The sequence below is a fragment of the Astatotilapia calliptera genome, chromosome 14 (genome assembly GCF_964374335.1).
Source record: "Astatotilapia calliptera chromosome 14, fAstCal68.1, whole genome shotgun sequence".
NCBI classification, from domain to species: domain Eukaryota; kingdom Metazoa; phylum Chordata; class Actinopteri; order Cichliformes; family Cichlidae; genus Astatotilapia; species Astatotilapia calliptera.
In genome coordinates, this window is record NC_137435.1 from 40715599 (window position 1) to 40787687 (window position 72089).

General features: G+C 43.6%; 1 protein-coding gene and 1 long non-coding RNA gene across 2 annotated transcripts; one reads left to right on the forward strand and one right to left on the reverse strand.

The window, feature by feature from the left end:
- Nucleotides 1–34081: 34081 nt before the first annotated feature.
- Nucleotides 34082–35133, reverse strand: LOC145420040 (uncharacterized). Its single transcript, XR_013901319.1, has 2 exons — nucleotides 34609–35133; nucleotides 34082–34530 (listed from the first exon to the last, which is right to left on the reverse strand). It is a non-coding gene; the product is annotated as an uncharacterized LOC145420040 (long non-coding RNA).
- Nucleotides 35134–39715: 4582 nt separating this feature from the next.
- LOC113036870 (uncharacterized) lies at nucleotides 39716–56678 on the forward strand. The gene is made up of 11 exons (XM_026193440.2): nucleotides 39716–40073; nucleotides 42125–42243; nucleotides 42853–42877; nucleotides 43116–43162; nucleotides 43292–43439; nucleotides 43533–43836; nucleotides 46255–46360; nucleotides 50609–50755; nucleotides 51188–51248; nucleotides 51817–51980; nucleotides 54578–56678. Exons 1-11 carry the CDS (start codon nucleotides 39716–39718, stop codon nucleotides 54599–54601), a joined length of 1503 nt encoding a protein of 500 aa, XP_026049225.2. The 3' UTR covers nucleotides 54602–56678.
- Nucleotides 56679–72089: the final 15411 nt, after the last annotated feature.

A 72089-nucleotide genomic window follows, 5' to 3' on the forward strand; every position in this document is an offset into this window, starting at 1 on the left:
AACTAAAATCCATACAAATCATATTAATAACAATACAAAGACAGAAAAGACAGAGAAAATGTTCAAACTCACACTCTGAAACTACACGTGTGTCATGGCAGGTCCAACAAGTCCATTGTTGTCATTATTGTGTGTTGTTGGATCCTGTATGTGTGCAGTGAATGATGCAAAGTGTAGTTTAATGAGAACAGCTGATGCAAAGAGGTTTGAGGATGACAGAGGGGATAGTGTGGCTTTGTGACTGTTTATAAAGAGTTATTGGCTGTGGACAGCAGTGTGGACTCAGACAGCACAGGCCTCAAAGACTGAGTGAAACCAAAGGGGTGGGGGGGGGGGGGGGGTATGACTGAAACATGAAAGATGAAAAGAGTGAGCAGTGAGCAAAACAGAGAAAGTCAGCCACCTGTTCATGAACAGTTATTTGTTTTTGTCTCAGTTGCCAGTTCAGCCCATGGGCTGTTTCTCATCACTGATGCTATCTCTGCTCTTTAAAGACTTTGTTAATAAGCCTGTCCCCACGAATGTTGTGTAATATGAATGCAAAAACATACTGCAAAATGATATCTGCAAATTATTATTGATTATTGGCAATCACAACATTTCAGAGTGAAAATAAATCAATGTGATACAACAAGGAGCTGGGATCTAAAATGGGCGCAGCGTCCTTATTGTAACAGACAGATTTTCACCATCTTAGATTTTAAGAATATCACATTAGGCTCGTTTCTAAATGAGGAAATAAGTAGAACAAGGCATTGATGAAGAGCCTTTTATAAGAATAAAGGAAATGATGTTACTTAAGCAACTATGACTGCTCTGCTCTGTATTCCAACATTGTCTTTGTGTATGCACCTAAAACAGCTTTTTTCAAACTGAAGCTGCACCAAGGCCTGGTATAAATTGAAATAAGGATTATTCTTACTAGTATTATCATTTTGAACTCTAGTAGTGTTCAGTAATTCTAACCAAGAAGACAAATATTGAGCCCACAGCATACAGTCTGGTGAAATAAATCAGTGGTTTTACAGGACTCTGTGTGCCTGTGAAACAGTAAGTGCACCCCTACTTCTTAGTAGGGAAAGTAGCCAGAAGCTGAGCACAGTGGCAGTTTGAACATGATGGCACAATCTTCTAGGAGTGGACATCTTAACACCCCATGTTAAATGTTAGCGTTTATGGTGGTGCCGGTTTTTATGAGACTGATATCCATATTTCAAGATTTCAAAATCCTACATTTTAGCCAATATTTCTTTTCTTTCAGGCATGTGGAATAAAGAGACATTTCCCCTGTTGTGTCTGGTTACTGATATGACAGTACATGTTAGATGGCGCCGGTGAGGTCGGCTGCCGTCACGACTGCTCCGACCACTTTTTCTTTGTCTTTGTTTTTTTAAGTTAGTTTTCAGCGTTTCTAAATCGACAAAATCATCACCATTGGGTACATTAGGTATGACAGTGACACTCTTGTTTCTATTGGTATACAATGTACTCACAATTCGAAGTTTTTAACTCCGGATCCGAGCTGGCCGAGTGAGATCTCGAGGGAGAACAAAGGGAAGCGGCGGCGGCCTAGAGGGAAGCGAGCCGGCGTCAGGAACAGGCTGAGAGCTCGTGCACACCGCACACCTCTGCCTAGCATCCTGCTCGCCAACGTCCAGTCACTGGAGAACAAGCTTGACGACCTCAGGGCCAGGGTAAAGTTCCAGAGAGACATTCGGGACTGCAATCTCCTCTGCTTCACCGAGACATGGCTGAACCCAGCGGTGCCGGACCACGCCATCCAGCCGGCCGAGTTCTTCTCGGTTCACCGCATGGACAGGACACGGGACTCGGGGAAGTCAAGGGGAGGCGGCGTGTGTTTAATGGTGAACAACAACTGGTGCAACAGTGAGAATGTTGTTCCTCTCACACGCTCCTGCACACCAAATCTGGAACTACTGTCCATCATGTGTCGTCCTTTTTATCTACCTCGGGAATTTACATCGGTCATTATAAGTGCCGTTTATATTCCACCACAAGCGGACACGGTCACCGCCTTATGCGAGCTGCATGAGGCACTCACACAGCACCAGACACAACACCGGGACGCTGCGCTTATTGTGACGGGGGACTTTAATAGCGCCAACCTCAAACGCACAGCGCCGAACTTTTATCAACACATCACCTGCCCCACCAGGGGTGAAAGGACACTGGACCACTGCTACACTACGGTCAAGGATGGCTACAAGGCACAATCCCGCCCCCCGTTTGGCAAATCTGATCACGCCGCCATCTTCCTCATGCCAAAATACAAACAAAGGCTGAAACAGGAAGTTCCGGTTCAGAGGAAGGTCGCGCGCTGGATGGATCAATCGGTGGCCGCGTTACAGGACGCACTCGATGACGCAGACTGGGCCATGTTCAGAAACAGCTCCGACGATGACGTCAACGTGTTTACGGAAGCGGTTGTGGGATTCATCGGGAAACTAGCGGATGATACCGTGGAGACAAAGACTATCACAACGTTTCCCAACCAGAAGCCGTGGGTGGATAAAACCATCCGCGACGCTCTGAGATCCCGCACCGCTGCCTACAACACGGGACTCACGACGGGGGACATGGACCCGTACAAAGCCGCGTCATATAACGTGCGGAGGGCGGTGAAAGAGGCGAAGCAGCGCTACGGGAGGAAACTAGAGTCACAACTCCAACAGAGTGACTCTAGGAGCCTGTGGCGGGGACTAAGGACAATAACGGACTATAAAGCACCAACAACCGGTATGACGAACGCGGCCGTGACTCTGGCAGACGAGCTGAACACTTTCTATGCTCGCTTCGAGGCTGCAGCTAAGGTCTCCAACAATGCTAGTGTTAGCGGCGCTAACGGCTGCAGACAGGAAGATACTGCCAGCACCGGAAACGTGCTCGTCATCTCCGAGCATGAAGTAAGGAGAGCCTTCAAGAGAGTGAACACCAGGAAAGCAGCAGGACCAGACGGCATCCCAGGTCGTATCCTAAGAGACTGCGCATACCAGCTAGCTCCTGTGTTCACTGAGATATTCAACATCTATTTATCTCAGTCGGTGATCCCCACATGCTTCAAAGAGTCCATCATTGTTCCTGTCCCGAAGAAACCCCACCCTGCTTCTCTCAATGACTATCGCCCTGTAGCCCTCACCTCAGTAGTGATGAAGTGCTTTGAACGCCTGGTCAGAGACTTCATCATTTCTTCACTACCAGACACACTGGACCCACTACAGTTCGCTTACCGTCCAAATCGTTCCACAGACGATGCCATCTCTCATCTCCTCCACACATCACTCACTCACTTGGACACTAGAAGGGGGAATTATGTTAAAATGCTCTTCATAGACTACAGCTCTGCATTTAACACCATAATTCCCTCCACACTCACCACCAAGCTGGAGCATCTGGGACTCAGCTCATCTATGTGTCAGTGGATCTCCAACTTCCTAACTGGCAGACCACAGGCAGTAAGGATGGGCGGACATGTCTCAGCCTCCACCACTCTCAGCACTGGAGCCCCCCAGGGGTGTGTTCTGAGCCCCCTGCTGTACTCTTTGTACACATATGACTGTGTGGCCACTACCAGCTCCACCACCATCATCAAGTTTGCTGACGACACCGTCGTGGTGGGCCTGATCTCTGATAACAACGAGACGGCCTACCTGAAGGAGATTAGGAATCTGGAGAACTGGTGCCAGAGGAACAACCTCCTTCTAAACGTCAGTAAGACAAAGGAGCTGATAGTGGACTTCAGCACTAAGCAGGAGAGGAACTACCAGACCCCCGTCATCAACGAGTGCCCAGTGGAGAGAGTGGACAGCTTCAAATACCTCGGAGTTCACATCACGCAGGACCTGTCATGGTCCTGTCACATCAACACCGTGGTGAAAAAGGCCCGACAGCGTCTCTACCACCTCAGACGCTTGAGAGACTTCCAACTGCCCTCCAAGGTGCTCAGGAACTTTTACTCGTGCACCATAGAGAGCATCCTGGCGGGAAACATCTTAACCTGGTTCGGGAACAGCACCATGCAGGACAGACGAGCTCTACAGAGGGTTGTGCGGTCAGCTGAGCGCACCATCCGCTCCGAGCTCCCTGACCTGCACTCAATCTACAGCAGGCGGTGCCGGACCAAGGCCAGGAAGATGGTGAAGGACCTCAGCCATCCCAACAACAGACTGTTCTCTCTGTTGAGGTCAGGAAAGCGATTCCGCTCCCTGAAGACCAACACAGAGAGACTGAGGAGGAGCTTCTTCCCGCAGGCGATACGGTCTCTCAATCACACCACCACACAGTACTGACCCACACATATGGTTCTTACACACACACTGGACTTTCTGGACTTTGGTTTTGCACAACACTGGTCACTATATTCTTCATTTCCGGTTAATACTTGTACAGCTGCTGTTATTGTGTATATATTTATTTATATTTAGATTTCTTCATACATTCTTATATAGTTCTATATTGTGTATTTTGTTGTACAGTTATTTTATTTTCAACTTTAATTTATATATTTTATCTTATTATTTCCCAGTTAAATTTACCCTTCATTCTAATTTGTGTTGTACAGTTATTTCATTTTTAACCTTAATTTATATTTTATTCCTTCCTAGTTAAATTTACCCTTTTTAATTTTTCATATTTATTTCCTATCTTATTCATAGCCTTTTCCTTTTTTGTTTTCTTTAGGTCACGAGCAGTTGTCCAAGCATTTCACTACATATCGTACTGTGTATGACTGTGTACGTGACAAAGAAAATTTGAATTTGAATTTAAAAATGAATTTGTTTTAGAGTCACATAAGGACGACTCACTGATGACTTGTTCATTGTTGTGTGTGTGAGTTGCCACAGGGAGGTTGCACAGTGTCGTGTGCTGGAAAACTACAGAACACATCATCAACACAACACGGAAAATGAGCTCTGTGGGGAATTAGTGTTTACATACAGGTTTAAAAGGCTACTACAGCAAGATGCCACCACAATAGCTAACACTGCATGTTTGAGTTGACAGGCTTTTTCAGCAACACAGGCCCAGCGGGTTCTTAGTTAGGAGATGGCAATGGAGAAGCTCGGGCGGCATGGCTGGAGGCCCAGGTCAGCCAAGGGTTGTCAGATGGCCAGCAGCGGTGGCTGGGACTCCTGGAATCAGGCTAAAGACCCACTGGCTCTGGATTAAACAGCCAGCTCATGGCTCACAGGATCAGGTGTCCTCAGGACTCTGACACAAACTGGAGATTCTTGCTCAAAGAAGTCTGTGTTGCTGTTGTCATGATGTGTGGAGAGTAGAGCAAACAGAAATTATTCTCACATATAGTGACAAAGGACACGTGTAATACACAGGAGGCGAATCAGCTGGGGGAAAACAGGTGAACAGAATCAAGCCAACAAGACAGAGAAGAAGCTAAACACGCACACAAGACGAGAACTAAAGAACACCTGAGGATATAACCGCTAAACACAAACAGAAAACCAAACGAGGACTAAACATCGACGCATTTGGACCTAAACGAGAAATCAGACTAATGAAAACCACCAAACGTAAACAATGATCAAAAAATAATAACTCCAAAGTATTAGATGAGTTCAAAAGTTCAAAACACTGTGTCAAAAACCGCGGATCATGACATGCTTGATTGTTTACTATTGCAGTTAATAGCATTTATGAGTTGAAGGAACTTGGACTCATGATCTCATGCTCCTCTAAAAGCCTGTCTACCCCCTCTGTGATCTCAGAGCTGCCAAATCCTTTAAACTGCCGTGACCTGTTTCTCTGACCTCTCACGGCCCCAGCGGGTCTCCCTGAGTGCTCGGTTTTTTCCTGTGTGTGTTTATTAAAATTGCTATAAGCCTGCAGTAAAGTCATAGTATGGTAGATAGTACTGTGGTATTAGTATTAGCAATATAAACAGATTCCAGATAAGGTTAAAAAAAAGGGCTGTGGGTGTGTGGAATGATTTTGTGTGCATGTGTTGCGTTCCTGCTCTTCTTAACCTGTGTGTACATGCCAAGCCTTAAAGGGTCTGAAACATGCCTCCACCTGCAGAGCAAACATCTTTCACTGGGGTCTGTGGCTTCACTTTCACCTTTCATTCACTACCTCACTCTGTCACGGACACATAGCATGTACACATGCATGCGTGTGTGCAGAACAGGACAGTGTCACCTGTGCAGGGGATTTGAAATCCTGCAACAAACATGCTGCTTCAGGGAAAAGCCGCAGTGCTCCCGTCTCATTAATGCTTAAGCAGCTCGAGAAGGTGAAAGAATATCCACCAGCACATCAAAAGTTCATAAGGTCACAGCTGCATGAGAAGAGGAAACAGTGAATGTTGTCACTCGATGCCCCCCAAAGGCTGCTGAAGAAAAACATGAAGCACAAGTGGAAAGTCCCATGCTAGGTTAATATTTGCCTACTGAGTAATGACAGGCCTTACTTCCACTGAAACAATAAAAATGATTTCAATAACTTTTGATAGTTGAGCCTTTGAATTATTCATGAATAGTTTTCCTCATCGTGAGCTGATATGCATTAGCAGCACGAACCAGCTCTGATAGGGGAGTTCCCACACGCGCAATTAAACAAAGAGCTTATTTACATGAACAAAGCTGCTTTGCCACTACAGCCAAACACTGATTATTACCTGAGCAGGTGTGTACAGGTCTGCTTAATACATATATACATTAGTGCTGTCAATAGATTTTTAAAAAATTAACTAATTAATCTCACAATTTTCTGTAATTAATTGCTATTAATCCCAATTACTTGATCAATAGCCTGGCTGTAATTACACTTTATATTTAAGCTTGTAACAGACATTAATGCAATATAATGAAATAAATGGAGAATAAAGAAAGAATCTATGCTTAATAGTTTTCTTTTAGCACAAGCTCTCCTGTGAAATACAACGTTTTTAAAAACCTCCATACTAATAGTTAAGTATGCACTAATATATAATATATATTTGTTCTCAAATTACAATTTTTAATAGGATTCATCACAGGGTTACTGGGGATTAATTTGGATTTTAATCACAATTAAATATAATTAATTTTTATTCTATATTAACCTCTTAAGCCCCAAGCCTAACTGATCTCCTGCCTTTTGCCCCCGTAGGAGATCAGTTAGGCTTGGAGCTTAAGAGGTTAATCGCATTTCATTTTTCATGAGCAAACAGACTCGAGAAAAAAGGGAAAATATACAAACTAAACATGTTTATTGAACATCTTGAACATTCATGTACAAACTCTGTAAGCATTTATCCACTCTCTCTCTGTCACTCTTGGGGAGGCTTCGAGTCCTTGAAACGAGGAACCAAAGCTTGTAAAGCGCCTGTTCTCAACGATATTAACACGTCTGCAGTTTGTTGCAATCCACTTGGCGTCAGTCAATATGTCCGAGGTCGACTTGGACATATTGCTCTGTGTGACGCGTTAGCCAAAGTGCTAGCAGCATCCCCGACTAACGTATGCTTCAAGTCCATGTGATATTTTAAGCTGGGAGTGCTTCCACAATGTGCATGAGACTTTATGTTGGTCGACTTGTTATTTTTTTAATACCCAAATTTCCCATCAAGAGGGCCAATGTGCGTTTAGCATCTTCCATATTGAGTTGACTGGTTCAGCTGCCCGTCACTACCAGATAGTGATGTGTGGGTCGCGAACGAAACGGCTCTTAGAGCCGGGTCTTTGAAGTGAACGACACGAGCCGCTCCTTATCGCGAGCCGTGGGTTGTTTTCTTTCTCTCTCTCTTTTTTCCCGCTTCACTCCACAGCGAGCCTTGTGCTTTACGCTGAGCAGAGGGGGGAGGGGCGGTAGTTACACTCAGTAGCACAGGAACAGAGCGGGAGGGAGAGAGAGAGAGCAGGGACAACAACGTCACATTAGAAAGGTATAGTAATCATCCACAACTATTTTCAGTTGCAGATGATAAAGGATTCAGAAAGTTTATTCATGCAGGCCCATATGACAGAGGATGTGCATCTTCTTTTTGTTTTCATATTTTAATTTATATTTAATTGTGTTGTGGTTTGTAGTGTTTTGTGTTGTTTCACTTTAAATTTGTTTAAAAGGAAAAAGCTGAAAATTTAATTAGTTAAAAGTTGAAATGTGAATAGTTGGTTTTTGTATTATATGATTTATTTATTACATTTTATGTGGAGTAAATAAATAAAAGTATATTTACGGTGGCCCCCAGAGACAAAGCACGTACAGACTCCAAAACATGTACAAACCCCGAAGCACGTACAAACTCCAAAACACATAAAAACTCCAAAACACGTATAAAACACAACAGAAGTGCTCCAGGATGCTAGGGGGCAGTGTTGAGCTTTTGTTACCTCGTGGCTACACAAGCCAGCAAGTACCAACGACCGGATTTGGTGTGTGGTAGTAACAGGTAAATGAACATATTTTTAAATTATTTGAATATATACGAGTGCCTGTGTATAAATACACAAACAATACACACATGCTTTCATGTTTTCAATTGTGTAATTTAAGTGATCTAGTAGCTCTGCTTTGGAAGTTCAGTTCATGCTAGAAATGTGTTTTGGAGTTTGTACGTGTTTTGTCTCTAGGGGCCACCTCATATATTTATATATAAACATATATAAATAAAACCACTTTTTTTTTACGTTAGTAATTCCTTTTGTGCATAGTTTTATATTATTGTTAATAATAAATTAATTTTAGCAACAAAACAACCTGAAGAGCTGGTTCGGAGCCGAAAGAGTCGGTTCTCTAAAAAGAGCTGGAATCCCATCACTACTACCAGATCGACTACATTGATTTGCGCATGTGTGAAGGTAACTCTACTTGGACAAACTGCCCGAAATGCGTTGACAGAAACATTTCATGGATTTTGAGTCATTCTGAACTCCAGATGCGTTAATAGCGTTAAATGTTTTGTATCGCGTTACTTGTGATGACAGCTTAATCTCAAGTGTTTTGACAGCACTACATAGTTGATTCAATATCTGTAGTTATGTCCTTAACCAGCTGACTGAAGCCCAACCTGTCCTGTCCCTCCACAGCTCAGTCAACCAGAGGGGTTCCATCTCCTCCACCAATCCCAACCTCCACCCAAGCCTCCTGAGAACATCATCATCATTGTCTACTCCACTGTCAGCGAGCCAAATTCCAATTCGGTTCAGATTTAGTTTTTTAGCGCCAATTCACAACAGCAGTCGCCTCAATAAGTTTTATACTGTAAGGTAAAGAACCCACAGTGATGGAGCAAAACCCCAACAATCAAGTGACCCCCATGAGCAAGCACATGACACTGGGAAGGAATAACTAATAATAACAGGAAGACACCTCGAGTAGAACCAGGTTCAGGGTGAGGCGGCCCTTGGCTGAGGGTGAGGGGACAAGAAGGAAGACAAGAAAAAGAGAGCGCAGACTAACAGAGAGAGACGATGAAAAATGTAATGACATTATAAAGATGTGGGGAGTAAAAAGAGGTGAGGGGGAAGTGCTCAGTGTATCACTCAAAGTCCTGGAGCTGTCTGATCCTATATCAAACTCACCTGATTTAGGGGAAGAACATTTGGGGACATCCAAACCTTGTGTCTTTAAGGCGTTTCTGAAGTTTAATGGATTTGTCTCTGGCCTTATAGATAAATAAAGCTGGGTTTTGTCTGCATAGCAATGATGATGTTGCCTCAGGCAAACATTTCAATGATAATGTATCGTTCCCATCACAGAACAAAGTGGAACTCCATGACATGATGTGAAGTAATGTGACAGAAACCCTGAATGAGGCCCATGAGCTATAACTGTGTCCAGGTCTTTAAGAGAGTGGCTGCACCTCCTCTGTAGTCCACGCTTTCTGACAGTTGCTGCAGCCAGGTTCCAGACAGGAAAGCTAAATCAATATTTTGATCAATTATTAAATCATTTATCACCCAGGACTTAAAGGACAGAGATCCGGTGTTTAGTAGCCCAGATTTACAACATTTGTTTTATTCACTTGTGTTTTCTTTCTTTGTAATTTTTCATCTTTAAACAGATTTTTTGCTCACATGAACCAGAATGATCCGCCCATGTTTTGCACTATCTTCCTTTGTGAGGAGTTCCACATTGTCCGCCAACCGAACCACTTTTCCAGCAAAATATTTGTATTTGATATGTGGGACATCTTAGAAGCCATCAAGAACCCTCTTCTACTTTCTTCTGCCTCTGGTCTGGATATGTGAAAACAAAAGCACCTGTATGGGGTCTTGCCTAACACCTCAGCCTGTCACTTCAGTGTACCGTCAGTGCAAATATTGGCCTTAAGCTTCATAGATAATTATAAGATCCATAGAATTAACAGGACCAAAGAGAAAACATAAAGCGTTTCTTGCAATATCATATCTCAAAGTCATCAAGACGTCTCTTAATATGGCATCCATATTCAGGAAGTTATGGAACTTCCCTTTTCAGTTTCTGACCAGGAACATGTGCAGTTGTACCAGGTGTTTTTACAGTTTATCTTAGTTAAACATCAGCTTCCCTGAGAACTGCCTCGTCCTCTTACTCGCTGGCATGGATGGGGCAGACAAACAGGTTGTCATCACACTGCATGAACTTGTCCCACTATGTTATTATTAAAGAGGAAAATGGAGGGATGGGGGTGTGCAGTAGCTTGCATGATGCTGTGGGGTACTTAGCTTCAATATAAAAAGTGCATGACTTGCAGGTGAGGTCAGGTCATCTGAGGAAGAAGCACAACTTTAAGTTGAAAAAGAAGTTCAAAAACAGTTATTAAGAAATGTGTCAGGTTGTAACAAGCTCTGTGCTTTTTGTTAGAAAGACTGATTGTTGACTCATAATTACTCAGTGTTTGTGCTATATCCGCTCATTTTGAGTGAGAAGTTAAATTGTTCCAAAATGCTGTGTTGACCCAAAATATGACCTCTTCTCACTTCTTTTAATAACTAAACATAAAAGGGAAAAGTCATGTAGCAAGACTCTATGAACTCTCGTTTGCACTGTGTCACATTTAGATCAGTTGCTCATCTCATACATTCATATTTTCTCTTCAATCTAAAGAGATTATTCAACGTACCTCCTTACTGAGGCTTTCTGTGACTGATGTCAAATGAATAATCCCAAAAGACAATGTTGCGGTCACAATAGGCTGACTACACTAAAGCCTGAACCTCTTGGACATTTTCATTTAATTAGTGAAAGCAGGGGAAGCAGACAGTTAAAGGCTGCTGCAGCATCTTTTGGGATGCCTGTCAATCAAACTTGGAGCCTTCATAAAATCTGAATGTTTTTGTTTTTTTTTTAATTTAAGTAATGTCCCCTCACCCTTCCAACTGCTGGTTATGAAGGAGTGAAACAGCAACGCCTTTCTTCTATTATTAACACGGTGTCGGTGTTTTCCCCCGTAGGTTTTTCCCTGTTTCCTTGAACTTTGAACGTGACTTTTGCCTTGGGTGGTGTTATTTGTAAAAGAGCAGTTCCACATTCGATGTTTAGAACTTGCATAACATCTTGGGAAACTACAATCTCGGAAGTGAATAATGAGAAAATCATTTTCCTTTTAATTTATGCTTTAAGCGCAAAAGAGCAGCGATCTACAAGTCTGTTCAGTCTCACCAAAGAAAGGTGTCGCAAACTGAACGAGAGGTGAAAGCAATACTTTAAGCTGCAAGCAAAGTGCTCTCAGGCTGCACTGAAACTCATTTAATGAACACTACCTGCACCTTCACACAAGTGGCAACTTGCACAGTTTCTACAGTAGGAACCAAAGAAAAACGTGACTTAATGCTCTGCACACACAGACACACACAGACTGTCCTGCAGGTCATACAGGGTACACACAGGGTACACACAATAGTTCTTTTATTACTCAAGCATGTTACCACATTTGTTTGACTGATATCAGTTGAAACTTGTTGTTCTTTGTGTGGCTCTTTGAAGGCAAAGACACCATTTAACAATGAAGCCTTCTATCAGGTTCACATGTAGCAAGTAAACCATACGTTTATCAATGCAGAGACATCATCAGCAGTTAGGAGAGAAAACTCAAAGGTGATATAGAACAGAGAGAAGGATATCAGCATAGCATACAAAGCTTGACAAGAAAATATGCAGACAGGCAAAGGTTAGCAGCTCCCAAAGGCTCTTTATTCTAATCCACTGCTGCCACCTGTTGGTAAATCCTCGCACATACACGTTCTCTGAACAGGGACCATGCAGTGAGTAATAGGAACACTAGATGGCTGCAGACGACTAGGTTTTCAAAACACTATATACTATCGTTTTAAGGTTAGGCTTCATGAGAAGATGATGCAAGAGAGGCTGAAGGTTCAATGGAAGCAGGCAGTAAAGACATCATTTCATGGCGGCAGTCCACATGCTGCTGCAGTCAAGCAATCCTCAGATAGGGCGCGGGGGGGTGCTCAAAATTAACCGGGCTGAGTCACAACAACCCACATTCATCAAGAATCTAATATGGAATCACATCTATCTGTCAGCAGGTGGAGACAATGCAAAGCGCGCATGTTTTGATTGACAATGTTGCTGCTGAGGGGTTACTGCTGCTGCTGCTGATAGTGCTGGAGGGCGGGGCTGTGCTGGGCTGAAAAAGTCCATAGGAGAGATGGTAGCTGATTACAGTTTTTTGCAGTCGCTAACAAGCGTTTGTCCAAACAGTTGTCACATTTGCAAAACTCTAAACACAATTAGCACAGCATCGGTCTGTTGTGGCCATACCATTCACACATTTCATGTCGTGTTCACCCAATATGCAGTCAGTGAACACATTTCCACAATGCTTACATTTTCTTAACAGACAAGCTATACCTCCCAACAAAATTATGGACTGTTTTTGTAGTATCTACGAATGTTAACACACAACATCCCACAATAGCAAAAACAATATTCCAAACCTTAGATACAGTATAAAAGCCTCTGCCTCTGCAATGATATCAGTACAAAAACAATATCAATATCAAAAATATATCTCAGCTGATAATAAACAAACAATTAAATAATTGACACACAGCTTATTTATGTTGGGTAAATTGGGCCAACCACAGCTTCTTCCATTCTGGCTTAGACTCAGTGGGGTTTATAAGGCAAGACCTTGAGGAGTGATGTTTTTGGAAACAAAAAAAAGACAAACACTGTAATGTCTGGTCGAGGAGGAGTAAGAGCAAGGGGCCCAGAGAGAAGAGCAGGCCCAAGGAGAGGGCAAGGTAGAGGTGTAAGAATGCGTGGTGGTGGCATTCCAAGGGCTGCAAGAACAGTAGTCAGTGATGAAATTCGTGCCACTATCATTGACCATGTAATCAACCATGGTCTTTCACTAAGAGAGGCTGGTGAAAGAGTGCAGCCCAATTTGAGGCGGTCAACGGTTGCCTCCATTATACGCATCTTTCAACAAACCAACAGGTAAGTATTGCATTTTACATGGATTGTTTCTATTCTCACTTGACATGTCAATATGGTCATACAGTAATGCATATGTTGAATTTTCTGTCTTTCTAAAGAATGCAACGTCTTCCACCCTCTGGGGGAAGATGAAAGCTCCTCAGTAATGATCAGGAGCTTGCCATTGTAGAAATGGTTACTGCAAATAATGCAATAAAACTGCGTGAAATTCAAACTAGAATTGTGGCGGACCATGAGATATTTGACAATATCGATAGAATCAGCCTCACAACCATTACGCGGACATTGTCCAAACACAGAGTGCGGATGAAGCAGCTCTACACTGTTCCCTTTGAGAGGAACAGTGAGAGGGTCAAGGAGCTACGACGACAATATGTCCAGGTATAGTGTATATTCAATCCAATGTCCAGTTCTATAAGCTTTGCACTTTGCAAGTAGGTAACCTACACAATACTAGGTTACAGTACAGTATGGTATACAGTAATAACATGACTTACATAAACTTTGTTTCAGAGAGTTATGGAATGGGAGGCCAACCAGGCCCCTCATGAATTCATATACATCGATGAGGCAGGATTCAATCTGGCCAAAAGGCGTCGACGTGGACGAAATGTAATTGGAAAAAGGGCCACAGTTGATGTGCCAGGACAGAGAGGGGCAAACATTACCATGTGTGCAGCAATTGCAAATGCAGGATTACTCCTTCACAGATGTCAGGTTGGACCCTATAATACAGAGCGCTTGCTTGCCTTTCTCAATGATCTCCACCAGCGCCTGGTTCCAGAGCAGGGTCAGGAGGGTGAAAACATGAGGACCTTTGTAATTACCTGGGACAATGTGGCTTTCCATCACTCGCAAGCAATAACAACATGGTTTGAAGTCCACCCAAGACTGGTAAGTCTCTTCCTTCCACCCTATTCACCTTTCCTCAACCCCATAGAGGAGTTTTTTTCTGCATGGAGGTGGAAGGTTTATGACCATCAGCCACATGACCAGATGTCCCTCCTTGAAGCCATGGATGCCGGCTCCAGGGACATCACAGTTGACGATTGCCAAGGGTGGATCCGACATACCAGGCAGTTTTATCCCAGGTGCATCAACTTGGATAACATCAGATGTGATGTTGATGAAAACATGTGGCCTAACCCTGAAGATCGCAGAGATTAGATGCAAAGTTTTTGCCTTTTTTTAGCCCCCCTCCCCCCCTTTTTATCTTGGCTTTTTGCTGTTGTTTTTTTGTTCAGAATGCTCTTGTGTGTTTCATGGATATTTTGTTCACTGTAAGCAATACTGTAAAACTTTCTCTGTCCTATCATACCGTGTTTCTACTGTACCTCCTGTAGTAAACAGTAGAGAAACATAAACTTGTTTGCTTTTTACTGGAATGCTTTTGAATGTGAACATTACTGTACATGTGGACATACAGTTACCAACCAAGACATTTCTGGTGTCAAAATGGTGGATTGCATGTTTCGCATGCAAATACCTGTAAAACTGAAACATAAAAGTCTATGCAGTTTTTGTAATGTCAATACAGTTTTTTTCAATCGCTAACAAGCGCCTACCCATACTTCAGATACTTTTTCTAAACTCTTAACACAGACTCACACCTACAAAACACAATTGGCCAAATGGATAATTTTCTTCTCAAAAATACATTTTGTTAAATATATACTAACTCTTCATTTCAAAATAGAACACATCTTTCTCTGCACACACTAACTGTACAAAAACACTATAAATCTGACTCAAAATGAAATTAGTCTGTCAAAGAATAACACTTGTTTTCACTTCACAAGGTACATGCAGTCAATCAAAGTACACCAGGTTTCAAAATACTGGCTATTATTGACATTACAAAAACTGCATAGACTTTTATGTTTCAGTTTTACAGGTATTTCCATGCGAAACATGCAATCCACCATTTTGACACCAGAAATGTCTTGGTTGGTAACTGTATGTCCACATGTACAGTAATGTTCACATTCAAAAGCATTCCAGTAAAAAGCAAACAAGTTTTTGTTTCTTTACTGTTTACTACAGGAGGTACAGTAGAAACACGGTATGATAGGACAGAGAAAGTTTTACAGTATTGCTTACAGTGAACAAAATATCCATGAAACACACAAGAGCATTCTGAACAAAAAAACAACAGCAAAAAGCCAAGATAAAAAGGGGGGGAGGGGGAGGGGGGCTAAAAAAAGGCAAAAACTTTGCATCTAATCTCTGCGATCTTCAGGGTTAGGCCACATGTTTTCATCAACATCACATCTGATGTTATCCAAGTCGATGCACCTGGGATAAAACTGCCTGGTATGTCGGATCCACCCTTGGCAATCGTCAATTGTGATGTCCCTGGAGCCAGCATCCATGGCTTCAAGGAGGGACATCTGGTCATGTGGCTGATGGTCATAAACCTTCCACCTCCATGCAGAAAAAAACTCCTCTATGGGGTTGAGGAAAGGTGAATAGGGTGGAAGGAAGAGACTTACCAGTCTTGGGTGGACTTCAAACCATGTTGTTATTGCTTGCGAGTGATGGAAAGCCACATTTTCCCAGGTAATTACAAAGGTCCTCATGTTTTCACCCTCCTGACCCTGCTCTGGAACCAGGCGCTGGTGGAGATCATTGAGAAAGGCAAGCAAGCACTCTGTATTATAGGGTCCAACCTGACATTTGTGAAGGAGTAATCCTGCATTTGCAATTGCTGCACACATGGTAATGTTTGCCCCTCTCTGTCCTGGCACATCAACTGTGGCCCTTTTTCCAATTACATTTCGTCCACGTCGACGCCTTTTGGCCAGATTGAATCCTGCCTCATCGATGTCTATGAATTCATGAGGGGCCTGGTTGGCCTCCAATTCCATAACTCTCTGAAACAAAGTTTATGTAAGTCATGTTATTACTGTATACCATACTGTACTGTAACCTAGTATTGTGTAGGTTACCTACTTGCAAAGTGCAAAGCTTATAGAACTGGACATTGGATTGAATATACACTATACCTGGACATATTGTCGTCGTAGCTCCTTGACCCTCTCACTGTTCCTCTCAAAGGGAACAGTGTAGAGCTGCTTCATCCGCACTCTGTGTTTGGACAATGTCCGCGTAATGGTTGTGAGGCTGATTCTATCGATATTGTCAAATATCTCATGGTCCGCCACAATTCTAGTTTGAATTTCACGCAGTTTTATTGCATTATTTGCAGTAACCATTTCTACAATGGCAAGCTCCTGATCATTACTGAGGAGCTTTCATCTTCCCCCAGAGGGTGGAAGACGTTGCATTCTTTAGAAAGACAGAAAATTCAACATATGCATTACTGTATGACCATATTGACATGTCAAGTGAGAATAGAAACAATCCATGTAAAATGCAATACTTACCTGTTGGTTTGTTGAAAGATGCGTATAATGGAGGCAACCGTTGACCGCCTCAAATTGGGCTGCACTCTTTCACCAGCCTCTCTTAGTGAAAGACCATGGTTGATTACATGGTCAATGATAGTGGCACGAATTTCATCACTGACTACTGTTCTTGCAGCCCTTGGAATGCCACCACCACGCATTCTTACACCTCTACCTTGCCCTCTCCTTGGGCCTGCTCTTCTCCCTGGGCCCCTTGCTCTTACTCTTCCTCGACCAGACATTACAGTGTTTGTCTTTTTTTTGTTTCCAAAAACATCACTCCTCAAGGTCTTGCCTTATAAACCCCACTGAGTCTAAGCCAGAATGGAAGAAGCTGTGGTTGGCCCAATTTACCCAACATAAATAGGCTGTGTGTCAATTATTCAGTTGTTTGTTTATTATCAGCTGAGATATATTTTTGATATTGATATTGTTTTTGTACTGATATCATTGCAGAAGCAGAGGCTTTTATACTGTATCTAAGGTTTGGAATATTGTTTTTGCTATTGTGGGATGTTGTGTGTTAACATTCGTAGATACTACAAAAACAGTCCATAATTTTGTTGGGAGGTATAGCTTGTCTGTTAAGAAAATGTAAGCATTGTGGAAATGTGTTCACTGACTGTATATTGGGTGAACACGACATGAAATGTGTGAATGGTATGGCCACAACAGACCGATGCTGTGCTAATTGTGTTTAGAGTTTTGCAAATGTGACAACTGTTTGGACAAACGCTTGTTAGCGACTGAAAAAAACTGTAATAGCCAGTATTTTGAAACAAGGTGTACTTTGATTGACTGCATGTACCTTGTGAGGTGAAAACAAGTGTTATTCTTTGACAGACTAATTTCATTTTGAGTCAGGTTTATAGTGTTTTTGTCATGTTAGTGTGTGCAGAGAAAGATGTGTTCTATTTTGTAATGAAGAGTTAATATATATTTAACAAAATGTATTTTTGAGAAGAAAATTATCCATTTGGCCAATTGTGTTTTGTAGGTGTGAGTCTGTGTTAAGAGTTTAGAAAAAGTATCTGAAGTATGGGTAGGCGCTTGTTAGCGATTGAAAAAAACTGTATTCCTAAATTTATCAGACACTTTTCTTATACCTTGATCGAACCAAAATTTAAAACCTGCATCCGCCCTACCAGGAAGAAAGCTGTTATTTCCAAATATCAGAGTAAACCGAGACAGTTGTAACATTTCTCCCAAGTAGTTATGTGTTTCTAACCAGATCATTATAGTGTTTTTTAAAAAGGGGTTCTTAGTTTGCATATTTAGTGTCTTCCTGTCGGCTGAGTAAAGATATAAGTTAGGGTTCTGTGAAGGTTCTCAGTCATCCAGGTCATCGTAGTCAAAGGAGCTTGCAAAGAAAAGCGTCTGGACTTCTTTAAGTTGCTTGAAGACGTTTCACCTCTCATCCGAGAAGCTTCTTCAGTTCTAAGGTCAAATGGTGGAGAGTCCCAGATTTAAACCTAGTGGGAGTTTCCCCCCACAGAGGGACAAAAGGACCCCCTGATCGCCTGAGACAAGGTGTGAAACTGGGTGTGGGTCCCAATCAGCCAGAGTTTCGGGTGTGTTCATTGTGAAACCTGGCCCCACCTTATCATGCGAATTCCTGAGGTCAGATGGCCCAGGATGTGAGTGGGCGTTAAGGCGTCTGGGAAGGATCTCAAAACTGGATTATAGATGGCAGAGAGTTGGTGTCGTAAACCCCGCCTCTGTTCAAAGATGGTCGCTCACAGTGCACATAGATGGCTTCTTTCACTCCTCTTTCAAACCATCTGTCCTCTCTGTCCAAAATGTGAACATTGGCATCCTCGAAAGAGTGACCTTTGACCTTAAGATGCAGATGGACTGCTGAGTCTTGTCCTGTGGAGGTGGCTCTTCTGTGTTGTGCCATGCGCTTGTGAAGTGGCTGTTTGGTCTCTCCAATGTAGAGGTCTGAGCATTCCTCGCTGCACTGTACAGCATACACCACATTGTTAAGTTTGTGTTTTGGCGTTTTGTCTTTCGGGTGAACCAGTTTCTGTCTGAACGTGTTGCTGGGTCATGCTTGGAGAAAACTCTCCTGAGTTTCTCTGATACACCGGCTACATAGGGGATGACAATGTTGTTGCGTCTGTCCTTCTTATCCTCCCTCGCTGGTGTCTGGTCTTCTTTTCTGTGCCTCTTTGCTGACTGTACGAACGCCCATTTAGGATAGCCGCACGTTTTGAGTGCTTCCTTTACATGTGTGTGTTCCTTCTTTTTCCTTCAGGCTTAGAGGGAACATGTTCTGCCCGGTGGTGTAGGGTCCTAATTACTCCAAGTTTGTGTTCCAGAGGGTGATGGGAGTCAAAGAGGAGGTACTGGTCCGTGTGTGTGGGCTTCCGGTAAACTTCGATGTTGAGTTTGCCGTTCTCTTCAATGTGCACAGCGCAGTCCAGGAAAGGCAAACAGTTGTCCTTTGTGTCTTCCCTGGTGAACTTGATGTTTTTATCCACAGCGTTAATGTGCGCAGTGAAGATTCCACTTCTTGTGTCTTGATTTTGACCCAGGTGTCGTCCACATATCTGTACCAGTGGCTGGGTACTCTTCCTTTGAAAGAGCCAAGAGCCTTCCTTTCCACTTCCTCCATGTAAAGGTTGCTACAATAGGTGACACGGGGGAGCCCATGGCACAGCCATGTTTTTGTCTGTAAAAGCCTTCGTTGTACTTGAAATATGTAGTGGTGAGGCAGAGGTCTAACAGTGTGCAGATCTGATTGGGTGTGAAGTTGGTCCTGTCCTCCAAGGAGCTGTCTTCTTGTAGTCGTTTTCTGACAGTCTCCACGGCCTCCGTGGTGGGTATGCAAGTGAAGAGAGAGACTACATCAAAGGACACCATGGTTTCATCTGGATCCAGGGTAAGTTTCTGGACCTTGTCGGTGAAGTCGGTGGAGTTCTTGATGTGGTGTGGGGTGTTCCCCACGAGAGGAGCAAGGATGGTAGCAAGGTGTTTAGCAATGTTATAAGTGGCTGAGTTTATGCTACTGACTATGGGTCTGAGTGGGACAGCTTCCTTGTGGATTTTAGGAAGTCCGTAAATGCAGGGTATGGTATCCCCTGGGTAAAGGCGGTGATATGTAAGGCGGTCAATGATTTTGTCCTTTTCAAGGTCTTGAAGGCTTTGGCTACACCTTAGTTCACAGATTCACTTTGTCTAAGGTTTATTTCTGGGATTTCACACAACCCAGGATTCAAATCATGAATACATAATGGGCTTGGATTTACATCATTATGAATGAAATGTGCTCTATTTGGAAGCAGCCGCCCCCCTATCGACGGGTTGTGTGTGAGACTTTAAATCATCAAACAAAATATAAAATAAATATAAATATAATAAACGTGCACTGAAGCCACAAAATTTAGAAATACACAGTTGCAAAAACTTCAGTGACCAATTACCTTTCCTGAATGACATATGCAATGCAAAAAATAAGAGTATTGTCAATAGGGACCAATTCCCACATTTTACATGATCAAAATTATTCACAAAAGGCTTCAATAAACAGAAAATGTGTGCCGACAAGAGAGCAGTGCACAAACATGAAAAGATATTTGAGCTCGACGCTTTAATGGGTTTAACATGACTTAGTCAGCACTCCGCACCGTACAGGTAGTACAAGCACACCTGAAAACACTGACCAGCTAACAGCTTTAAGCATTTGGGCGCAACCTCGGTAGTTCACCGATTCACCTGTTGCAAACGTCCAAGTTTCTATCAAGTCTCATAAATCCATCGGCAAATTACCTAACTAGTCTTTTGAGTCTCCACATTCAGAGATATTGACATTTTGTCTTTAAATGAAAATATCCTGGTAGCTTAAAAGTCAAAACAAACAGTACTAAGAACGCATTTCGGACTTCTCTCGAATAAGTGAAAAAAACACTTACCTTCAGACTGATTAGCAGGTTCCGATCCAACTTTAATGTGTCCCATGTCAGTCCGTTTTAGGGAAAAAGTGTTAAGTGGTTTCATTTAATTTTGAGATACTCCCGCATGGACGAGCAATTTGGAGTCTAGCAGAGTTACCACGAATAGCATACGACCTTCAGATATAATCCAATCAACCTTGCATTTAACCCGATTGAACATCCAGTTACCTCTGACTACTTCTAAGTTGCACATGTTAACGGTCTCATCATCACTCTGTGCTGCAGCGAACTGTATCTGTGGCACAGAATAGTTGATGGCCATGTTGTTCTCCTGCTTTGCAGTTTTTTTTGAGTCTGAATTGCGGCTTAAACGTGCAAAACTAAGAGAAGCAGATCAATATTTTCTTCTTCTTGTTATTTAATGGTGGTTGGCAACCAGCGAAAGGAGCATTAACCACCTCGAGCAATATTTTCTATCCCCATTGTTGTTTTGAAAGTGAATACCCGACGTGTGCGTCATACGTCACGTTGTACGTCAGGTGAAGGTGTGGTGTCGGCTATCGCACCTGTCACATTACAAAGCTTTAAAAACGTAACCCGACACGCTAAACATGAACAAACATGAACAAACATATGATGACCAGAGGTCGTCATATATTAGGTCAGTTCACTGTAGTTAGGCAGAGGTGTCTTAAAAAGTACCACCTTATACAAAACAAATGAAGGTCAGTATAAGAAAGAATAAGAAGAGAAAAAAGCAACATCCTGCTACATGAAGTCATTTTTAAACATTACTCTAAATGTAGCCATTAGTTTTTGTTGCTGGCCATACAAAAAACAAGCATACTTCAATTATATTTCCCAAGTATATCTTACCTAGTACGTATACTAATAATGCTTCTTGGGACTATATTGGCCCCCGTTTTAGTACATAACAGTATTCTTGAAATGAACTTTTAGATGTACTTTTTGTTCACCATAATTGTACTAGCATAATGTCATAATGTCTACAAGGGTATAATTAAATATACTCGACTCTATCACAATACTAACCTTACAAGTATACTATTAATTAATAGTATTACTAATGTTTCACATTGTTTGAATAAACAAATACATTTATTAATATATGAGGTTCCACTCAGTTCAAGGAATTAAATTTTAGTGTGGCTGCAACTTACTCCTTAAGTTAAAAATGATGCTGTATATTGTAGTTTATATGTTATACTGCTTTCACAGTGAATCACATTTTATAGTAACACACTCTGAATGAGGATTTAAGTAATTACTCTTAGATCTACAGTAGAAAACAACATAAATCCGGATGGTGTAATAGTATAATCTCAGTAACATCACCAATTGTTACATTTGCTGTATTTTACAGCTGTTTCCATGAGTACGGTGAGTTACCGTAAAAATAATGTAATCTCATGGAATTTTCATGCAAATTACAGTACCAAACTGCTAACATCCTTTAGAGTTTTTTACTGTTGATTTTGCAGTACTAAGCTATGGAAATTACTGCAAAGGCTAACAGTGTGGGCAGCTCTCTGGGTGCTCAGCACCCCCAAAGCTCTGATCCTAGAAACGCCCCTGGGTATGAGGACCACTGTGGGTTAATCTTTGTAGTGATACTCACTCCTTTTTTTGTATTTAGACCTGGTTTAATTCTGGTATAGTTGAATATTTGTATATAATCCTCGCAGCTGTCAGACTCTATAACAGGGGTCACCAGCCTTTCTTAAAACTGAGAGGTAGATAAAACTGTGAACAGTTTGGTTCATCTTTAGTTACATGGTTCTATCTACACTGAAAAAAATGCAATAGGGTGGTTGTTGAATCTGCATAGAATTACTTCATATATCCAGCATGACTAATTTAAATTTCACATCTAAACATATTTTTGTCTTTTAATTTTCACATATTCTTTAAGAATATTCATTCTTTTAGAACAAATCATGTTGAAAAGAAACAAGTTAGTCGTGTTTTATCCTCAAGCTCCGCCCCCTGGAAAGGAAAAATCGGCTGCACTGTCCGCCATTTTTGTCTCTCGCTTTGGAAAATCTACTACCATCTGGAGTTTTACACTTGAAGGTAAATAAGATTTTAAAGCTAACACACCAGTGAGAAAGAGTGTAGACCCTTTATATATGTGGACTTTTACTGGGTGTTGTTATTTTACAGGTATGTGGGCTGTTTATCGAAAACCATGAAAGGCCAATGTTAGGCTCCAGTTAGCTAATGGTAACCGAAATTATGCGATAAGCAAATTAGTAATTAACATATATAATGTGAGTTAATATTGTTTGTATATTCTTTCAGTCTAAATTAACAGACTATTACAAACTTGCATCGGTGTCTGTAGTAAGTGGTGGTACCTGCAGTGTCTTAACCATTAAACAAGCTAATGTAGGGCCGGGATATGACTAGTTTGTTGAAACATGTCTGCTGCCAATGTGACTGCTCACACACGGTAACATTACCAGCACATAGCCACTAGGGGTGCAACGATACACAAAATTCACGGTTCGGTTCGATACTTTGGTGTCACGGTTCGATATTTTTTCGATACAAAAAAAATGTTCATGCCTTTTTAATTTGTCATTTATTAAAATTATAAATATATATTTTAACTCAAAAGTACAGTTTTTAAATTTAACCCTAACCCTTGTGCGTGTTTTTTATTTTGACAGCGAATGCGCACCTGCGGACCACTTATGTGCAGCTCTGGTTATTTAGCTCATCATATTGCAGCCACAGAAATTCTTTTGTCCATGAAACCATAAAGCTGCACTTTCTTTTTGCCTTATAGTCTGATTTGTCATAACTTCTCCGTTTTGTGGTAAGCTTTTCTTTGGCTGTCACTTCTTCACCCTGACCTGTCTTATTTGGCTCAGCAGAACTGAAATATAAATCCTGCTGCTTTTACACACGTACTCACATAAGCTCAGCGATTCTCTGCGCGATCAACCTCTCACATGTTTAAGCTGCGGGAGATTTCACTTGTCATGTTTGCATAGTAAGCTAACGATTAATAAGACGATGTCAGAGGAATTGGTGCACAAATTATCATCACTCACAGATCAGTGCTGTCGCTCTCTATACACAGTTCGCACGATTGCAAAGTGAAAGCAAAAAAACAAGCACAAATTCAAACGCGACTTCAATATGTCACATATTGACAGTGGCTCACCGATGCCAATGACATAATTACCCAGCTACATTTCTGAAAGAATGCAAAAGCATTGACATATATTTTTCCTACAATAGCCCGACGGGCAGGGCAGAGATAGATTTTGGTAGCCCGACTGAAAAGATCGCTAGCCCCGGGACGTCGGGCTAGCGATATTGCAAGCCCTGTGTCTGATTGAGGAATCACTCATCTTTGGAAAAGAGAGTTTATTACAGAGAAATGTCTCTTTCCAAAATAAAAGCAATACTATCCGCTTCTTCTGGGATATATTCTCAGCAGCATAAGGAGAATCATGTGCTAACAGCTGTCTAAATGACTCGGCTAAAGTTAGTAGCATGCTTGTTGTTTTTGTCTTTGCACTAGGATGATGTCGGCGTAAATGTGCAGTCATATTCGTTGTGTTCCCACTAGTGCTTTCAGGTTAATCTCATTGAAATGACCTTAACGCCACAACACGGCAAATCTCCGTTAACGAGCTACCGCCGATCGCCCCGTGCATGGGGCTAGATGGCCAACATGTTAACGAGCTAACTGCGCTAACACACTAGCTCCCACCCATGTAATTGAGCATTGCATGGCAAACATACTGTTTTACTTTAGTCCATGACTCGCTTACCTTCAGGGTCATACGTCACATGAAAACCAAAATAATTCCAAACGCCAGATCTGAATGAGGGTGGGGGAGGTTCAATTTGCCTGGAGAGCTTAACTTCTGTCTCGCTAGCTTGCCCTGCGCTCTTCCTTCTGACGATGCTGTCTGTGTTGAGTGCTCAGTGAATCTGCGCTCGACTACTCCGCCTAGGAAAAGAAAGAAAGAAAAAAAACAGGATATAATCAGATTGGTTGTAGATATTTAGTAAAGGTGATCACAAGGCAATCCCACCGACTAAAAAGGTATCAGTGCTTGCTGTACATATCTGTGGGTGCAGCAGCAGGAGCTCAGGGACTGGGGATGCTCTGCTGCAGAATCAGTTGGCTCTATCAATACAGTATTAAATGTTAACATGTTGAATATAATCAGAGAAAGTATATACAGTGGTCCCTCATTTATTGCAGCAGGGGTTCTCAGAATAACTAGCCCCTGGCCACGCACTTTATACACTGTTTTCTCCACACACATGAACATTGGTCACAGTTCTCACAATTGATTCTCAAAGTGCAAACCTTTGTAGATTGCAAAACGTAAAAGTATTAATATGCCGCGGTTTGTCTTCATCTGCCTGCCACTTTCGTGCGCCTTTTTCCCTCGCGGTGCAGGTGTATATTTCCGAATGAGGCTCATAGTTATGGGTGTTTTTGTGCTGTTTTTTCTATTGGACGTGATGGTTATCAAAACCAAACGTGATAAATTTGGCAAGCGCAGGAGACACGACACGGAGCAGATTTGTCAATCAGGCTGCAGAATGCAATGCTGTACTGTGCAATAAAAAATCAGTGAAAAAGCAAAGCAGTGACGGATGAACAGCGGGACCACTGTGTGCTGTTTATTAATAAACAATAAAATATATTCCTTTTTTTTTTTTTTTTTTTTTTTTTTCTTAAATGACATCAGAAACAGCAGTATGCGACATTACGTGATGGCAGAGCTTCAGTTCATCCTTTGTCTTTTTTTTTTTTTTTTTTTTTTTTTTTTGGGAATGGATGTTTGTGTCTGTGTGTGCCTGTATGTCTGTGTCTATATGTCAGGTTGGGTATCAGACGCCACCTCTCTGGGGACACCTCAGGCCCTCCAAGGTTTGGAGGCCTATCTCCACCCACCACCACTTCCCCTGCCGGTGGCGGACTCCCTCAGGTGTCGGTGTGTTGGTGGTTCTTTGTGTCTGGGGGTGGGCGTCCGGGTACACACCGGCTCACTCCTTGGCGGCCGCTTGTCGGGGCCTGGGGCCTGGGGCTCGCTCGGGCCCCTTTGGAGGTGGGGTGCCCCCGGCCTCTCGGCCTAGGGCTCGGTCACTCAGGCGCAGCTGGGGGCCGGCGGAGCTCACGGGCGCGTCACTGCAACTCCCCCTGACTTCTGCTCCGCGGCTGCTGGGCGAGCCCTCATCTGGGACTCTCCTCAGCTCTTACTGGGACAGTGGCGTGGCTGCCCCTCTGTTGGTCTTCCATGGTCTCTTGTGTTCTGGGGGCCTCTGGATGTCTGGAGTTTTGATCTCCTCCATACCCGCTTCACACCCTGGAGGACGGGGCTGTGGCCCCCCCACACTCCCTAGCAGATCATTACATGGAGAAACCTTTGGAATGCAAGCATGCTGATCCACACAGGTATGCACACATGGGTATTCACAGACGCGGACTAAAGCTTTCTTGGCTGCTGCCTCAAAGCACACTGTGCGCTGTCTATCTTGCGTGCTGCACAATATCGTTTATTACTTAGTAAATACTGATATCTATGACTAGCTAGTTTATTGTGATGGTGCTTTGTTTTCTCTATTATTATGTTGCTCTTTGTTGTTTGCTGTCTCCTCTGTTTGTTTTTGTTTGTTTGTTTGTTTGTTTGTTTTTCTCCATACAGGTGACCCAGGAGTTTTTTTTTTTTTTTTTTGTCTCTCTTCCCCCCCCTTCTCACCGTCTCTTCTCCCCTTTGGTTTTCTTTCTTTCTCTCCCCCTCTCTCTCTCATTCATTCCCCCTGTCCTATTTATTAAAAAAAAAATAAAATAAAATAAAATAAAATAAAATAAAATAAAATAAAATATATTCCTAAATGACAACATGCATAAAAGCAGAACGGTATTTGTACGTCAGTGGGAAAATAGCGGTGGCTTGCTAGCTTTTGTGCGGCTTCCCCGGGTCAGTGAAAACTTTCAAAAGAGAAATGAATGAACTTACCAGGTTGCCCGATCTCTTCACATATCTTCCTCCAAGCTCGGTCCTTTTTATTCCTGTCTGGGTACTGAAAGCAGCTGGTGTTGTACAGCTCCGAGTTGTTTGCTACGCGTTGATGAGCCTTCCCTCCATTGAAGTATGAAGGGCTTTGGCTGGATCTGCCCCTTTGACCTAGGTCAGAGCCACGTCACCAGGCTCCTGATTGGTTGTCGCGGCGCGATTTGACGCTGGAGTTCAGATTTTTCCAACTCGAGCCGTAGATGCGAAACGCGCGTATGCACAAAATGCAACACAAAAACTGAGGAGCGTGGTTTTCACGCGTTTTTGCGACGCAAATCTGCTGCTGAATTTTTGCAGGACCTGCGCTTCTACATTAACTTTACATGTAAATCTGATTCTCTGATCGCGTCTATCGCGTTCGATTTGAGCAGACCGTAATTCTGTCGCACAGAGACCTACCTTAGCACTTGCGCAGGTGAAGCCAAAGGGAAGATGTGCTTCACCATATTTTCTAGTCTTTGGCTTGGAAGGAAATTGGTTTGGAAACATATTCAGCGATGCTTCATCTCCTGCTTTGCGTTTGTGTAGGAGCCCCATCATAAACCTGTCCATTATGCTAGCAGTGTCCAAGAGTTCTTTTTTTTTTCATACCGCGACCCCCCATAGGGGGTGGGCCCCACACTTTGGGAACCTCTGTTCTATGAGCAAGCACTTTGGTGACAGTGGGAAGGAAAAACTCCCTTTAAACTCGCCTGTCAGTGCGCCCCAGGGCAGCTGTGGCTACAATGTAGCTGCCATCACCTGTGTGTGAATGTAGTGTAAAGTGCTTTGGGGTCCTTAGGGACTAAGTAAAGCGCTATATAAATACAGGCCATTTACCATTTAACAGGAAGAAACCTCCAGCAGAACCAGGCTCAGGGAGGGGCGGGGCCATCTGCTGCGACTGGTTGGGGTGAGAGAAGCAAGGATTTAATTAAAAACTCAATTTACATGCATCCTATATGTGATCAGTATTAAAATAACATCTAATTTAGTAGAAATGTTCTCAGCCAGGAATAAAAGTAAGTCATGCAGGATGATGACATGGAAAAAAATCTGCTTTGTTCAACATCACTACTTTTTCTTGCCATTTGAAATAAGCCTGATAATAACTACAAGAAGTGCAAAAAATACGCTTTGCATGTCCTGGAACAGGGGTCGCCAACCTTTCTGATGGCGAGTGCCATTTAAAATTTCCTCAGAAGTCAGTGTGTCATATGATTGCATTAGCAATAAATTTAATAATGCTCTATATTAACAGTTACACACTATGTATCAGAATCAGAATACTTTATTAATCCCGAAGGAAATTATAGGTTACAGCAGGCAGCACGCTAATGGCGCATGCACACTTACAAAGGAACCTTCTGACCAAACTAAACACAAACAACACATTGGGAAGACATGTCAGAGAGGTCGGCTGATAGGAAAAAACAACGACAATACATAACATGAGGTGAGAGGAGGAGAAAAAACTCCACTCAGACTGAGCTCCTAGTGGGGGAACAGTTTGATAACAGAAAAAACACCTCAGCACAAAAAGCACATGACTATCAATACACCATGAAACACAAGACAAGCAACAGGGCGGGTAAAGGGTAAGAGAGCCGGTGTAGACAGCGCATCCGGTCCTGCAGCATGTCTGCGCTGGTCCAGTCGACCGCCATCTTCCCCGGGAGGGGACAAGCATCGAAGGCGTTTGGAAAGGGAGGGGGGATCAGTGTGTATCAGTGTATGTGTGTGTGTGTTTCCAGAGTTCAGCTGAGACAGTGTCCTTCGCCCTGCCAGGCTAAGTAAACCCAGGTGGCCTTGCATAGGAACAGACTCAACACAGTCGTCATCAGGGTGTTGTTGTTCGGCTCCAGCCTTGAGCCCACAGCTGGCGCCGAAGTGGTAGCCGGAATAAATGGTGATTTTTGTTTTATGCGAGCAACTCATGAGAATTTCAGAGCTGTTCTTTAACACTCCGACACTGGTCTCTCAATCTCCCGTTGGAGAGCTGCGAGCTTTTCCCTGATGTTATCAAACTTGTGCTCTGTGATGTTGCCATTCTTTTGCTCAAAGAGCAGATTTAGAGACCTCACGACCGCAGTGAGCTGTTCCACGATGTGATCCAACTTTCGCTCAGAGGTGTTATTCTGAGTATTCACGGCAGCCGTTAGCTTCTCTCAAGGTGTTAACCATGCTGCTCTCAGTGAGCCCGTTCGGAGAAGTCGCGCCTCGTCCCATCATTTCAATCCCAGCGGGCAGCCTTGGGGTGTTTGAACAGCCGGTTCCGCTTCCTTAATTCTCCGATAAGCCAGGGCCAAGCCAGCTCCGATCAGCAAGAACCCTGTTATCATGGTTCCGAATAGGGAGATATCTTCAGCGTCCTTGATCGACAGTCCCGCCAGGCACATGATCCTCCATTTCTGCCACCCGTCCATCGTTTATCCGGCAGGGAAAGTCCCTCCAGGGCACTCAGGCTCACCGAGCCCAGACTTCTCGTTGAGAAAAGGGTGTCAATAGCATTCAGAGACCAGTTGATCAAATCCATAATTCCTCTTTTAGGTTTTAGAAACAGACTGTGAGAGAGTGTCCAGGGAAAGTAAAAACACAAGACAAGACAAGGACACAAGAGGCTAAGCAGGGAAGATAAGGGAGAGGAGGAGAGGAGAAAGGTGCGACCGCCTTCGCCGAGAGCTAAAGAAAGCTATATAGAACCACTTTATAGGATTATATTTGTTCGCAGATGTTGGCAGCTGTCAGCGAATAGTTTTCAGCTATTTTGAAACAAAAAAAAGACTTTTTATCCATAACAGCAAATGAACTGAACAACAGAAAATACAAATGCTATTTATGGTCTCCTCACAACAATGATAAGAAAAATAAACTGGGCCAATATGGCATGTTTGTTAATACAGAGACACACATGTTAATGTGATCTCTGGTGCCCCACTCAGAGACACAGGTCTCCAAGTGTCCAGCATTCAGAGGCTACCTGAGGACTCATGTGAGAGAAAACCTGCTCACACAGACATTCAGAGCCAAATACTGTCAATAAGGCCTCTGCAATCCATCACCAGTTCAGCTCTGATGATCCAGTAAGGACATCTCCTGGTCTCATCTTCATGTTTCCCTCTCACCACATATCCAAACCGACATCATGACCAGCTTTACAGCTGTGGCTCCAGCAAACATCAGCTGATACTAGAAAGTGATATTAAATAAATTCTAACAACAGCTGATCAAACGTGCTGCTGTTGTTTAGCGCGACATCCGCTGGTTTCCTCTTTCTGTTGTGTTAACCAAGATGGCGCCAGTGTTCACGGCAAGCCGTCTCCTCCGCTTTTGTTTGTTGTTTATTGTCCTTCTCTCTATGTGCTGCCCTGATGTCTCCACGTTACTTGTCTATGATCGCCAAACTCTTTTGAATCTCCGGCCTTTGGACTACCAGACACAAGATTTTAAATGGAGATCTGACAATCCTCCTCCGCTTTCGAAGGACTTTCCTGATTACCTCCGCCACTTACCATCTGCCTTCTCTCAAAGGAAACGTTCACTGAGACGGGGTAAACGTGGCGGCATCCGTGTTCGTATCAAGGCCCTTTTAAAGTCCTATGTTGCAACAAATGATCGCTATTCTACAAACATTCTGTCATGTATTTCTGCCCTCCGAGACCATGCTAACTTCAGACTGTTCTGTCATCGCTGGATTCGCCCTGTTGGACCTTATGGTTACCTGAACCTCCCAGCTGATCTTCCACCCGGTCGGTGCTGGGTGCGGTCCTCCAGAGGAGGCGCGAATCTCGGCAACCTTCGCCTGCTGCGGCGTTCTCCTACCAGTAACAGTGTGACCACTCTCCGTATGGCCTTATTAAATACAAGGTCACTGACGAATAAGACTTTTATTTTAAATGACCTTATCCTATCGTCGGGACTGGATTTCTTATTCCTGACGGAAGCTTGGCTTCGCCCCGGCGAACTTTTTCCCTTCTCGGAGCTGCTCCCACCTGACCACGCTTTTATTAGCTCACCCCGGACCACTGGAAGAGGTGGAGGGCTAGCTTCAGTTTTTAAAAACAAACTTCGATGTCGGCAGCTGCCACCTGTTCTGTACCCCAGTTTCGAGGTGCAGTTATTGGAAGTGAACTGCGTCCCCTCCATCCTCTGCGCTGTGGTGTATCGTCCCCCGAAACTTATTAAGGATTTTCTTCCAGAATTTGCTGATCTACTGGGGAGCCTAGTGCCACGTTATGACCGTATATTAATTGTTGGTGACTTCAACATTCATGTTTGCTGTGAGGACAGTTCGCTAGCTAAGGATTTCCTCGCTCTTATTAGCACCCTCAATCTCACCCAGTGGGTAAGTGAACCAACTCACACTAAAGGTCATATACTTGATTTGGTACTATCTCATGGTCTGGATATTTGCATCACGGACATAGAGGACTCTGGGATTTCAGATCACTTCCCTGTTTTTTTAATACTGTAGCGAGCGCTGTGGACTTGAACAGTGATGGCCCTGTGCGGCAATCGCGCACGATTAACTCCCAGTCAATCGCCCACTTCATTGATGCTTTCCTTGACTCTCCCCTCTCTGCTGCTAACTGTAATGGGGTTTTATCAGCGGATGAGCTTGCTAACCTCTTTTATACTACATGCGCTGACATCCTTAATTCTGTGGCACCTCTGAGAATTAAACGTGCCAAATCCTCCCAACCCTGGCTAAATGATACTACTCGCGCCCTTAGGCGTGAATGTCGTCGTGCTGAAAGAAAATGGAGGAAAGACAAACTCCACGTCTCTCTGGACATCCTCCATAATTGTCTAAGTATCAAAAGTCTGTTAAAGCTGCCAAATCTGCCTTTTTGTCTAGCATTATTATGACTAATAGCCACAACCCCCGAGCACTTTTTAATACTTTTAATTCTGTGATAAACCCTTGCACTACCACTTATAGGGATGCCTCCCCTGCTCTTTGTGATAAATTCTTAAAGTATTTCTCTGAACAAATCTCAGCTCTAAGGGCTTCTCATCCATCTCATCCATCATCAGTTTTAGACCCAGTTCCAGCTTCTGAATGCTTGACTGTCTTTCAACAGTTTGAGCCAGTGTCTTATTCTGCTTTAAAAGATATAATTGATCATCTCAAAATCTCTGGTTCCCCGCATGATATTCTTCCTTCTTGTTTCTTTAAGGAAGCTTTACATGTTATTGGTCCTTGTATCTTATCTCTGCTGAATGCATCATTGTCATCAGGTTGTGTACCGTCTGTCTTTAAGCATGCTGTTGTGCAACCTATTATGAAAAAGAAAAATCTTGACCCTAATGGTCTCACTAACTACAGGCCGATCTCCAAACTCCCTTTTATTTCCAAAATATTGGAAAAGGTAGTTCTAAAACAACTTCAGGCCTTTTTAGATGCAAATGGTATTAATGAAAAGTTTCAGTCTGGTTTGAAACCTCGCCACAGCACAGAGACAGCCTTACTTAGAGTTTTTAATGATCTTCTTTTAACTGTTGATTCTGGATATTCTGTGGTCTTAGTTTTACTTGACCTGTCTGCTTTTGACACGGTTAACCACAACATTCTTCTATCAAGACTGGAACATGTTGTTGGTCTCAAAGGTTTTATCCTGGTTTAAATCCTACCTCTCAGAGAGGTCGTTCTCTGTTGCTATGGGGCAACACTCCTCGGCTTCTGCCCCTATTTACTGTGGTGTGCCTCAAGGGTCCGTGCTCGGTCCTGCTCTCTTCTCTTTGTACATGTTGCCGTTGGGATTAATTTTTAGAAAACACAACATCTCCTTTCACTGTTATGCCGATGATATCCAGATTTATTTACCTTTGAAATCCGATGTGTCTGCTTCTTTGCAACCTCTGTTCAACTGTTTGCATGAAGTAAAAATTTGGTTATCACATAATTTTCTTACATTGAACGAGAATAAGACCGAAATCATAGTCTTTGGTAGTCACACTCCCCTAGACCAGTTAGCTGATGCCCTAGGCCCTCTCGCTAGCCATCTTTCGTCCACTGTAAGAAACCTCGGAGTGTTCCTGGATGGCTCTTTTAAACTCGAGAAACAGGTGTCCACTGTGGTAAAAAAACAGCTTTTACCAGTTGCGTCAGATTTCCAAAGCAAAGCCGTTCCTTCCTTTAAAGGACCTTGAAAAGCTTATCCACGCATTTATTACATCCAGATTGGACGACTTTAACTGCCTCTACTCGGGCCTCCAACACTCCTCTCTTTGCCGGCTCCAGTTAATTCAAAATGCAGCTGCGCGTCTTTTAACAGGTACGAGAATTCATGAACACATAACTCCAATCTTAGCCAAATTACATTGGCTCCCTGTTAAATATTGTATAGATTAAAATTAAAATTATTTTGTTCACTTTTAATATTTTGAATAATTTAGCGCCCAGTTATCTTTCTGATTTACTCCATTCATACAATCCCAACAGAGCACTTAGATCGTCCAACCACAGGCTCCTAGCACAACCTAGGACTCGAATGAAGTCGAGAGGCGACCGGGCCTTTGCATCCGTGGCACCCAGACTCTGGAATAACCTCTCCGTTCATATTCGCACTGCCGAGTCTATCCAGTCTTTTAAATTACGTCTTAAAACTTATTTTTTTACTTTGGCTTTTGATTCTGTCTAGTTGGCTGTTTTAGCTTGTTGCGTTGTTACCTATTGTTTGTTGTCCTCTTCTATTGTTTGTTTTAACTGTCTCATGCTTTTACTGACTGTGAAGCACTATGGTCAACACTGTTGTTTTACTATGTGCTATATAAATAAATTTTGATTTGATTTGATTTCTGGCGCAAAGTGGGCTGTTACACCCCAGCCTAGGCAACCGGCGTGCAACGTATGAAAATAAAAATAAGAAAAACACACGAGAAAAAAAAAACTACAGCTCTCCACCAAAATCCCAAAACGAAGGTGTCACAAACGAACATATTAACAAACCCATTCACAGCTATTTACAACAGACTATTTATTTACAACAAAACACCAAACTACTTACAACACGGGGGAGATCGCAACCATGACCAACTGACACACAGGGGCCTGTTCTTCGTACCGCGCTAAGTGAGTTAGCTGGATGAGATTGTTGACGATTTCGCGTGATCCTGGATCGTTCGGTTCCCCGAAGCCCATCCGGGACTTGCTGTCATAGCAACAGAGCCGTAAGCGTAAACCTGCTGGGGAGCAGGTTTACTTTATGTAAACAGGATTAGATCGCGGCCACGCAGGTATGTCCGCGTCATTCATACGAAAGCAACAGCGATATTCCACCACTGTTTTTCCATAAATACATATTATCAATGTAACTAAAGATAATGCAGCACTTGATCCATTTATTGATGTCACACAGATACATACAGGTCATTTCCTAAAAAAGGGAAATGTACTATTAACATTCTATTACATGTATGTGATTATTACAGATGTAATTCATATTTCAGAGTAGTAATTGTAAATTACTTCGTGTAATCAAGATGAGAGACCACGGCTATAAAAGCGAAGGTGGATTTGGGAAGTCTGTCGCAGCCATGTCCTGTCCGTATACGCGAGCAGCCCATTGTGGAAGGTGCAAGATTGATAAGGAGAGTCCTCAGAATTCAGCGTATATTGCGGGACAGACAGGATCCTTTAGCTCAGCGCGACAGTGTGCTCATAGAGAGATATCGATTTTCCCGTGAGGGTATTATTCACTTAACCAACTTGTTGACGAGGGGGTGCAGGACCACCACCTGTCTTTTGTTGCTCCGCCCTTTTCTTGGTTGCTGTTATGAAAAAAATTAACAGATTATTCCAGGGTCTCTTTCCAAGAGACGAAAAGCAATATAAGTGATAAATATTACCATTCTGTAGAATATTCTTATATTGCACTTTTACTTGTTCCCATGTTCTAGTGGGTCCTGTCGTGGCTCTAATGTGAAAGGGGATATAATATAACATATTATAATATAATATAATGTAATATAATATTGGATAATATGGTGTGATATGATAAATCTACCCTACCGCCTACTGGTGTTGGCCAGAGGGGCCGATGGCGCAATATGGCAGCCTGGCTTCTGTCAGTCTGCCCCAGGGCAGCTGTGGCTACAACTGTAGCTGCCTCCACCAGTGTGTGAATGTGAGAGTGAATGAATAGTGGCATTGTAAAGCGCTTTGGGTGCCTTGAAAAGCGCTATATAAATCCACTCCATTATTATTGTTATTATTGAATTACTTACGAGTTTAATTTGTCAGCAACTTCCTGCCAGCCCTCTCTCCTTGCTTTTGCAGCCTTTGCAGTGTTCTCTTGCGTTTTAATTAAACTCTGAAACTCCTGAAATCCCTCACTCAAGAGTTCTTGCTCTGCTGCCGAAAAATACCGAGCGCGCTCCTTCAACATTTTCGCCGACCAATCAGAGGGTTGCCGATCAATGTTTCTACTATCGATGCGTAGCCCCTGTTGGGCCACCCAGTGATCTCACATTACTTCATCCAGCTGTACTAATCGTCAACAACAGGTGTGTTCGGGGAACCGGAATAGCGAGCTCAGAGTTAGCGCGATGATTTGATCTTGGATGTAGTAAGCGACGTACGAAGCACAGGGCCCAGGGCTTAAATACATAGAAGGAGCAATCAGGGAATGGACCACAGGAGGGAAACACAGCTGGGGCAAATTAGACCTGACGAGACAAGGAAACGTAAACTGAACACACTAAGATAACAACAGACCTTCAAAGTAAAACAGGAAACACATGACAGTCACGCAAAAACAAAACACTGACAACACCGAAACGTAACAGGGCGATAAATAAACAAGAGAGAAAAGCCGATCAGCTGATCATTGATCAGTTTCATGATTGAAGTAGCAACAGGAGAGGGAGGGGGAGAGGATGAGAGAAGAGGCAGCTGCAGCGTAACGACAGAATAACTCCAGCTTTGTGTCTTTTTCCATCCTAGACAAACTGCGTCCCTTCTCAGCTCAACATGAAACGCGTAATATTTTCTCTGAATGCGGGACGATTGTTTTTTAAGGAGCAGTTGGCAACTCTACTAACTAACCTTATGTTAGGTTTTGTATTGTTGATTGTCATTTATGCTTAGAAATATTTACTCATATATGCTTAGAAGTATATAATCATTTGTAGATTGAAAGAATGTCTCATCCTAGGAGGTCTGTAACAACTCTGTGTAGCATGAAGAGGGGAGTGCGTTCACTCTTCTACAGAGTGCTCTGGCATAGATCACACACCTCCTAGGAGAGGTCGTATCTTCTCTTGCTGATATATGGCATAGCAAACACACGCATATATATCTTTAAGTATAAGAGCCTTTTGTTCAGATGGACCCGCTGGACTCCTGGCACCAGCTTTGGGGAGTCTTCACAGGGTCACATCTTGACCTCACACACACACACACACACACACACACAAAGGCAAGGTACTCTTTGTTTGTATGTAGACGTCATATGTTAATGAACCTATGCATATTCATGTAACCTCAATAAAAGAGCAGTGTTACGGGAGAACGGACGAGAGCAACTGGGGTCAAGCGAAGGAACGGCGTTTGTCTGGTTCTCTCCCGTGCACGAGAAACATGAAGAACTTTGCCTACTCGTGTCTTGCTTGCTGTGTAATTATATTGCCTTCATCGTTCCAGCGAATAGGTTCAAGCTACAAACCTATCACCTTATGAATAAAATAAAGTTCACTGTCAGTAACATCATAGCACCCGCCCAGCTGTATAGAAACTCCGTCATGCTAGCTAGCATGCAGTACGAGTTATTGTAACTGACTGTAAAAAGTCAACACAACAAAAATAATCTCCATCTAAACTTGGTTTATATCTGACCCAGATGGACTACAGGTCATAACTTCTTACCTCAAGTTCACCTGACACTCAGACTGGCGGCCTCCTCCTGCCTCCCCTCTCCCTCATCCACCTGCTGGCCTCCACCACTTGTTAATGTTACTGAATCTGTGGAAGCTCTGCGATGCCACCACCAAACAATTGAGTTATTTTTACACACCGGCCATCATCTGGCCAATCCACCACCTCTCATTGTTTATACCTGTCCTGGAATGTGACACGTGTCACCAGTTTCTCCATTCAGATGGGATTGGTGTGAGAGTTTAGGTAACAAGATTTCAATGAGAGGTCTGAATAATAAACCTGAATACAGATCACATGGAAATTCCAGGCATAAATTTAATATAAAAATCTGAGCTGATCTTTCAGAAAATACTGATGATTCATACCAGAGGTGTGGACTCGAGTCACATGACTTGGACTCGAGTCAGACTCGAGTCATTAATTTTATGACTTTAGACTTGACTTGAAAAAATGTTGTAAGACTTGTGACTTGACTTGGACTTTTACACCAATGACCTGGGACTTGAATTGGACTTGAACCGGTTTACTTGAAAAGACTTGATATTTTACCCCAAATATAAAATTTAACATGCATATTATATAGAGATTGAAAATGTGACGTCATTCACGGGTAGAACCGCAAAGGATTCTGGGAACTCGTGGCAAGCGGTACTAGCGCACGCAGGCTTTCAATTGAAATCAGTCACACAGCGATAAAAAGAAACACAAAAAATGTCAAGAAGCTGTTGTATTATTAACTGCAATAGCCGGTCGCATGACAGCCACGGGAAGCCGACGGGTAAAGAGATCGGTTGTTATCGGATTACGTCGTTGAAGAGAAATTGTTCGAGCCATGTTTCCGAAGTAACAAAGAGGCGACTGGATTGCAGCCATTCAAAGACCAAATATAACGTCCCAGAACCCTCCAGCTCACAGGTTAGTCTGCTCCAAGCATTTACACGAAGGTCAGAGTTTTTTAGTAGTTAATGCGTCATTTTCACAACATAATTGGTGATATAGGTTACAAGCAAGTCTGGCGCTGAACAGAAATTGTGGCGCTATGCTCCTTTGTTTATTGTGCATAAATAGTGAATTGTCCTGACACAATATTGCGTTTCGCTTCTGTTATTATGGTACATTGACAAAAACATATACTTTTATTCACAGGATAAAACAGGTTTTTTGTATCACTAATTGCCCAGTACGATTACAACATACAGTATTATTGTCACTGCTACATTTCTGTGATGGGTACCAGAAATTATTTCCACTGCTAATTAATTACCATTGAGCTCAAAGGTCCTATTAATAAACGGTTAACGAATGTGTATTTATGAAGACGATTTGTGAGACTGGTAAACTTATGATACGTACGATGGTCTTTCGTTCTACACGGTGCATTTCAAGGTCCTGCACCCATCCGTCGGTAAACTGTACCTGGGCTTGTTGCAGTGACCTGAAGTTACTAAACTTCATGAGTGTATGCACTCACTCCAAGAAGCGTATAATTATAAATATGCATATAAATATGCTACGATGAGATAGCTGACTTCATCTAACTAGCAAATGTTGTCCAGGCTATGTTGGTGATACAGTTTTTTTAATGTGTATGATATTTTTGTCATGCGATTTTAAAGCCGGTCCTACAACCGCATCCAAGAATAACATGCAGCTTATCTCAGAACTGTCGGTGAAAATTATTCTTGGAGCTAGGTTTAATTGAGCTGCATTTTAAAGAGGTGCAATTTTACAATTTGTGTATATTTTCTAAGTTCACTATTTTGTCATGTGTTGAGAAAAACACAGATTTTAAAATTACATGGTCTAATATTTACATTTGGCATAACTGCAACATTATTTTTTCGTTTGGACTTGAAATTCAAAGTTTCAGACTTGTGACTTGACTCGGACTTTTACACCAGTGACTTGAGACTCGACTCTGACTTGCCTGACATTACTTGAGACTTGACTTGAGACTTGAGGATAAAGACTTGAGACTTACTTGAGACTTGCAGAACAATGACTTGGTCCCACCTCTGATTCATACACATAACATGCTGGTTATTTGTTTTCTGACAGTTGGTTAAAATTTGCCCTACAGAATAAACAAAAGCTAATTATACAGATAGGGCTTGGCTCTAATATTCCTGATATATTTTATGTACATTAAAGTTAAAGGCACTTAAATTTCTTTAATTATGCTGCCTGCTAGCCTTTAGTGCCACAACAGATAGTGCCCTATCCACATGTGACACAAGTATTGCAAGTATTTCACACAGCAACACATACATGTTTTCAACTTATTTTAACTTTTACTTATTTGTCTCCATGCTGGGGGAGCTGTTTCTGCTTAGCTCTGCTGGGAATCCTTAAAGCTGTTTGGGACTTCCAGTCAGCAAAATAATCAACCATAAGGCCACCCCTATAAAAGACATTCTGGAGGCGCCAGATGGTTTCCTGTGTCAGCTGAAACACACATTATACAACTTATGAATCGTGTCTTTGTTGCTGTTTTGGTTTGGGGGGGTCAGTAGCCTCACCTGTCCCTGTTCTGTGTCTGCTTTATTCTATTTTGCTTTTCAAATCTGCTTTCAGCACAGACACCAGACATTCCCATTGAAAAGATCTTTTTCAATGGGAATGTCTGCCTCGGGCAGAGTCTTCATCAGCAGTCATGTTCAAGCAGGTCTTACTGGATGCTTTGCATTTGGTTTGTTAACTTCAGCCCTGAACTAACATAGTCAGTCTCTGTGTATAACTGAAGCTTCTGATCACTTACGAGCTGAAATGGCAAATCACCATATCATTTATTTCAGTGCTTCACTGTGAGAATCTCCCCATCACTTAATACACATTTCTATAAGTACATTGCAATAATATGATAATTATGTAAAAGCATAGTTTTCTAGTCTTCTTTTCTCATATTCAAGTATTGCAAGTTATTTAACCGGTGAGAGTAAACGCTGTACTTGAGGGTGAGTTCATATTCTTTCTATGCGAAATCAGAGCAAGAGATTTACAGTTACATTAACATCGTGGGTCCTGTAGCCATTTCTCTCAGGGCGCAGTGTCGGTATAGAGGCCTGCTCTAAAACTGTAATGCAAACACTGCGTGACATTCACACTGCTGGGCGTGGGCATCGAGCAGCAGGCGGGATCGTCTTTGGTGCAGTTCCCGTCGAGCTGCCAGTGGGCAAACAAACAGGTGAGTCCTCAGCCGTGCAGCCGGTCGAGGCTCAGGTTCCGCCCAGCTACAGCAGCTGTCAGGTGTCAGAGTGGTGGGAGCCGTGTGTCGCTAACTCAGCTTTGTCTGTTTACGATATGAGAGGACGGTACAAAATAAATGAGCGCAGGGGCAGACGGGGAGAAGCCGACTCCTCTGCTCTGCTGGGGGACACCGCGGCGGGCTCACCTGTCCCAGGTGCAGCAGTGCGTGATGTGGGAGGCACTAAGAAAGGTAGGCGAGAAGATGTTTTATCTCTGAGGAAAATCTCTGAGGCAGAACATTTATTATTAAAGGACTTTATCGCAGCTCTTGTACTTTTACAGGAACGATGCTCGGCTTTTCTCTTTGTTGTTTGTGTGTTTTATCTAAGGAACTCCTAACAGCTTGTAGTAACTTTACAAACTCACCGGACACGTTTTTGGGTACACCTGTTCGACTACTAGTTACCACAGATATCCAACCAGCCAATGGTACACTGAGCTAAAGAAACACGACTTTAAACGTAGCATGGTCGTCAGATCGACTGTTTGCTGATCTACTGTCAGCGCCTGGGCGTGTGTTGTTTAGAGAGAGCGCTCCAGACAAGAGAAACTATGATGTGATAACAGACATCAGACTTCGAGCTTGGTCCTGCACCATGAAGCCAGGACTTCTTTACGTTTTTGGATTGACCCTAAAATCAGCCTAAACAGTCACATGAAGCTGGTTATCAAACGAGCTGTGGGCCACTTTAGTGTTCAAGTGGCACAAAAACAACCAAACAAACAAGAAAACAGCCACAAATATTTCAGAAAATGTTTTGTTTGTTTGTTTTTATTTCAAATATTGTATAAATAGACTCTTAACTAACTGAAGTCTTTCATTGAACAAACAAACAAACACACTGGTCCCTGTCATTGTGTTCATATTTAACAAAATCAAACTGCACACATGAGTTTGTGACTCTCTCACTGAGCGAACACAGCCTCAGCATGTTTGTGCTCTCTGCTCATATTGGTTTCAAAAAAGTCCCTTCAAGGGCCAAACTGCCTTACATTTATTCACATCGGTATACGGGCCACAAGTAGGGCCGACATGGGCTGCATGTGGCCCCCGGGCTGCGAGTTTAAGACCGCTGTACTAAATTCAGATTTCTGCAGCGCATCCATGTGAAGAGGGTGACGTTGGCAGCATGTGGCCAATCTTAAAGGGTCGTTTAATGGATCATACAACCTTTTTTTGCACAGATAGTGATCGCCTACTCCAGAGAGGTTAGCAAATGGTGATTGGAAATCTATAAAGAATCTAAATATATAATAGTCAGATATAACACTGTGGTTAATTATTAATCTGGGGGCACAGAGTGGTAAAATAAACATTTTATTTCCAGTGAATTATTTTAATACTGAGCTCTCAGTCCTGCCGTAGACGTCTATGGTGACAGGTCAGAGCTCTGAAACTTTAGCCTGCATCCATTTAAACGTTGAAGCTTACTGTTCCACAGCCCGATGAAGGAGGCATGGAAACTGGAACAAAGTTTGGAATTCTAGAGTCCTGACAACCCTGCTAAAAACAGGAATGTGAGGATTCACTTCACTCATCTAAAGGTGTTGTTTAAATGGGACCTGCTTCGTTCTGTGTGCATGTTTGAGGAAAAGACAAAAGCAAAGTGCAGGGAGCTGAGCTTGTACAGGTTACACTGTGAGACACTTTACTCTTATCAGTCTGTGTTATGCTGTTTATTTATTTTGTTTGCTTCAATGCATTTTATTGAGCTTTTTTTCTCTTTTATTGCAACTATATTTAGCCTTTAAAAACATATTTCATTTGATTGTATTTACTTGAGCTGCGTTTATTCTTTCTCTTTGACTGAGCTCTTTTCATTTCGGTCTTATTTTGAAAAGTTCTTCGACTCTATGCAGGCGTATATGTTGTAGGTTCTGTTGACTTTTTTGGCATCTGTAATGCAGAAGTTACCCGTCATTTAAACCTGACGCTATACTGTGTTGATGATACACTGACATTCAGATAGGTGTCATACAGTAGGTGAAGCACGGCCACATCTTACAGCTACAAGTCATTATGTGTTAAATACGACACTGTTGAGTGTTAAATGATCACTTTTGACAGTGTTATATTTTTAAAAGTAACCTAGTCAGAAGATTAACAATGGCTAACACTGAGCAGTGCTGGTTTTCTAACATTTTGAGTTACTTTCCGGTTAGAAAATCAGCACTGCTCTGTAGAGAGCTGGTTCTGTGTCATGGCGCCACAGCAGTCTGATCCTTCATGTTTTCCTGCAGGTGCCAAACGTTCCATTTATGGTAACGACAAGGTCTACCTCGGAGTCCGTGTCAGAATGCCAGTAAAGGATCTGCTGAGAAACATCCGCCTCACTCAAGGCTGTGGCCAAGATTTGAAGGTAGGCTTGAGGTTCAAAACACACGCGTACAATAAAAGTGTGACAAAGATACAGCCGCACAGAAACACATTTCACTGCTTGGAAAAGGAAATCTTGTGTTTTCTGAAATCATAGTGAGGTTTACAAGTTCCCCCAAACGCTGCACCAACTGAAGCCAAGGCAAAATAAGAAAGTGCGTGTAACATGTGACATGCTGTAGTCATCAAATGTGAGATTATCACAACAGCGTCTTAATAACTGATAACTGCAGGCAACAGCACACAACCGGCTGCCGATCACACCCGTTTTATCCTCAGGTAGAGAACTGACCGTGTTCATAATGTGCAGCCGAAAACTGATCTAATGTATCGTCTGCAGCGTGAGCTCACTTCTCAGACGGCACGATGGTGGTGCTGGCTGTTTATGAGCTGAAAGTAAAGGTTCTGTTAATCATGCTTAAAGAGTGAAAATGGCTTTGCATTAGGTTCACTGTAGGGTCAAAAAAATACTGCATGAATAGGTAAAAATTGGACTTCTGTATAAGTTCTGTATAGTATTATATTTAGATTTATATTCACACTGACGCACTCTTTGTTTTTATCCCTTCATCATCCAACTGTGTGAATGCAGGACAGATGCAGCAAAACAGCCAAAGGTCAGTGCAATCTTTATTTAACGCGGCAGTGTGCACCACGGAGGAGGTCGTGTGTTGGGTTGGTTGGCTTCTTTGCATGAAAATGTTGGCAGTGGTGGGGTTAGCCTATGTTGGATGGATGTGCGTCATCTCATGCGTGATGTTAAGAGAATTTTCCGTCGTGGCAGATATATAGTGTTGTTTGGGGGTGTTATGGTGTAGAGGTGTGCTGACTTATACTTGACTCTTTGTTCCTCAGGAGACTTAAAACGAGCTAAAACGAGCTCCAGGCGCCGAACTGTCAAGGTCAGTGTTATAAAAGACAGAACTCTGCTCCACCCAGAAGGTTTCAAAGTGCAAAGCTTTGGTATGCTGTAAGCTACATGTCATTTTGAAGAGCAGCTCAAATACTCTGCAGTACTCTTTGGCTTTCAGACACAACAGCCGTCACAAAGCCTGGAGGAGCTGTCAATCATCGTCGAAGTACTGGAAGAAGATCTCAGGACTGGCAGCAGAAACCCATTGTCTCCCCCACCCCTGTCCCCCACTGATCCACCAGTTTCTCCTCAGCTGTCTCCAACTGGTAATATGTTTTTTAAAGCTACTCCTTAAAGTGAGACTGTGACTGGCAATTACTTCCACCCTTGATGTACCACGCTGTCTCCGCTCGGTGCAGGACTTAACGGTGACGAGTACGATGAAATCATTCCCAGCCCCCCGTCCTACATGACCTACTCCCCAGGCACAGCAGAGTACCACCAGACCCCTCCTGGCTTCATGTTTCCCAGCTGCCCGCCCTCGATCTTTGGAATTGTGAGCAAAAATGGTGAACAAAGGCAGGAGTGGTTTGGTCCCAGGAATTACAGTGAATATAACGTGAACGGCGGCGCTTTCTTCTGGACACAGCTGCAGAAAGAGGAGGGCCAGCTGAGGGATGTCTGCGATGCAGAACTGCTGTCCGCTGATGAACATGGCAGGACGTAAGTTTGATAGAAGACTGTCTCTGTATGTATGTTAAAGGTAATGGCCACCAAAGAGGAGGCGCTTTTACTGTTCACCTTGATTGGACGCCCACGAGCAAAAAAACTAGCTGAAATTTTCAGGAGACACAGAGGTGAAATGAAACTGCAGTAATGTACAGTATGAAATATAAATGTTGTTGTTGAACATTAAGTCTCATACATCTATCCTAGCAGAGCATCTACTGACCAGAACTATTTCAAAAAAGAGCCCTGAGGGTAAATTATTCGTGTGGACCAGATCGGGGTTAGTCAGCCGTCGTTATTGCACGGCTGCAGATTACTTTTTAACTTTTTAACAAACTAGAGCATTTAAGCTAGCCAACACATGTCATTAGCCTAATGCTACAGTTATTTTACAAATATAAAAACGACTGAAGAATTAAGAGTCAAAAAGGAACCAGACGATACTACGACTCGTTTGTCCTCCTGCAGTGGTAGGCAGGTTAAATCGTTTACGACCACTGTCTCTCACCTCGCACCGACGGCTGGGCTGCACGGTCCTGCACACGCAGTCGTTCCAGCTTTTACTGCAAAGGGACAGATTTTTACTACACTGTAAAAAAATTGTAATTGTAATATAAAAGTATTTTACTGCGTATTTTACAGTTTTGTACTTTTTTTCTTGAATATCATTAAATTCACATAAATAGACTGATTTTACATTTTTACTGGTGATGGTCAGAGGGGAATAGTAAAGTGGAATTGTAAAGCGCTTTGAGGGTCTCATAAAGCGCTATATGAATGCAATCCATTATTATTCAAACCAACTGTTAACTGTATATTTCTGTACATTTAATGGTAAATGGCCTGTATTTGTACAGCGCTTTACACACCCAGTCATCCACACATTCACACACTGGTGATGAAGCTACATTGTAGCCACAGCCACCCTGGGGCGCACTGACAGAGGCTTTAAGTATATATTGCTGCATTCATTGACTTTGTTTATAGGTAATTTCATTGTTTAATCACATTAAATTGTTCCTAATTTAATGTTTAAAAGCACGTGAAAAGGCAAAATCCCATGTAAAATTAGGGCAATAAACTGTATTGTCATTACTGAAAATAACCGTATTTTCATGGGAAAGTTATTTCCTGGTATTATTTTGGCGCCCCAGCTGCTGGGATATTACTGTTTTTTAGGAATTTTTTTTACGGTGCAGGGAACCTTATGCTGGAGCTGACAGTCGAAACTGTGCATGTACAGCTGTGGTCAAAAGTTTGCATCCAGTGATCATGGGCAGGAATGTCATGGACGTTCTGGGCTTTTAATGATTTCTTTTGAACTATTGATTTTTAAATTAATAGTTAAATTTAAACAAGAGCTGGGCGCACTCGTTTGAATTTATTTGGGATTTTCTCTAATCCACACAGGATCAAAATATGCATATACCCCCATTAATACTTGTCCCTTAGCATGTTCACCCTCAGTGACATCCGTTTGGCAGACATTAATAAGCTTCTGGATGAATACTTGCTCACTCTGCTTGGCAGATAACTATAAATCTCTTGTCTTAGCAGCAAAAAGATAGATGCACTGGAAAATCAACAAATGTGTCATTTAGAAAAAATCTGTATGCGTTTGTATTGAGGTAATGGGCCCTTTTCAAAATAAAAGTTTGAGCTTGTTGGCTACACTAACATAATGTACTGTTTTTTTATCATTGTGTTGACATAAAGGTAGACAGAGCCACTGTCTAACTTCAGCTTGTGATCTCACCTTTAAAAAATCCAGATGGTGCTTTCTAAACTGCAAATTTCGTGTCTTCTGCAAAGTCAACAAGCTGCCAGCAAATTTCTGTTTGGCAAAGATTCATGAGATCTTCTTCTTTCATCGCTCTCTCTTGTTTTTTCAACCATGTACTTACAAGATCCTGTAACTGATGTCTCAGAGCTGTGCTGAAGGATTGACTTGCAAAACCAGACTTCAACTAGTTTGGTCACATTTGTTGTCGTTCAACATTTAAGTTCCTTTTTTTCAAAGGGCGTTTTGACATGCTGGAAACTCACGCTCGGTTTTTGTCTTCTGCTGTTACTTACGTTCACCAGGGCACTGCTCTAATTAGTCTGCTGCAAGGAGGACACAAAGAAGCTCACTCAAATGTGCAGAAGTCCTTGGACACAAGACAAACTTTCAGTTTACACAGACACAGCTCCAGTTACATTTGCATTTATTGTATTTCATGTATTCGATGTTCGTGTATGAAAACGTTTTTTGTTAAAGAATTTGTCAGACCACAGGAAGAGTAGCTGCCGCAGAAGCTGATGGAGATCTTAATACACAAACAAATAAAGTGTCCATAACCCACCTTTACCCATTTCTGTAGCCCTGTGTCAGTAAAAACTTGAATCGCTTATTTGTGTTTCTCCTTCCAGAATTCTTCACAGAGTAGCATGTGTTGGAAAGAGGGCTCTGGGCTTTGCCATTGCTAAAAGGATGGCCACATTCAACAGCCTGGACCTAAAAGACTCAGATGGCATGGTAAACAGATTTCTATTTTTATGAATATTACAACTATCTGTTGCTTTATACAACATTTCCCTCCAGTGTTTTACAAGCCTGGCAACATGTCAGGCATCATTTTTCTTTGCTTTTAAGCCTGTAACCAGTAAGTTAGCTAACACCACAACGTGACCAGTTTATCAGCAGTACTGGGATTAATAACAGCCAATAAATGAAAATGACAATTGAGTGTTGACATTGCACAGTTTGTCTAACGGGGGAAATCTGCAGTTTACCTCTTGACAACCTGTCGTTTAGAACACTTACAAAAAACAAGTAGTAGCTAATCCAAGCTAATCCGAGCTGATGTAAAACACATGGTAGGTGATGATAATGGTTCATCTGTTTCAAAGAAAAAATACCAGCCAGTATATCAAAATATCAGATTTTTAATCCACCAAATATTGCTATTGGCCTTTGAAATCCTGCATTAGCTAATGTGTCCTCGTGGTTTTCCCTGTTAGCCATGTGCAGATAACAAGCACGGGGGATAAAGACGTTTAAAATATGAACTTAATACTGTGTCACCTGTTCAACTAAGATTCTTCCAGCCCGTTCTCCCTCCTGAGGCGTAATATGATGACGATTTGTCACGTCCCACGGCATTCCTGAGGAGCGCGACAGGTGACCGCCCATGTTTTTGTTTTTTTTTGTTTGTTTGTTTTTTGGGGTTTTTTTGGCCTGTCCCGTTTGGCTCTTTTGCATCAGAATTGTTGTCTAAAGGCAAAGAAAGATGCCCAACGGATTTACTTTACCAAACTGACCATCCCAGCCTTGCCGTAATGGTCCATTTGATTCACCTTTTATTGTTTATTTTATTTTCACTTACTGAATACGGGACAGACTTGACTGGAGGAAAGAAGGGGAGAAAGAAAGAGGGAAAGAGAAGCAGCTGAGAAGAGGGACGGGGGAGAAGGGCAAAAGACAAAAACCAACAGAACGGGCAGAGAAAAAAAAAGAAGAAAAAAAGAAAAAAATGCATATATCGATCACCTGGATCACCTGTTGAGAAAGAAAAAAGAAAACAAGCAGAAGAGAACAAGAGTAATAGAATAAACAACATCACAATGATATATGGGAATATGACAGTAAATACTAAATGTTAAACATTATTGTGCAGCACATAAGATCAACAGAACACAGTGTGCTTTGAGGTAGGAGCCAAAAAGGGTGTAGTTTGTGGGTGTGATCACCCGTGTGTACACCTGTGAGCATGGACGCGCTTGTTTTTAAAAGGTTCCTTCATGTAATGATCTGCTAGAGGGTGTGGGGGGGCCACAGCCCCATCCTCCAGGGCATGAAGCAGGTGTGGAGGAGATCAAAACTCCAGACATCCAGAGGCCCCCAGAACACAAGAGACCAAGGAAGACCAACAGAGGGGCAGCTGCGCCGCTGTCCCAGAAAGAGCTGAGGAGAGTCCCAGATGAGGGCTCACTCAGCAGCCGCGGAGCAGAAGCCAGGGGGAGTTGCAGTGACGCGCCCGTGAGCTCCGCCGGCAGCCAGCCGTGCCTGAGTGACCGAGCCCCAGGCCGAGAGGCCGGGGGCACCCCACCTCCGAAGTGGCCCGAGCGAGCCCCAGGCTCCAGGCCCCGATAAGCGGCCGCCAAGGAGTGAGCCGGTGGGTACCTGGACGCCCATCCCCGGACACAAAGAACCACCAACGCACCGATGTCTGAGGGAGTCCGCCACCGGCAGGGGAAGTGGTGGTAGGGGGAGATAGGCCTCCAAACCTTGGAGGGCCTGAGATGTCCCCAGAGAGGTGGCGTCTGATACCCAACCTGACATATAGACACAGACATACAGGCACACACAGATACAAACATCCATTCCCACCCTCATGCTCTCATATGCACTTACTCCACACTCAACCAACGTGGAGACAGACATAAAGAGACGCTGTACACACGATTACACTCCCCAAGCGTACTCTACAAACCGGGTCTAGGTACCTTTGCCCCTGGAGGGGGGGAACTGCACCCAGACCCAGGTGGTGTTACCCTTTTCCCTGCGGTGGGGGGAGGCAGACCGCCCCGACTCTGCAGCAGCAGGAAGGCCCCACACTCCAGACCGCAGTCGGACAGCCAACTCCTCCTCCTAGCCCCCCCGCTCCAGCAGGTCGCAGAGAATGGGGGTGAGAGAAGACTCCAAACCTCCCTCCACCCGCTCATTGTAATGTTGATGCATGTGTGTTCTAAGGTGCATTTAAAACCCAGGAGGGCATGGAGCTACCTGCCAGAGAGCAGCAGGTAAGCGCATAGCCCCTCCTGCTAGCCCTCAATGTCTACGTGTATTTAACCTTGAGAGGTGGGCAACGACACCAGGGGTGAGGTGTACACCCTGATGGTAATTTGGACTCCATGTATCGTGCCCACCCCCAAGATCCTATATGTATGTGTAATGAGAGTGTGAGTAATGTGAATGTCTAAGTTGTGGGATAAAATTGAGGCAGAGGCAGCCAGAAGGGGACAGAGGGGGGGGGGGGGGGGGTAGCCTCCTCTGCACCCTGGTGACACACCCCTACTCCAAGGCCCTGCATGTGTGGGTGGTTGTGGTGGAGCGGGAAGGGGGAGGCAGCTGGAGATGGGGAGGGAAGGAAGAGGAGGGGCAGGTAACCCCTCCCTGGGGCCAGCTCCCCCGCTGACCCCAGTAGGGCTGGGCCCCCATGCACCCACCCGCCCACAACCCCGGCAACACACCAACCAGGACCCAAGCCCCCGAGGCCCGGTCCGGGCCCCAGCCCAGAGACGGAGCGCCCCCAGAACCTCACGCCCATCCCGGACCCACCCAGGGGCAGACAGGCTACCAGGTCAGTAACCCACGTCCGTCAGCACAGACCCTCCCCTAGCCCCGCTACACGCAGCCGCGAGGAAACAGTCACCTGAGAGCCAACAGAGCCCCTAACCGGACATGACCGCTACCCCGGGTTGAGCCCCCCAAGGAAGATGCTCCTGGGGAACCCCCCGACGCCCTAAGCCTGTCCATACCCCCACACCAATCACAACAGTGAAGGCGGGACCAAACTATGACCCCCCACCCCCACTAGGTGATGGAGCTGATCAAAGGAGCCCAGAGCAATTGATCTGATGTGGTGGCAGAGGCTGTATCGAGACTAATGTAATCTAATAGATAATTTCTATATTGGTTAGAATTAAGATTATTTTTATTTTTCCAGTTCATGAGGACTGTTTTCTTGGCTATGCATAGGGCAGTGAAAACCATATGGGCGATATTCTTTTCTGAAGTGACATTATCTAAGCTGCCCAACAAACACACTAAGGGGGAAGTTGGAATGTTACATTTCAGACACTTTGATAAGTCTTCACATATCTCGCGCCAAAACTTCTGAACTGGTGGACAGAACCAAAGAGCGTGGATATAATTGTCCGGTGAATTGGTTTGGCAGTGTGAGCAGTTGTTGGTAGACGTAAAGCCCATCTTGAACATCCGATGACCTGTATAGTGCACTCTGACCGCCCATGTTCTTATGCTATGCGCCGGGTGAAATCCAGGAGAATGACGCACCCGCAGTAACGCACGCTCCAGCCACGTCTTCCAGCACTAACCATAACCTTATCCCTAAACGTAACCAGCACTTTCACGTTACATACTGTTTTCCCAAACGATTGAACTAAAACGAACGTACATGTGTAGATTCATTCCAAATGGTTCTCATGTTTCCTCATTTTTCCGATCTGGTAATCTAGGGAAGTGTTGGGTGCGCAGAAGCGTAACATATCGGCGATACCTAGCGTAAAATGTTACACTCTGGAAGTGAGAACGTGTGGATTCTTCAGGCACATGTCACATATGTGACTCATCGCTGTATTTCAAAAAGCTTTCGTATACTTTTTATTTTTGCCGTTGGTTTAAGTGGAGAATGATTGACACCCCCCCCACCACCACCACCACCACCACCACCACCACCACCACCACCACCACCACCATGACTCCCTGTGACGCTCCTCTCACCTCCTGCGTACAGAGCTGCACGTATTCAGCTTCACTGTTCTATCTGTGTGTTATTGCACATGTTAAAGTCCATATCAGGTGTTACCCATCAGTATGTAATTAACAGGTAACCACTAAGTCTTCCATCAGTTTGCACAACGTCTTGTTCCTAGATATTGTTTTGCAGCCACATTCATGGTAACTATTCAAAGACTTGAGTGCGTTCTGCACCAACATGTTCAGTTCATAGCTTCATGCTTTCCTTTGCTCTCTGTTCAGACTCCTCTTCTCTATGCATCAAAACACAACCACCACCTGATGGTGGCCGATCTGATCTATCTGGGAGCCAACGTCAATGAGACGAACAACGCAGGAAAATCATGCCTCCACCTCAGCGCTGAGAGCGGCTACATCAGAGTCCTGGAGGTCAGAGCCGTTATCATTTCTGCTTGTATAGAGAAAGAACCTGACTGTGTGACAGTACGTCTGCTGTTGGGCTTTTGCTTTTGTGTCCCATCTTTCTGCACAGTTTACAAGCAAGTCAAGAAGCATTACAAGTTACTGTCAGAGACGAGGCTTAGAAAACAGCTGTGATGAAAAATTAAGGTTGTGTAGTTCACTGTGCAAATTGTTAAAGATATTTAAAAAGTTGCCGTATTTTTATTTTTCTAAAGTCTGTCCTCACAGTACAAACATGTATGACAGAGGGCTCAGGCTAAAGGGCTCACTGAATTCCAGAGTGGTGCTGTAATGTAAGCTCTGGCTGTACTTTGATGCATGGCGTCAAGTTTGGGCTGATCAACCTTTGCTTCTTATCTACTGTATTCAATCCAGATGTATTCAAATGTTTTCTAACAGGTTCTAATGCGTGCAATGATGGATGGCATATATGTGGACGTCGAAGCTACTGATAACTCTGGTAAGTCCTCAAATCTTTAAAGCTTTCAGATCATTTTATTCGTGCATCACTGTTTCAAAAACATAATGAGACGATAAATGCAGAACATGGTTATATAAGAAGACAACACAGAACTAAGAGAGAGAAAAGTAAGAGCTTTGATGCCAAAGACGCCTTTGTCATTGCACGATCTTCTATGTTAGTGTGCCAGCAACATGTCCGTCTTTAAACAGCAGCACTTTCTTTGTGGCTTCCTCTCATGTGCTGTAGAACAAAGCCAAAGAAAGACATCTGGCAGTGCTTAAAATCCACAAACAGTGACCTCTTGTTTATTTAATGGCTTTAGTCATTACAGCATGGTTAGCCATGACTGACTAGCCAACTGTCATCAACTAGAATAGAACAAGGTTTCCTTTTTTCATCTTTAACACAAATGAGTGTAAAGAGCAAAGCACGCGAGAACAGAAGACAACAAAACTTCAGTCACAGTGACTAAAAACCTGAAAGCTGCACTTCCTGTTTTTGTCTGCAACTGATTGCAGTTATGCTTAGAAGCACCATTATCCTGCAGCCCTCTGTCTTTCTGCAGGGATGAGTGTGGTACAGTGTGCTTCCATTGCTCTGAAGGCCACCATCTGTGAGGTGGAAAGCAACGAATCCCTCGGTCACAGCAAGCTCCGCACACTCCGCCGAGAGCAAATGATGGAGACTCTGGAGTGTGTGCTGCAGATGTGCAGCTACCTTCATGTCATGGTGAGTCTCGCAGTAACCATGAAACACACATTGCTGCAGCACTATTCATACATTGTTTCTTCTGACCTCTCGAGCCAGGTGACATTTACACACTTAAATAGTCCTCACGTATTTCAAGACAAGCTGTTTTGTAAGGCAGCACTAAATTGTAAGAGTATAAAGAAATAACGACCCAGGATGAATCTGAGCTTCTGCGTGGACTTCACACCGAATCATTGGCCCCACTGATGCTAATCAGTTCGTAAGTCTCACACTTGACAGGAGAGACTAATGATTTTATCATCAACTGTAAATAGGCAATTATCCACTCATGCTTCCAAGTTTGGCAGAATGAAAACAAGCAGACTCAACAGCTGACTGAAGGAGTGTAAGAAACATCAGTATTTATGTTCCTGCAACAACAATGTTAGACTTCAGTCCATCCTTCACGGCAGTGTGGGACTGCTGACCAGCCACCATGTGGAGCAAAACATAATGAGAGACATGAAAAGTGCCAACGTGAAACTGATGTTAGTGATTTTATTGGTGCATTTGCAGCAGTGTAAAAGAGACTTGGCAACAGGTTAGAATCAAGTAGCAGAGCGTTCGTGTGTTTGCCACGTCACCAAAAGAATTCATGCACATTCGGCGCTTCGTTCAGCGGTGTTAGTAGGACATGTTTTAACAAATACAGGGAGTGCAGAATTATTAGGCAAGTTGTATTTTTGAGGAATAATTTTATTATTGAACAACAACCATGTTCTCAATGAACCCAAAAAACTCAAAGCTGAATGTTTCTGGAAGTAGTTTTTAGTTTGTTTTTAGTTTTAGCTATTTTAGGGGGATATCTGTGTGTGCAGGTGACTATTACTGTGCATAATTATTAGGCAACTTAACAAAAAGCAAATATATACCCATTTCAATTATTTATTTTTACCAGTGAAACCAATATAACATCTCCACATTCACAAATATACATTTCTGACATTCAAAAACAAAACAAAAACAAATCAGCGACCAATATAGCCACCTTTCTTTGCAAGGACCCTCAAAAGCCTGCCATCCATGGATTCTGTCAGTGTTTTGATCTGTTCACCATCAACATTGCGTGCAGCAGCAACCACAGCCTCCCAGACACTGTTCAGAGAGGTGTACTGTTTTCCCTCCTTGTAAATCTCACATTTGATGATGGACCACAGGTTCTCAATGGGGTTCAGATCAGGTGAACAAGGAGGCCATGTCATTAGGTTTTTCTTCTTTTATACCCTTTCTTGCCAGCCACGCTGTGGAGTACTTGGACGCGTGTGATGGAGCATTGTCCTGCATGGAAATCATGTTTTTCTTGAAGGATGCAGACTTCTTCCTGTACCACTGCTTGAAGAAGGTGTCTTCCAGAAACTGGCAGTAGGACTGGGAGTTGAGCTTGACTCCATCCTCAACCCGAAAAGGCCCCACAAGCTCATCTTTGATGATACCAGCCCAAACCAGTACTCCACCTCCACCTTGCTGGCGTCTGAGTGGGACTGGAGCTCTCTGCCCTTTACCAATCCAGCCACGGGCCCATCCATCTGGCCCATCAAGACTCACTCTCATTTCATCAGTCCATAAAACCTTAGAAAAACCAGTCTTGAGATATTTCTTGGCCCAGTCTTGACGTTTCAGCTTGTGTGTCTTGTTCAGTGGTGGTCGTCTTTCAGCCTTTCTTACCTTGGCCATGTCTCTGAGTATTGCACACCTTGTGCTTTTGGGCCCTCCAGTGATGTTGCAGCTCTGAAATATGGCCAAACTGGTGGCAAGTGGCATCTTGGCAGCTGCACGCTTGACTTTTCTCAGTTCATGGGCAGTTATTTTGCGCCTTGGTTTTTCCACACGCTTCTTGCGACCCTGTTGACTATTTTGAATGAAACGCTTGATTGTTCGATGATCACGCTTCAGAAGCTTTGCAATTTTGAGACTGCTGCATCCCTCTGCAAGATATCTCACTATTTTTGACTTTTCTGAGCCTGTCAAGTCCTTCTTTTGACCCATTTTGCCAAAGGAAAGGACGTTGCCTAATAATTATGCACACCTGATATAGGGTGTTGATGTCATTAGACCACACCCCTTCTCATTACAGAGATGCACATCACCTAATATGCTTCATTGGTAGTAGGCTTTCGAGCCTATACAGCTTGGAGTAAGACAACATGCATGAAGAGGATGATGTGGACAAAATACTCATTTGCCTAATAATTCTGCACTCCCTGTATATTCCCGAGCACTGAATCGATTACACACATAAAAGCTGTAAACAAAAGAATCCATGGAAGTGTGGCACTGCTGACAAAACAAGACATTAAGCACAGATTGGAGAGGCAGCTGAAGGGAACTTCTTGACTTCAGTGCTGTCCGTGTTTCATATAGACTAAAAGTACAAAAGTGACAGGTCCAGTTAATGAGGATTCCAAGCTACAGTACACAGTTCGTCTTCAGTGCTTTAAAACTGAACAACATGGTTCAGAATGCTCTGGGTCTACATCTCCTGCTGAACTACAATTTTCTGTTCAGATTTTTTTGTTTTTACAAATTTGAATTTGAGTGAATTTGAAACGATTAACCCGACTGTCCTTCTTCCTCAGAGGGGGCAGCCCAGAACCGGCTGATCTGCCTGGCAGGGCGTTTCAGAGACCCCGACGGTAACGTTTCGAGTACATTCAGGCTTGTCTTTGTCTTAGAGAGGCTGTAATTACTGGTGTGTGTTTTTCTCTCCAAGCATGTGTTCAGGCCTGTTACAGAAACATCTGACATTCTGTGTTTGGCAAAAATGCCTGACTTGCAATCAGGCGTTTACTGTAACCTGCACAGAAATGTTAGGTTCTCATTAGCTGGTTTCTATGAAACTTCCATTGTTTGTTACATTGGAGTAACAACTTGTCCTCAGTTAGGGTGTCCAGCTGATCCAATCTCTTTAAGCTGTTAATGTCTCAGAGCTCTTTGAGGAGAGCTGTGACATTGTTACCTAGAACAAGCCATGTTGGATCTTTAACCTCTTGAATCCACCAGTCAAGCCTTAGGTTTGGGTTTGGTTAACATCCAGCCACACAAACACTGCTGTGCACGTGTGAAACACTTCATTCAAAATGTAACATCTTCTAGTTTCTGAAAATATGGCTGTTTAGCATGTGGCTAAAAACAAAACCCAGCTCTAAGTCTCGACGGGTGCCGGCGACGTGGTGGACGTTAAGAGGTTAAGAGGCTCTGATACCGGAGGACATTAAGTAGTGCCGGGGGACGAGGAGTCCCTCGATCTCTTGTGCATGTATAACTTTCTTTTCTGTCAAATATCATCTCTGTGTCTGTGAACAGTTGTCACTGATTAGTAATCTGGTTAAACACAGAAATGTACGAGTATTACTTCATTCTTGTTTCGATGTTTGAAAAATGAAACCACGGCAGTGAAAAGAAAAACAAAATGATCAAATAAAGTGTAGTCATGTTCATAAATGACATGAAAGCTCCTGTATGAGTCTTTAAATGTCTGATGTGTTTCTATATGTGCATGTGTAGTTAGCTCGGTCACTGCAGCAGATGGTACACTGGTTATAGAGGAGTAAAGACTGATGGAGGAACGTGGGCCGCTCTGCAAACCAGTGTGCCTGTGCTGGAAAATGATAAATATTGGGAATGCACCAGTATATTGGCTGATGGATATTTACCAGAAGTGTCCCATTATTTTTAAATTCCCATTAATATTCCTGCATAACTCACCACAAAGCTGAAAATAATGACTCTTAATGCCAGCACTTACTTTAAGCTGTGGTGAAAACGTTAACAAAGTCAAAGTCCATCTGCCAGCTACGTTTGGTGTTCCAGTCACTTATTGCTTTTTGTTTGATGTATTTGGAGAAGAATGTCAGCATGTATGTAAGACAGCTCGTTGTTAGCACGTTAGTTATCCTTTTAGTTTTCCAATAGTGCCGACAACATAAATGTGACATAAAATTAATATTTACTTATTTGTTTGGGGTTTTATTTTTCATGTTCCTTGTTTGTTCAGGTCTGTTTTAATACTGACTTTTTTCCCCAATTTTGTTTAATATGTTTTGACTCTTTGACTCTGTTCATGTGAGTTTGAGCCATACAAAGAAACTGACCAGACCAAATATATGAACATATCTGTATATGTATATACAACACAGTCCTGAGCAGGCAGGGAGTCCACCTGCATCATGAATGAGAAACAGTGTATTTCAGGTGCTAATTTTAAACCACTCGGCTTATGTATTAAAAACAAATGACATCCTAGTTTTAAAAAACACTTTCCTTTATTGTATGGGATTTGTACTGCTGTTATTATGGGATATTATATAAGACATGGGGATTAAATGGGCTCAACTAGGGGCTCTATGTGTGTTTGTGTTATGTAAGCATTCTGTCTTTTGTTTGTGGACGTGAGCTCCAGTGTACACCTGTGGTTAACATGTGTTTGTTCGTTTGTTGTCTTATATGGAGTGGTGCCAACAATTTGACCTTTGGGTTGTTTTCACACGAGTCATAATGAGTTGGTGAATCATCAGGTAGAGCTGTTAGCCTGAGAGTCATCGTGTGTCACACACAGACACACACCCTGCTCCATCGGCAGTCCTGATGGTTTTCCTAATGTTCCTGCACGTTTTACACTTGTGTGATAAAACATGCTTTTGCTTTTTAAAAAGGTCAATAAAGTTTGGGTTGAGTAAACTTCACGCTGTCAGGTTCATTCATGCATCCGGAAGGGTTTCAAACGTTTGTCGTGCTTGTTTGACGCTGCTTAGCCAGAGGCTAGAAAGCAGAAGCCGTGAGCATTTCTCAGTGTCAGGCTCTGACAATAAATCATGTTTACGAGATCACATCTGCTGAAACCGTTTACTGGAATCAAACGATCCTCAGAGGACAGGTTCACACACAAACTCTCTGTAGTCATCTCCCCTTGCCCAACTTCTGATTACGCAAACATCCAGATTCTGTTCCCACTGCTCGAGTTCTCGTATGAGTCACTGATGAAATGATTTTGAAGCAGACCGTAGATAAAAATGGATGTAGCTAGTGTGAGTAAAGTCTAGTTAGTTCAGCCTAGAGCTGATTGTTTTACCATCAGCGTCTTGATGTTAAACCTGACAACTTTGATCTAACAAGAAGCCTCCTCACACACACACCAGCAGACCCTCGTCTTATGTGTCCTCCTGTGTCTCCAGCAACAAACAAAGTTACTGACTACTCTATAATGAGAACTGTCAATTGTTCCCTTTCAGTTTAAGGCAGAGCCAGCCAACCAGGAGCAGTCTAACATTTGGCATTTTTCCACCTCAGTCACTGCTGAGGTCAAAAATGAGAAATAACCTGATAACCTTCATCTCAGTTCAAAGATGTGACGGGGGGATCTAAGCTGAGGGGAAATGCCCTTTTGCACCACTAGATGGTGCTCATGACTTTGTCTTTTGTTGCAAATGGGGTTGTGAGGTGCTGTAATACATGCGATACAGTTTATTCCAGTCACATCACCTGGATGGACCCCTGCATTAATCCCTGGTCACTCAGTACTTGCCCGTGGCTCTTCAAAGTCTCCTTTATGGTGGCACAGAATTTACAGCGACTCAGTGTTTCGACCCGAAGCTCAGATTTCCATAGAAGGCCTTATATAAAAATAGTTATGGGTTAGACAATAACAAGCAGCTGGGCAGTACAATGAGACATCACTCACATAGCAGTAAGCAAGTTGGAGGTTTCAGTGCTCCAAACACGCCAATTAAACTGCAAAGACAGTCTATCTGTGGTCTACACCACAGGTATAAAATGTAGTGAAATATACACACACCACACACACACCACAATAATTTACATCTTTGTAATGCATACATGTAGAGACTGATACGGGCTGGGAACCAGGTCCTTGCTGTTATACTTCTGCCTGAAGTCCACTTCCTGGGCACATGCATAATTGGTGCATTGAAATATAAATTCTCCATGGATCCTTGCACTCACCGTCAGATGATGTATGTTACTGGAAACCAGCCATACCTGCTGGACTTGCAGTCGTGGAAAATATATAATAAAAGTCACATCGCAGCACACGTCCAAGTTTCTTTGCATGTTTCTACATTCTTCCAGTCTGCTGGCTGCACTAATGTCAAACATCACATCAGAGAAATAATATGATGCTGATGACTGTGATGTTACAGACTGGTAATATGAAGTTATTTAGTATTAGACTTCAGTGTCTTGCTTTTTTTCTTCACCATTTTTTTGTTTTTTTCACTTCCAGAAGGATAACTGCTCTTCATTTTTATTGACTGGCATCCGTCACTGGGTTAGTTTGAACAGAATCATAAATATCAGTTGCAATATGAGTGGGGGGATTCGGGTGGAGTCGGGTGGGGCCCCATTAAAGAGGTCAGGCGTCTTTGATTGTTATGGCAAACTTTGCACAAATCATTGCTCCAGTTTAAAGCTTGCCAGCTCTCGGGGGCCTCCGTACTGGCCTGGGGCTCCGAGGAGCCGATGGTGGCAAGTAGCACCTCTGCTCCAACCTCGAGTCGTTAAACTGGACTGGACCAGTGTGTGTGTGCTGATCTGACTAATATCCAGAGTTGGTAAAAGTACAGACATTCTGTACTCAAGCAGAAGTACAAATACTACTATTAAAAAATATTACTGTAAAAGTTGAAGTACAGAATCAACTTCTTTACTCCAGTAAAAGTAAAAACGTACAGGCTCTGAAAAGCTCTTTGGAGGATGTTTCTGTTTCTGTGCAAAGCTAACTGAACCTTGTGCTATATTAGCATAATATTAAAATAATATCAGTAGATTTTAATACAAACTTTATTAAACTCTAAATATTCTCATCTTGAATCAGAAGTAAATAGAAAGCAGCTCTATTTTCTTATGCCTACATTATAGTTGGGGACTGTAAACAGGGAAATGTGCACCGCCAGAAGTTAAAGTGGGGAAACTAAACTAAACTAAACTGGTTGTAATGGTTCAGTGTGGGGAAAAGAATCAAACTCACATTCATTTCCAGTAGATTTTCTTAGTGTACAGGCTGTGATCAGCGGAGCTGCTGACACACCTGGATTCAACCAGATGTTTCCTGCACTGACTCTACACTGTTTATGCCGCCTTTACGTTAGACTGGATGAAGTTGGTGTGAAGGTGGAATTCAGTGAATGAATCTGTGCTACACTGTGAGCTAACTGTGACCACGAAACACAGCCACTGTGCAGCAGTCACTGTTCTTTACTTTAAACCAATCACAGTGCAGCAAACTAACCTGTTTATCCTGCACTGACCTGTGAGTGACAACAGTTAGTCTGCCCGTCGTTCTCATCTTTCTCCATCTCTGAGTGAAGCTCGCGCTCTTTCTTTTCTCTCCCTGTGAAATCCAGCAGCTGCACTTTAGCTGCAACACACTGTGAGACAAACGGCACACAGTTTGTGTGTTTGCTGATGTTTGTTGAGTTGTACTTCATTACCCACCACCTAAGGTAATATCAGAGCTGAAACTTTATCGAAAATGAAGCACAAACCTCACCATCACAGACGTTTGTGCTTCATTTTCAGTGAGTGACTGTTCAGAGTCAGTGGTGTCGTCACAGCTGCTACAGCCGTCCGTCTGCGGTAGCTCTCAGAACTTATTACCAATATATCAGGAAACATTGATTCAAACCAACAAAGTGTGGCTCAGTACTCAACAGAAACAAACTCTCACTTTGCTGATAAACTAATGACAGATACCATTTTTCAGCTTTAATATTCCATAACATAGTACTGACTCAACCAAGAGGATTTCAGTGACTTGGAACGTGGCATAGCTGTTAATGCCAAACACAGTGAGTGTTTCAGTACTGCGAACATCCTCGAGGAAATCTTACAACATGCTGGCATTTCTGTAGTAGTGTAACTAAGTGTAACTAATAAAGTGGCTGGTTAAGGCGTAATTATCAAATTAAAAAGGACATGGACTCAGATTTTTAGATGTATCATCAGTGTGCTCAGGTGGATTCAAAATGCTTTGAATGTCCTTCGTGTGAAGAACTTGGCTTACATCTTACAAGGGCAGACTTTTTTAATGGCATGGTTCTGAATGAGTGCGACTGCATTAGCAGACGTATAGCATTACACGCAGACATTCTGAGCTCTATATGCACACCTCCCGTGTTTCAACATTCTGGCAGACTTAGCCTGAGAGAATCACGCACAGCTGGTATCACTGTGGCATGAAACGATGGGTTCCAGGGGATGCCTAAGGGAGGGGGGATTTAAAATAAAACAAGACGCATAGGAGGAGCAACCAAAAAGCTACAAGACAAAGTTTACAAAGTTTGAAATGAGAGGAATGCAGCACGTTTCGGTATGCAACTTTATTCATTAATCATGACAAATGTGCTTCGTCTGATATTATGATACCTCTTGGCTCCTCATGAGATCCTGTCACACCATTGGTCCTTTTTTCCCCAGCCATGAATAATCTATTATTCTATTAATCTAGAATTAATTAATTAATTATCATCTATTACTTTAATCCCTGCTGCTGCCACTGTTGCTGCACATATTGCCTTTTAAGTCTTTTCAGACATTGTTAGACAGTTTGGCTGGTTGCTGTTATAGGTCTCCTCGAGCATGAGTGTTAAACCCCAAGAACACAGACACACTCTATAGGAATAAATCTGCAATAAACTCCTGCTGATGTTTCAACAGTCATGTGTGAAGCTCTTCTACGCTATCATTTGCTGGGGAAGCAGCACTAAGAAGATGGACCCGACGCAGCGGGTCCAAAAAGAATACAAATCTAATTAATCTGCATTGTAACACAAAACATACCAAATGTTTTAATTGAGGCATTTTACGATCATGAAAATATTTTGCAGTTGGTGGCAATTAGTGGCGCAACGGATCAAAAATCTCACGGTTCGGACCAATTTTCAGCAAAAAAAGAAAAACGAAAAAAATTGAACATTTACTTATTAAAGTGTTTTTTGCCTGTTAAAAACATTCAACTCAAGACTCAATTATTAAAAAGAAAATTATGGTACAATATAGGGCAGTACAGTCTTTGTATCTACCACTCAATTCAATTCAATTTTATTTACACAGCGCCAAATCACAACAACAGTCGCCTCAAGGCGCTTTATAATGTAAGGCAGACCCTACAATAATACACACCGCTCATTATATTGCACTCCGCTACAATGAGCAGTCACAGTCACGTAGCTTTCCGTTGCCCATTTGTAGTAGTTGGGCAATAGTGATGGGTCGTTCGCGAACGAAATGGCTCTTAGAGCCGGGTCTTTGACGTGTACGACACGAGCCGGCTCCTTATCGCGAGCCGTCACGTGAGTTTTTTCTTTCTTTCTCTCTCTCTCTCTCTTTTTTCCCGCTTCACTCCACAGCGAGCCTTGTGCTTTACGCTGGGCAGAGGGGGGAGGGGCGGTAGTTACACTCAGTAGCACAGGAACAGAGCGGGAGGGAGAGAGAGAGAGCAGGGACAACAACGTCACATTAGAAAGGTATAGTAATCATCCACAACTATTTTCAGTTGCAGATGATAAAGGATTCAGAAAGTTTATTCATGCAGGTTCATATGACAGAGAATATGCATCTTTTTTTTGTTTTATATTTTAATTTATATTTAATTGTGTTGTGGTTTGCTGTGTTTTGTGTTGTTTCACGTTAAATTTGTAAAAGGAAAAAGCTAAAAATTTTAATAATTAAAAGTTGAAATGTGACTAGTTGGTTTTTGTATTATATGATTTATTTTATGTGGAGTGAATAAATAAAAGTATATTCACGGTGGCCCCTACAGACAAAGCACATACAAACTTCAAATCACATAAAAACTCAAAACGTACAAAAGACATCAGAAGTGCTCCAGGATGCTAGGGGGCAGTGTTGAGCTTTTGTTACCTCGTGGCTACACAAGCCAGCAAGTACCAACGACCGGATTTGGTGTGTGGTAGTAACAGGTAAATGAACATATTTTTTTAAATTATTTGAATATATATGAGTGCCTGTGTATAAATACACAAACAATACACACATGCTTTCAATTGTGTAATTTTGTTAGGATGCCTGGGTCGTTGACCCAGGGTTGTTGAGTTTATTATTTATTATTTCCAGTCTTTGGTTTCTTTGAGTTCTGTCTTATGGTTTATGTCTCTGTCTTCTCTAGTTGCTCTGTCTCCCCTGTCAGCTGTATCCCCTTGTCTAGTTGGCGTCTCTGTGTATCCTTAGTTGCTATATCCCCGTGTCCAGTCAGTGTCGGTGTCTGCCCTGGTCCCACGTCTCTGTTCCCTCTGTTGTAGTGCCTGCATGTGAGTCTGTGTCTTTTGTTCAGTCTGTGTTATGGGTTTCCTGTTTTACTTTGAAAGTCCATGTCTGATGTTAATGTGTCTGGTTTTGCTTCCCCTTGTCTCGTTAGGCCTGATTTGCCCCAGCTGTGTTTCCCTCCTGTTACTGTTGAGAAATCAGTTTTACCCCGGTTCTTTTATTAGTCGAAACTTCCAGAGACGGCACTGGAACTCAGTAGTCATTTCACAAAACCTTTATTCATCTTTATTCATCTTCATCTAAGCATGCACTTCTAGAAGGGAAGACGAGGCCGGTGTCCCTCTCCAAATCTTCACCCCTTTGTTAGTTACAGCCAGCTTTATAGAGGTGATCCCATCATAAAACCCCCTACGGTGTGCTGCAAACTCTGTGTCTGTGTCTATGTGAGTGCTCGTGTGTGACTGTGTATGCATACCTGTGTGTATGTGTGAGTGCACATGAGTGAATGTGCGTGTGGATGTGTGTGCATGACAGTTAAAACACTGTGGGTGTAGGTGACTCCCTAGAGGTCATAAAACCCCTCTCCCTTCCAGACCACAGTTATCCTGTTATAAATGTTGAGACCCCCACCCCAAACATCCTCTGGGGAATTTCCACTCAGTGGGGGAGGTCTACAATCTACTCCTACAATCAACCTTTATTATAGTGAGGGCAGTGTCAGTGTCTCTACAACAGTTCTACATTATATTTTAACACATTTCTAAACTCTAAATCAGCTAAATATTCTACATTACCCATTCCCTGATTGCTTCCTCTGTGTATTTGAGCCCTGTGTTTCTCTGTGTCTGTGTTGTGATCTACCGTTTACCTAGCTGTGTTCTGTCAGTCCTCCGGTTTAAGTAGTTTGATTTTTATCAGTTATGTTATATTTTGAGTTTTACATTAAAGCTGTTTTGAGTTCACGACTGTCTCCGGAGTCTGCACCTTGGGTCCTATTCCTGTCTGCACACAGCCACTCATAACAAATTTAAGTGATCTAGTAGCTCTGCTTTGGAAGTTCAGTTCATGCTAGAAATGTGTTTTGGAGTTTGTACGTGTTTTGTCTCTAGGGGCCACCTCATATATTTATATATAAACATATATAAATAAAACCACTTTTTTTTACATTAGTAATTCCTTTTGTGCATAATTTTGTATTATTGTTAATAATAAATTAATTAAAGCAACAAAACAACCCGAAGAGCCAGGTTGGAGGCTCTTTTTAGTGAGCCGAACCGAAAGAGCCGGATCTCTAAAAAGAGCCGGAAATCCCATCACTATTGGGCAACAAAGATGCCTGGGACAGTTCAGCCACAACTTAAATCTTTTCCTGCTTGTCACTACCCGATCCGTACCGGAACCCGATCGGTACCCCGCATGCGCAAATCTTACGTCACTTCCTCTCTTTACGACATTCAATATATTTGAATGATACGGTTAGCGCCCAGTTAGCTCCTAGCATTTCTCAACAGCTCTGCCTTCTTTTCGACTCCCCGGGACATTTAAACAATGGATAATCCGTATACAAAGAAATTCATGCTTTTCTCCTCAACAGAGAGCGTCCCCCGATTGAGCAACAGCGCCGTAAAATAAGAAGAATGGCGCCTAATTACAGAGTTAATAATGCAGACTTTGTAATATCTCACGTGTAGATTCATCAGCCAGATGAAGTGTTTACTGACAATTGACAGTGATAGCGCACATCATCATCACTATTCCAACAATCCTCTCCTCACAGACAAGCATAAACACACTCGACTATCGCTAAATCAGATTTAACACACGTTTGTAATGACGATAATTCAGTTTATAATAGGGTTTATTCGCTCGGTCAGCAGGTGGCGGTATCCTCGTACACTGGGGAGTAAACTGCCATTAAACGAACAGAAGAAGAAGAAAACATCTGCACATGCGCGGTACGGATCGGGTATGTCACTACCCGATCCGTACCGGAAACCCGATCGGTACCCCGCATGCACGAAAGGTTTCTACTTCCGGTCGTAGTGTTTTACGATAGTTACAGCCCAGAGTATCTGTTAAGATGTTAAGAATAACAAGTATATCTTAAAATGTTTGTGTCACGGGGTGAAACGGGACAAGTTATTTAGGGTTTTATTGTGCATGTTTTGCAATGTTTTATCTGTTTTAATATTTTAATATTGTATATTGGGTTTGTTTGTATGAGCTTTATTGCATGTTTTTATCTTATTTAAATTGAACACCTGTCCTGGAAAGACTCCGCCCCTACCTGATAATAAACTGATCTCACCTGCGAGAGATCCCAGAGAGGCCAATAAGAGGGCCTGGCAGACCAAAGGAAGGAGTTCGACCGAGAGGCTTGAGAGACGGCCAGGAGTAAGTGATGCCAGGCGGCAGCGCCTGCAAGCCGAAGGGGCTGGTGGAGCTGGGCGTTAGGAGAGAACGGACAGTACCAGCGCACAGGGCACCAGCGCAGAGGGCACCAGTGCAGAGAGTGACAGTACCAGCGGGGAGAGCGGAGACAGCACCAGCGGAAGGCACGGGACGGCTGTGTGGCTTTGCAGTTTTTAAGAAGCGGCGGGCGGAGTTGAGAGCTCTGCCCACCCGGGGTAAGTCTTCGACTTATCCCCTTTTATTGAATAAAAACTGCCGGAAGAATAGTGACTGCCGCTCCTCCCTTTCTCTAGCATATCAAGACGCGAATGCGGAAAGGAAGGAGAAGACTCCGCTGGATTTCTTAACTCCCTGGGACTTTTATGCTGTGGTGGATCCCACTGGACTTTTAATGTTGTGTTTTATTGATTTTTATTGTGTTATCCCTTGGCCAAGGTTGTTTTAATTTATCTTACATTTTTAACTATTTAAATATAATAAATTATATTTTTAATCTTACAGTTTAAATTGTGTGTTTCCCTTGGCGGCTCCACTGCTCTGCCCGTTTTTAGGAAGGTCTCCTTCCTTTTAAAAACACAAAACAACTTGGAAATAAAATCAGCCTTTCCGCTCCGTTACATTTGCAATAATGAAGCATTTCAGTACAATGTAGACAAAAACGAAAAATAAAAAGAAAGTTACGGATCAGGACTCTCCGATCCTTACTGCGCATGTGTAAAGTCTGACCGTACAAATCGGGTCTACCCGATCCGTACCGCGCATGTGCAGATGTTTTCTTCTTCTTCTGTTCGTTTAATGGCAGTTTACTCCCCAGTGTACGAGGATACCGCCACCTGCTGACCGAGCGAATAAACCCTATTATAAACTGAATTAGCGTCATTACAAACGTGTGTTAAATCGGATTAGGGATAGTCGAGTGTGTTTATGCTTGTCTGTGAAGAGAGGATTGTTGGAATAGTGATGATGATGTGCGCTATCACTGTCAATTGTCAGTAAACACTTCATCTGGCTGATGAATCTACACGTGAGATATTACAAAGTCTGCATTATTAACTCTGTAATTAGGCGCCATTCTTCTTATTTTACGGCGCTGTTGCTCAATCGGGGGACGCTCTCTGTTGAGGAGAAAAGCATGAATTTCTTTGTATACGGATTATCCATTGTTTAAATGTCCCGGGGAGTCGAAAAGAAGGCAGAGCTGTTGAGAAATGCTAGGAGCTAACTGGGCGCTAACCGTATCATTCAAATATATTGAATGTCGCAAAGAGAGGAAGTGACGTAAGATTTGCGCATGCGGGGTACCAATCGGGTTTCCGGTACAGATCGGGTAGTGACAGGGTAGACACGATTTGTACGGTCAGACTTTACACATGCGCAGTAAGGATCGGAGAGTCCTGATCCGTAACTTTCTTTTTATTTTTCGTTTTTGTCTACATTGTACTGAAATGCTTCATTATTGCAAACATTTTAAGATATACTTGTTATTCTTAACATCTTAACAGATACTCTGACCGGAAGTAGAAACCTTTCGCGCATTCGGGGTACCGATCGGGTTTCCGGTACGGATCGGGTAGTGACAGACACTGCTCGTACATGCTTGGAACGATCTTGCCACTAAAGTGGACTCGAACGGGAGCACGTTCATCATAGTTCAATCCAGTGGCGGAGGGGGGTATGGCTTACTGGGCTTAAGCCCGGGTTGTTTTGTCAGAGGCCCGGGGTCTTTTGGAGTGTAATTTTTTCATAGTTAGATGCCTGACTGACAACTGTATAAAACAAAAACTACACACAATATTCGAAGCACATAGTGCACACTGTGGGAATTTACGACTGTGCGTGAATCCCCCCTGATATTGGTATGATCCGAGCTCAGGCACTAAGCAACTGAGCGAGGGGGCGGGGCAGCTGCTGCCTGTGAGTGCGCTGTTAGAGAAACGGAGCCAGGCAGACAGAGGAGAACTGAAGTTCGACCAGGTACCAAAGCAAATCATTCATACCGTACAAATAATGTAAATATGACGGTGTATCACGAAAGATTGATATATTACCTTACTTGCTCTTTGAGTTAATCAACAAATGGCGAAATGAAAAGCTGAACAACAACAATGCTGTTTCTTTAGAGAGTCTTAGCTTACACGTGTGTTTATTTCATATTTTCAGTTCTTACCCTCCACGACTAAATAAATCGGTTTCAGTAACGCACTGATATACAAGAATGGACATAAGGAGCTTCTTTCAAAGAAAAAACTCTGGTAGTATTTTATATATTATGCTTTGTATGTTGTTCAGTATATTTCTATGCAAAACAAGAGGAACTTCAATACACAGCAGGATATTCACAGTTTAAACCAGATATTTACACTTTATGGAAAACACAAGAACATTTTTTTACTGTACAACATCAATTTAGAGTAAACTTGTTTTGTTTTGGATAAATAAATATTGAAATATCTTTTGAATTAGTTAAATGTCAGAATAAAGAGAGACAGAGCTTCTATTTTTATCACTTTGATCAAATTTAGGAGTACATGTACACTAAGTTTATTGTTAATTAATAAGAAACTGCAGACGATTCCATTCTGAGCTGAAGAAGCTTCTGATTGGTTCGTAGAGTCCATGTGAGTAAACTGGTGGCACAGCTGTGGATGCATATAAGGCAAAACACAGAGCCTGTTTCTGTGACATGGGAACATCAGGAGATGTCAACAAAACACCAGGAACAGAACTGTGGAGCTCCATAAGTGTGGCTCAGTTTGAATACAATTTGGTGCCATTTACAATTAAGAGAGGGAGAGAGAGGAACAGGGAGGGAGAGAGAGGGAGAGAGAGGAGCAGAGAGGGAGAGAGAGGGAGGAACAGAGAGGGAGAGAGAGAGGAACAGGGAGAGAGGAAGAGAGAGGAGCAGAGAGGGAGAGAGAGGGAGGAACAGAGAGGGAGAGAGAGAGGAACAGAGAGAGGAGCAGAGAGGGAGAGAGAGGAGCAGAGAGGGAGAGAGAGGGAGGAACAGAGAGGGAGAGAGAGAGGAACAGAGAGAGGAGCAGAGAGAGAGAGGAGCAGAGAGAGAGAGAGAGGAAGAGAGAGAGAGAGGAACAGAGAGGGAGGAAGAGAGAGAGAGGAGCAGAGCGGGAGAGAGAGGAGCAGAGAGGGAGAGAGAGGAGCGGAGAGAGAGAGGAGCAGAGAGAGGAGCAGAGAGGGAGAGAGAGGAGCAGAGAGGGAGAGAGAGGAGCGGAGAGAGAGAGAGGAACAGAGAGAGGAGCAGAGAGGGAGAGAGAGGAAGAGAGAGAGAGAGGAACAGAGAGGGAGGAAGAGAGAGAGGAGCAGAGCGGGAGAGAGAGGAACAGAGAGGGAGAGAGAGAGGAACAGAGAGGGAGGAAGAGAGAGAGAGGAGCAGAGAGGGAGAGAGAGAGGAACAGAGAGAGAGGAAGAGAGAGAGAGAGGAAGAGAGAGAGAGGAGCAGAGAGGGAGAGAGAGGAAGAGAGAGAGAGAGGAACAGAGAGGGAGGAAGAGAGAGAGAGGAGCAGAGCGGGAGAGAGAGGAACAGAGAGGGAGAGAGAGAGGAACAGAGAGGGAGGAACAGAGAGGGAGGAAGAGAGAGAGAGGAGCAGAGAGGGAGAGAGAGGAGCAGAGAGGGAGAGAGAGAGGAACAGAGAGAGAGGAAGAGAGAGAGAGAGGAAGAGAGAGAGAGGAGCAGAGAGGGAGAGAGAGGAACAGAGAGGGAGGAACAGAGAGGGAGGAACAGAGAGGGAGAGAGAGAGGAACAGAGAGGGAGGAAGAGAGAGAGAGGAAGAGAGAGAGAGGAACAGAGAGGGAGGAACAGAGAGGGAGGAACAGAGAGGGAGAGAGAGAGGAACAGAGAGGGAGGAAGAGAGAGAGAGGAAGAGAGAGAGAGGAACAGAGAGGGAGAGAGAGAGGAACAGAGAGGGAGGAACAGAGAGGGAGGAAGAGAGAGAGAGGAGCAGAGAGGGAGAGAGAGGAGCAGAGAGGGAGAGAGAGAGGAACAGAGAGAGAGGAAGAGAGAGAGAGGAACAGAGAGGGAGGAACAGAGAGGGAGAGAGAGAGGAACAGAGAGGGAGGAAGAGAGAGAGAGGAAGAGAGAGAGAGGAACAGAGAGGGAGGAACAGAGAGGGAGGAACAGAGAGGGAGAGAGAGGAACAGAGAGAGAGGAACAGAGAGGGAGAGAGAGAGGAACAGAGAGAGAGGAAGAGAGAGAGAGGAACAGAGAGGGAGGAACAGAGAGGGAGAGAGAGAGGAACAGAGAGGGAGGAAGAGAGAGAGAGGAAGAGAGAGAGAGGAACAGAGAGGGAGGAACAGAGAGGGAGAGAGAGGAACAGAGAGAGAGGAACAGAGAGGGAGAGAGAGAGGAACAGGGAGAGAGGAAGAGAGAGGAGCAGAGAGGGAGAGAGAGGGAGGAACAGAGAGGGAGAGAGAGAGGAACAGAGAGAGGAGCAGAGAGGGAGAGAGAGGAGCAGAGAGGGAGAGAGAGGGAGGAACAGAGAGGGAGAGAGAGAGGAACAGAGAGAGGAGCAGAGAGAGAGAGGAGCAGAGAGAGAGAGAGAGGAAGAGAGAGAGAGAGGAACAGAGAGGGAGGAAGAGAGAGAGAGGAGCAGAGCGGGAGAGAGAGGAGCAGAGAGGGAGAGAGAGGAGCGGAGAGAGAGAGGAGCAGAGAGAGGAGCAGAGAGGGAGAGAGAGGAGCAGAGAGGGAGAGAGAGGAGCGGAGAGAGAGAGAGGAACAGAGAGAGGAGCAGAGAGGGAGAGAGAGGAAGAGAGAGAGAGAGGAACAGAGAGGGAGGAAGAGAGAGAGAGGAGCAGAGCGGGAGAGAGAGGAACAGAGAGGGAGAGAGAGAGGAACAGAGAGGGAGGAAGAGAGAGAGAGGAGCAGAGAGGGAGAGAGAGAGGAACAGAGAGAGAGGAAGAGAGAGAGAGAGGAAGAGAGAGAGAGGAGCAGAGAGGGAGAGAGAGGAAGAGAGAGAGAGAGGAACAGAGAGGGAGGAAGAGAGAGAGAGGAGCAGAGCGGGAGAGAGAGGAACAGAGAGGGAGAGAGAGAGGAACAGAGAGGGAGGAACAGAGAGGGAGGAAGAGAGAGAGAGGAGCAGAGAGGGAGAGAGAGGAGCAGAGAGGGAGAGAGAGAGGAACAGAGAGAGAGGAAGAGAGAGAGAGAGGAAGAGAGAGAGAGGAGCAGAGAGGGAGAGAGAGGAACAGAGAGGGAGGAACAGAGAGGGAGGAACAGAGAGGGAGAGAGAGAGGAACAGAGAGGGAGGAAGAGAGAGAGAGGAAGAGAGAGAGAGGAACAGAGAGGGAGGAACAGAGAGGGAGGAACAGAGAGGGAGAGAGAGAGGAACAGAGAGGGAGGAAGAGAGAGAGAGGAACAGAGAGGGAGAGAGAGAGGAACAGAGAGGGAGGAAGAGAGAGAGAGGAAGAGAGAGAGAGGAACAGAGAGGGAGAGAGAGAGGAACAGAGAGGGAGGAACAGAGAGGGAGGAAGAGAGAGAGAGGAGCAGAGAGGGAGAGAGAGGAGCAGAGAGGGAGAGAGAGAGGAACAGAGAGAGAGGAAGAGAGAGAGAGGAACAGAGAGGGAGGAACAGAGAGGGAGAGAGAGAGGAACAGAGAGGGAGGAAGAGAGAGAGAGGAAGAGAGAGAGAGGAACAGAGAGGGAGGAACAGAGAGGGAGGAACAGAGAGGGAGAGAGAGGAACAGAGAGAGAGGAACAGAGAGGGAGAGAGAGAGGAACAGAGAGAGAGGAAGAGAGAGAGAGGAACAGAGAGGGAGGAACAGAGAGGGAGGGAGAGAGGAACAGAGAGGGAGGAAGAGAGAGAGAGGAAGAGAGAGAGAGGAACAGAGAGGGAGGAACAGAGAGGGAGAGAGAGGAACAGAGAGAGAGGAACAGAGAGGGAGAGAGAGAGGAACAGAGAGGGAGGAACAGAGAGGGAGAGAGAGAGGAACAGAGAGGGAGGAAGAGAGAGGGAGAGAGAGAGAGGAACAGAGAGGGAGGAACAGAGAGGGAGAGAGAGAGGAACAGAGAGGGAGGAACAGAGAGGGAGAGAGAGAGGAACAGAGAGGGAGGAAGAGAGAGAGAGGAACAGAGAGAGAGGAACAGAGAGGGAGGAACAGAGAGGGAGGAACAGAGAGGGAGGAACAGAGAGGGAGAGAGAGAGGAACAGAGAGAGAGGAAGAGAGAGAGAGGAGCAGAGAGGGAGAGAGAGGAGAACAGAGAGGGAGAGAGAGAGGAGCAGAGAGAGAGAGGAACAGAGAGGGGGAGAGAGAGAGAAGAGAGAGAGGAACAGAGAGGGAGGAACAGAGAGAGAGGACGAGAGAGGGAGAGAGAGGAGCAGAGAGGGAGAGAGAGGAAGAGAGAGAGAGGAACAAAGAGAGAGGAACAGAGAGGGAGAGAGAGGAAGAGAGAGAGAGAGAGAGGAACAGGGAGAGAGAGGAGCAGAGAGGGAGAGAGGAGCAGGGAGAGAGAGGAGCAGAGAGGGAGAGAGAGAGAGAAGAGAGAGAGGAAGAGAGAGAGAGAGAGAGGAGCAGAGCGGGAGAGAGAGGAAGAGAGAGAGAGAGAGAGAGAGGAACAGGGAGAGAGAGGAGCAGAGAGGGAGAGAGGAGCAGAGAGGGAGGGAGAGAGAGAGAGGGAGGAGCAGGGAGAGAGAGGAGCAGAGAGGGAGAGAGAGAGAGAAGAGAGAGAGGAACAGAGAGGGAGGAACAGAGAGAGAGGACGAGAGAGGGAGAGAGAGGAGCAGAGAGGGAGAGAGAGGAAGAGAGAGAGAGGAACAAAGAGAGAGGAACAGAGAGGGAGAGAGAGGAAGAGAGAGAGAGAGAGAGGAACAGGGAGAGAGAGGAGCAGAGAGGGAGAGAGAGGAGAACAGAGAGGGAGAGAGAGAGGAGCAGAGAGAGAGAGGAACAGAGAGGGAGAGAGGAGCAGAGAGGGAGAGAGAGGAACAGAGAGGGAGAGAGAGAGAGAAGAGAGAGGGAGAGAGAGAGGAGCAGAGAGAGAGAGGAACAGAGAGGGAGGAACAGAGAGAGAGGGAGGAGCAGAGAGGGAGGAAGAGAGAGAGAGGGAGGAGCAGGGAGAGAGAGGAGCAGAGAGGGAGGGAGGAGCAGGGAGAGGGAGGAGCAGAGAGGGAGATAGTGAATTGGGGTCTACTCCTCGTGTCTTGATGCAGCCTGACTTTGTTCTTTCTTGCTGCTTAATTAAAAAACTAGTCTAAGGTGTGCTGCACATGTGATATATATGTTTCCTTATATGAAGTCACTCTTTTTTGAACAAAACTCAAAACAGAGCCTATAAATCTTTCACTCATTTTCATTTTCATTACCCTTCATTAGAGTCATGGGAACAAATTATAACATTAAATTGATGGTACAATTTTACAGTAACGTTGTGGCATATGGTGACTTAGAGAAAGGCAAGCAGAGGCGATGCTGATGTCTTCACCTTCCTCGCTGT

Coding starts and splice junctions, on each gene's coding strand:
- LOC113036870 (XM_026193440.2), top strand. CDS start 39,716: ATGCAAACACTGCGTGACATTCACACTGCTGGGCGTGGGCATCGAGCA. Junction 43,440..43,532: donor TCCTCAGCTGTCTCCAACTG/GTAATATGTTTT, acceptor CGCTCGGTGCAG/GACTTAACGGTGACGAGTAC. Junction 43,837..46,254: donor GCTGATGAACATGGCAGGAC/GTAAGTTTGATA, acceptor TTCTCCTTCCAG/AATTCTTCACAGAGTAGCAT.